This window comes from Numida meleagris, chromosome 4 (assembly GCF_002078875.1).
Source record: "Numida meleagris isolate 19003 breed g44 Domestic line chromosome 4, NumMel1.0, whole genome shotgun sequence".
NCBI classification, from domain to species: domain Eukaryota; kingdom Metazoa; phylum Chordata; class Aves; order Galliformes; family Numididae; genus Numida; species Numida meleagris.
Window position 1 is genome coordinate 15,027,519 of NC_034412.1, and position 69,080 is coordinate 15,096,598.

The 69,080-nt window shown below is 48.3% G+C and overlaps 4 protein-coding genes across 8 annotated transcripts in view; 3 read left to right on the forward strand and 1 right to left on the reverse strand.

Moving 5' to 3' along the window:
* BDH1 (3-hydroxybutyrate dehydrogenase 1) lies at positions 19,266 to 33,176 on the reverse strand. Its single transcript, XM_021393475.1, has 7 exons — positions 33,072 to 33,176; positions 31,829 to 31,960; positions 29,865 to 29,937; positions 28,353 to 28,463; positions 22,959 to 23,100; positions 21,985 to 22,137; positions 19,266 to 21,156 (listed from the first exon to the last, which is right to left on the reverse strand). Exons 2-7 carry the CDS (start codon positions 31,909 to 31,911, stop codon positions 20,687 to 20,689), a joined length of 1,032 nt encoding a protein of 343 aa, XP_021249150.1. The 5' UTR covers positions 31,912 to 31,960; positions 33,072 to 33,176; the 3' UTR covers positions 19,266 to 20,686.
* Positions 31,967 to 51,080, forward strand: LOC110397327 (D-beta-hydroxybutyrate dehydrogenase, mitochondrial-like). 4 transcript variants are annotated; one of them, XM_021393474.1, is made up of 5 exons: positions 31,967 to 33,052; positions 37,012 to 37,122; positions 43,835 to 43,976; positions 46,521 to 46,681; positions 47,351 to 47,487. In XM_021393474.1, exons 1-4 carry the CDS (start codon positions 32,624 to 32,626, stop codon positions 46,664 to 46,666), a joined length of 828 nt encoding a protein of 275 aa, XP_021249149.1. In that variant the 5' UTR covers positions 31,967 to 32,623; the 3' UTR covers positions 46,667 to 46,681; positions 47,351 to 47,487. The 4 variants fall into 4 exon arrangements, with proteins under 4 accessions (XP_021249149.1, XP_021249145.1, XP_021249146.1 ...); XM_021393470.1 differs by lacking the exon at positions 46,521 to 46,681 and adding an exon at positions 48,998 to 51,080 and having other exon boundaries at positions 31,969 to 33,052; positions 47,351 to 47,503; XM_021393471.1 differs by lacking the exons at positions 31,967 to 33,052; positions 46,521 to 46,681 and adding exons at positions 33,181 to 33,333; positions 48,998 to 51,080 and having other exon boundaries at positions 47,351 to 47,503.
* APOD (apolipoprotein D) lies at positions 58,250 to 61,810 on the forward strand. Its single transcript, XM_021393478.1, has 5 exons — positions 58,250 to 58,406; positions 58,839 to 58,984; positions 59,277 to 59,398; positions 60,344 to 60,432; positions 60,839 to 61,810. Exons 1-5 carry the CDS (start codon positions 58,325 to 58,327, stop codon positions 61,072 to 61,074), a joined length of 675 nt encoding a protein of 224 aa, XP_021249153.1. The 5' UTR covers positions 58,250 to 58,324; the 3' UTR covers positions 61,075 to 61,810.
* The window catches only part of PPP1R2 (protein phosphatase 1 regulatory inhibitor subunit 2), a 12,680-nt gene continuing 6,176 nt past the window's right edge, over positions 62,577 to 69,080 (forward strand). Inside the window, exons 1-4 of one of the 2 annotated variants that reach the window (XM_021393476.1) lie at positions 62,577 to 62,769; positions 67,136 to 67,243; positions 67,679 to 67,759; positions 68,057 to 68,160. In XM_021393476.1, coding sequence (XP_021249151.1) covers positions 62,612 to 62,769; positions 67,136 to 67,243; positions 67,679 to 67,759; positions 68,057 to 68,160 — 451 coding nt within the window. In that variant the 5' untranslated portion in view covers positions 62,577 to 62,611. The remainder of the gene's footprint in view (positions 62,770 to 67,135; positions 67,244 to 67,678; positions 67,760 to 68,056; positions 68,161 to 69,080) is intronic. The other variant, XM_021393477.1, reaches the window with a different exon arrangement.

Genomic DNA, 69,080 nt, shown 5'->3' on the forward strand with positions numbered 1-69,080 from the left:
CATCCAGTTTCACCGCTAACAGTTAATTCAGACTCCAGAGACATTGTCCTATTTAAAACAAACAGTAATCCAAAGAAAGAAAACTGTAACATTATTTATGGTATTACATTACAAATCAGATGAGATTAACCAACTCTGTTTCTAATCTCTTTACTATATGATATGATAAAACATGCTTGCCACATTAATTACTGCTGGCTAAGGCTATTTATGCAGCGTACATCTTTGGCATAGTCCCAGTGAATTCCTGATGCATCTTTGCCTCTGCAGATGCAGTTTTTCCTCCATCCTACCTTACTGTAACTAAAAATGAGAATTCTGTAGTTAGACCCTGCAGTGGGCCTCATGCTTGTATTTATACCAGAAACATCTCATATCTTTGAGGAATTAGCTAATGAAGAGTGCCAATTTCTGTCTGTGGCTGGAATTAGGTGCTAATTACTCACTGTATCTGCTTTCCATAGAGGCTCACAGAACTGCAAACACCGAAGAGAAGCTGCGTGAGGACAAAGCAGTCCCTCAGACCTCACTTGCTTAATGCTTTATGTGCGCTTCATCTCGGTTTGTGCAACTGGTATGGAAATGTCGGGTTCTGTTGTCCTGCTCCGTGCTGCAGCACTGTGCTCCCTGCACCAAGACGTGATGTCCTGCTGACCCCAGTCCTACTGGTGATGGGGTCAGAGAGATGTCTGCCTTTCAGCTCCTGTGGGCCTTCAGAAATGGCTCTATCCACGCTGTAAGTGTTGGTGAGTAAATGATGTGGTCTACCCCAGCGAGTTCAAATTAACATTTCTACATAATACAAGCACTTGCTGCTTTTTATAATTTTGTGGTAAGTTATTTCGGTACGCTCCTTGGATGGGTGGAAAGTATTTTTAAAAATGTGGAAAACATATAAACCTCCTCCAAGCACCCTGCAGATTTTACCAGCCCCACTCATGAACCAGCTTGGTTTTACGGCTGGTGCCCACAAAGGAAAGCTGTCCACCAGCCCCAATCCAACCCTCACAGCAGTGGCACTAGTAAAACCCAGGAAACAGCTCCACAAGCACCACAGAATGAAGTCATCAGCATCCTATCCCAACATGTTCTGCAGTGCTGGATACTGAAAGCAGAATATAGGTTTTCATCGTACAGATCCCAGTGAATTCCTAAGAGCGGTGCTGTACAAGCAGCACAAGAAAGCTTTCTTCAAGCAGTCCTACCATGCTTCTGAATGTCACCTGGGAAGGGCACAAACATTTCCCACAGGGCATCTCAGATAGGACTGCTGATAAGAAACATCTGAGCTGCCTGCACTGACTGCATCTGCCTTTTGGGAATGGGTGAGATGGACTTATTCCACGTTAGAACAAACATTTGAAACCATACAAATCTGAATGGGGAATGATCTGGCAGTGGTTCTGTGTGTCCCTCTGTAGCTTTGCAGGTCAGGCACGCTTATAGTGGCAGTGGGGAAGCCCTGCGTCCACGAGCAACATCTTTGGGCAAAGGAGTGAAGTAACACATTCTCCTCTCAGTGGGGGAGGTGGCTGGATTGTCTGTCCTAATGAATATCTCTGGCAGTTTTACTACATTGTATTACTGCACAACATTCCCTACGGTCTCACATTACTGCTTCCAAATCTCTCACATGTGGTACATGAGGAAACAGCCACTGCTGCTTTTTCTGACTGTATTAGGGCACAGGATAATCATTAAGTCAGGGAATGCTTACAAGGGCCAGTGTTGCTTTGAACGCAAACAGGCAACTAACCAGCTCCTAAGCAGAGCAGCGTACCTCCCTATCCCTTGCTGGCTGTGGGATTGTTCTGGTTGTCACCTAACACCGACAGCATTTGGGGTACAGCTGCAAAAACAGCTCCCCTTCTGGTAGGCTCATTACAGCATTCTTTTAAGCATAACCTGGGGCTGCTGTTCTTAACTTGGGCTGTAACACATGGCCCTTCACAGAAGATAAAACTAATTTTTCCTCTACTTTTATTGGCAAAAAGAACAATCGGAGTTCACACGTTGCCTACACTGTGCTGAGGAAACAGAACAACAGCCTTGCCTGATGCCTAGCTGGGACTGGAGCCCATGCAGCTGAGGGGCTAATAGCATGGATGGGTATATCTCCCTCTTTCTTGGGTCCCCCCAGCCTGGGTTGATACCCAGGAGGTGCTGTAGAGATGCGAGTGCACTCAAATTATGCCCGCTTTCCCCTGAAGACACACAGGAACTCCCATCAGTGCTCTGCAAACATCTAGGTACAATTTGCCTCAAAATAAGAAGTGCCAGTGCATCCATGAAACTAAGAACAGGAAAAAAAATATGCATATGCAAACAGCTATGTAGAATTGTCTAAAGTTCTGAAGAGTTTGCATGGAAAATAGACACTGAAATGTCACAGATTCTCAGCATGACTCAAGGGGCATCCAAACAGTGAGTGTGACTCACAGGCTGTGTAGGCATGCACAGGTATGTGGGTAGGCTTCTGGAAACCATATGGTTTACTGCAAAAGCTGAATCTCAGTACAAGTGGCAGTAGGGAGGAGAAATGTGATGCTTTATCCTTGTAGTGCTACAGAAAGCACAGCAATGACTGCAGAGCAGCAAGGTCCCAGGCTGCAGCAAGTGAGGATTTGCTCAGATGCAACACCTATAGGCACAGAAATAAAGGAAAGAAGCTGCTTACCTTCAGGAGACCTCACATAGGCAGAGATCTCCAAATGAGATGCTCTTGCATCCACTGCCAACCCCTAAATGAGGTCTGGGAAGGGGTGGATCCTGGCTCCACCCCTTCTGGTCACTCAGGTACATTGCATGCACCTGGGTTCCCCTGGGTTGGCCCTGCCTTCCCACCAGGTGCTCCATCACTGGTTCAGGCTGTGACTTAGCATTTCTGCTACAATCCTATAGCAAGCTACTTGAGCGCTACCTGCCCAAGCATTCCTGATGGAATGGAGCCTGGTGAGGGCTGGCTTCCATCAGCACAGCAGAATATCAAAGCTCTGCTAAGGAGTGGGGTTTATTTACAGGAAACTCTTTGGAACACAGTGAAATTTAAGGGGGTGAGAGGCAATTATATTCCCAAATAACTTGTTTTTGTTGAAACCAGACTTTGAAGAACTCTCTACAGGAGGCCACACTCTGGCAGAACAGGGACATCATGTGGGTCTTTGTGAAAGCAGCTGGAAGCAATTTCATCTGAAATCTAAAAATGTTTCAAAGTGAACAGCTGAACATAGATTCCGAACAAGACACCTACTGCATAGACGCCAAAGGAGCGTTACCTGTTTAACCCAGTCTAAATGCATAATACTATGATTAAATGTTAAGGGCTTCTCTGATCAAAGAGCAGGCACACTGTGGTTGCCAGTTCCTGGCACAGGGCAAGGCGCAGACCGGACATCCAGTGAGAACCAGGGAAGTGTGACAAGGTGCTGCACCGCTGGAGAACTCAGTGCCCCCTTCCCAGGAGGCAGCAGAATTCACAAGGTTGTTTGCCCTCAGTGTGGGGAGAAATAAGCAGTTAAAGCTGAGACATGAGTTTTCTGGCTTCTCGTGAGGTAGGGCAGACGCTTTTCAAAGGCGGACTACACACAACAGCCGTACACTGCCCTTTCTTACTTCTCAACTGCAGCCTGACAACTATTTCCTGCCAGAGAAAATTAAATTGAAGAGAGTGGATGTTTTTTCTACATTATTTTCCCAGCAACAAGTTCTTCCTCACTCCAAATCCTATACAAAAACTGAAAAGGGGAAGCAAAATATGAAACGTATGACTCACCAGGAAAAATTTTATTTAAAAGTCAGTCTTACTGCAACATAGCATCTGCTAGAGATGATGCTTTTGTTTCTGTAGCTTCAGTCTCAAGTCCAACAAGAGCAGGAGACCAGTGAGGAAATCAGAATGGATTCGTGTTTCTTTTGTCAACTAATGGTACATGGGAACATGAGTCTTGCATCCTGCTTTGGATCTGGATCTTGTGGTTGCTGGCTGCCTGGGGAAATGTCTGAGCTGATCTTACCTATGCTCACAGCAACCCTGAGCTGCTGTGGAGCTGGGGAAACATTTCCTCTGCATTGCACAAGTGTTCCTTGGAGTCCTTCTCCAAACAAAACATTTACCAAAAATGGGACTGTTTTACCCGAAAGTATCTAAGTCCATGAGAAAGTCCAGGTAGAGGGATCTGTGGTAGAGATTTACACTGGGCTATTTCACCTAGGGCTCTCTCTGTGGATTTCACAGCAATGAAAAATGCTATTCTCGCCATTGCAGAGGACATCCTTAGATAGCACAGATTGAGTTGCTCTGCTCCAGGGGTAAGTGAGGGATTTGCCAATAAATATCTATAGATGAAGAGATGACACTTCTGCCAGTGCTGCTTTTGCATTGTTGCAGGTTCAGGGAAGGAGAAGAGACAACCGTCTTGATCTAACAATGCAAGAGAAAAAATGGAATGACAGAAATAAAACACCAGTCTCCGAGCTGTCAGAACATCTCCTCTGCCTAAAGGGGCCAGGCAAGGAGACACCGTAGGGAGAGCAGGTTACAAGACGACTTCAGAAAGAATGGATGCTGCCCTGTGTTTGTGTGCCAAGCAGCATGCTTGTCTGCTGTCTCCTCAGGCTCTAGAGAGGACTTCCCAGCAACGAGTGTGGGCTCCAGCACGGGTCCTACATCTCATTCACTGGTGACTGATGCACTTTGTGCTTCGTTCTTGATTTAGCCAGATCAGATCTTTGCAGAGAGTGAAGCGCTACCAAATAGACAAGCTCTGTAAGCCTCACAGGGTCTGGATGTTAATCTTCCTCCTCTTCTGTACGTGATGCTTGACTAAATAAGCGATTGAGTTAATGAATTTAACTTTAAGGCAATAAAGATGTCTATGTAAGAGCTTGAACACAACCACTAGTTAAATAAACTCCATCTAATTACATCTCACTGGTATGCAATTATCAGCGCCAGCAGGGCTGGCCAGCTGGGTCCAGCCTCCAGCAGAGGGGCAGTGCTCTGCTCTGGGCCTGGCAACCTCCTTCCTCAGTCCAACATGGAGCTAGGAGGGGCTCCCTGCAGCAGCACGGCCCAGGAGGGGTCTGCATCTGTGCAGAAAAGCAATGTGTGAGTGTCAGTGCATCAGCAGCTATGGCTCTGCTCTGTGAGAAGGATCAGAAAAGTCCGACGTGGGATAAAGATTTCTCTTGCAACCTCTGCAGTAGGTTAATCGTTGCTGATTACAAACCCAATACAGTCTCATTAATTTGCAACACAGAACAACAAGAGTTGTTCAACAGAGAGCGGCCCTGCATTCTTCTCCTTCAAGTGTGAAATTCCCACATTTCTTAGCAGCATGGCAGGAGGCTGTTTAGGAAGAAAATAGCACGTAGGTCTGGTAAGGGCCAAAAGCAACTGAGCAGCAGGTAACAGCTACCTGATGAATAGCACACGGTGTTTTATGTCGCTTTTCCCTTTTAACTGTGACAATATTGCATGTGCATGTTAAGTTTGTTTTGCATCTTCCCAGCTGGATGGGAACGAGAGTAGATCTACTGAGCTGAGGATTTCTGTGCAGATGTCCCTGATGGATGATGGTGACATAAGCTGACTGTCTTAGGGATTTCACGTAAGCTGAAGCTTGGAAGGCTGAGCTACACAGAAGAAGCATCAAAGCATGCCCAGGAGCCCAGAATAGGAAGGAGAAGCAGGCACAGGGACTGAAGTGGCTCAGAAGCACTAGAACTGGGCAGCAGATTAAATATAAATTGCTGTGAATATGGTCTTAGCCTAAACCATCTCCAGTAAGATGGGTGAGATATCCTGCAGCATGCCACCCTTAGGGATCAGCAGCCTGTGTGGGGGTAGGGAGGGAGGATACAGGCTATTTTTTTTTTTGTATGCAGCCCTCGAAACACATGGCTAGTCCCTCCTTTCTTGTGGCCAGGCAATAATGCAAACAAAGAACCAACCCACCACACCTCCAAGTCACATTCAGAAAAACCATGGCCCAGGTGTTTAACATAGACACACCTGTAAATGAAAATTCAGAGCTTTGGCTTGCAGCATGCCATGGAGCAGCATGGTTAGGGCACGAGCAGGCAGATGTGCTGCATGGACAGGTGTGGGGGCACAGATCCAATCAGTGTTACACTCAAGGATGACAGGCAGGTTTTGGGAAGGGAAGTGCTCATCCTCCCTGACTTGCTGTGTGCAAAATGTGTCACTTCACTGCTAAATCCAAAACAGCACGCTCACCTTTCAGCTACTGCATTTTAAAAAGCAATAGTCAAATGAGGCACGTGAAGCTGGCTACCCCAGAAGGAGCAGTAAGTAAAGCTTAGAGTCCCTTAAGCATATATAAGTTACGCTCCCGTGCCTCCTCTATGTAAAGCAAAAACCTGCGGAGTCCTTCATCTCCAGCACCCTTGGGAGCAGCACTGCCACATGGTCACCAGGTCAGTGCCCACAGCGCGGCACAGGGGACCCGTGCAGTGCACACACAGCAGAGCGAGCGTGGCTGCAGTCGGAGCAGGTTTGCACCTTCCTGGTTACATGTGTTTGATGTCAGCTCCTCCATCAGCATGGGGCACACTGCAGGACTGCGTGGCTGTCCCTGTTCTGCGCGGCACAGTCACACCGCGCTGTGGCTCAGCATCCCTGGGATCAAGGGGCTTTTTATCTGGATGAGCTCCCGTGTAACTAGGCAGAAATACATCGCACAGGAGTGAAAGTAATCCTAACAGGAAATGGGGGAGTGTTCCCAGCAAGCAACCTGCTCGGTGCCTCTGTTGGAGATGGCTGGACACAATTCCCTTGGCAGCTCAGCGCTATTCATATGTAAATCGAAGCCGGTTCAAAGGCTTCTGCTGAATTCTTGATTCCCCCTGACTCTGGCTTTCAGTTTTCCCCATTATGCCAACAGCTTAGTCAGAAGTCTTTTAAATCACTGGAAACATCTCAATTATGTAATTAACCAGAATACGAATATCTGCAAGCTGCCACAGGGGAAGGATTGGGCTGCCCATGTCTGCGGGCACAGTGTGACAATGCGGACAAAGCTGTGTGACAATGGTTTTCAGCCAGGGCCTGTTGGTAGGAAGGTACAGCTGTGACTCTGCCCACTCCTCCAAGGGCATGGCAGCCACTGACTGCTGCTCCTGGAGATGGCTTGTGGAAAAATGCTTTGGGCACAAACTTCTTTAATTCAGATTAAAGTAGAAAGAAACAGAGATCTGATTCTGAATTCCAGGACTTTGATGCAGAAGGGAGCATGCAGAGACTGCAAGTGGAATGGAGTAAGGAATGGAAGTAAAGGTACATTTGGTTGCCACTTCTGGTTCTGCATCCTCAGAGCAACCTGCGTATCACAGGGGATATCAAACAAACAGAAAGGGTCGGTCAGATGTATGAGAAAGAAGAGATCTCTTCCACAGAGAAAATGGGATCAATGGCAGGGCAGGACGGCCCCAGGTTAAGTTAACTCTTTGCTTGGTTTTCAATAGGAAAACAATAATGATGAATATGAGGAAGAGGCAAAATAGATAATAGGATAACTAAGTATTCTAGTATGAGATTTTTTTTTCAGTTCAGAGCTGTGTAAAAAGCAGTTTCAGTACTTGGAGTGGACTGACATGACGGCAGAAAAAGCTGTATCTGAACGAGTCTCTCATGTCTGGGACATTCCCATATGACTCAGGAAAAGACAAAGTTATCTGTAGTTAAGGGAGAAGAGGGGAGGCAAGCTTGAGCTCCAGTGCTCTGGCTGCAGCAGAAAGCTAGGTCTTAAATTGGGAAAGAGTAAGAGTTAATGGAAAACACAACGACATTAAATATGGACTTTGCAAAGAGAAACGTTGTCAGACTTTATTCTTTCTTCCTTTGAAAGTCAAAGGAAGCCCCTTAGAGCTCATCTCTTTGGACTTCAGAGAAGCGGCTGACATGGCATCAAAGGGAGATTAGCAGACTGGAGACGCTTCTGCTAAAACGCGTTATGAAGCAGGAAGGAACCGAACCAGCTCCAAGGGCAGCAGTGAAAAGCAGTGCTGATGGAGGGAGGGTGAACCTGGAGAGGAGGGAATGATGCAGGCCCTTCAGGGCTGGCCGCTGAGTTTTGTATTCCCACGTGTGGCACAAGAAGTGCCGGCAGCGCCAGGTCACCTTAGGGCAGCGGCTCCCAGGTGAGCGGGGATGCTCCTAGCAGCACTGGCCCCTGCTGCTGTCCTCACACGCTCGGGGCCATCTCACCGAGCTAATGACACAGGCGGTTGCTTCATGGTGGTCAGAGCCCTCGGCTCATAGAATAGGAGCTTGGATTTCCTGCCTTTCATCAAGTCAGGAGCCCTTCAGAATCCAGCTCATTGAGGGTAGATAACATCTCTTGGCGCGCGCTCTTTCCTCACTTGTCGGTTAACTTCATTGTTCAGCCTCTGCACGGTGCACAATACTTCTCACCCCTGGTAATCTCCAGCAAATTTCCTGACTGATGTGGATGGATACCAGCCAGGCACCACCAGTTATGGTATAGGGGAGTTCGTTATCTCTGTGTTCCCTTTTTCCCTCCCGTTCCTACCACCAGCAGCACAATGTGGGGCTGCAGGAGCACCTGCAAGGGCTGGAGGTACCCTGGTTCTCCTCTGGTTCTCCTTAGGGACGGTGCACAGCAGCGGTTACAGCCGGCATCAGGTGCTCCAATTCTGTTAGATAATGGCACCACTCCAGCGAAGTCAGTGAGGTTCAAAGAAATTAAGGAGTATAATTTTAATTAAAATTATAAACTAGTGAACCAGGTTCCCAAGGGACACAGTAAAATATCCACCACAGAGCTTTCAGAGCAAGGCTAATTGCACAGCCAGAAAATTCAACAATCCTCAGTCTGCAACAGGCGTGGGAACCACGCAGAGATCTCTGCAGCTCCTTCAGAGCCCAAACTTCTCAGCGTCAGCCAACCTGGGCCTTCCTCCACGGCTGCTGTGGATATTTGCCAGCTGCTCCCCACCGCTATTTAACTAGATGTGGTCACCAACAGCTCACTCCTCACCCCCAGGCTGTGCCCTTTATAGCCATCTCCTCATCCCCACAAACCTGCTGCTGCCTGCTAGCAGTGTAGTGCTTTGTGTCACGCTACCAACTGAAAAGCCTTTTGCTGCTGTCACTGAGCCTTACAAAGAAGAGCGGTTAGATGTGGAAATGCCTTTGCAATTCAGGAATACAGCACTGAGCCTAAAAAGCAAATCCCAGCAGAGGGCATTCATCTGCAGGAAGGGGATAGATCCAAACTGGGGCCACATTGTGTTCACCCACAGAGTACCAGCAGTAAGAACAGGAGCAGTCCCTTTGCTTTTTGCTTTTTGCTCCACCAGCAACCGTGATATGAGGCTGTTATAATACAGTGCTAAAGAGTAACTGAAAATGCAGCATCTCTGCTCTGTCAGACTGCTGCCAGGACACCTAGCTCAAAGCGTGGGTTTGTCAGGACAGCCCCACAGCCCTTGCAGCCAGCAGGGCCTGAGCTCAGCAGCTGTGGCACAGCTGTCCTGCTGAGGAAGGGGCCTGAGCTGCCCTGAGTCTCTGCAGGTTGCACAGGGAAGCGGAGGCTGCTGTTGGTGGTTCACCTCAGCAGTGAGGGGTGGCCCGCTGGGTGATTGGTACACCTGTTTCTCTAGGGAAACGTTTTTGTAAGGTGGGAAGCAGTCTGTGTGAATTTACTTAGGAAAGCTCATTTGTAATAAATCCAAGCCCTAGCTCCGGTTCTCATTTGTCCGAAAAAATAATTGCTTAGCAAGAATCAGTGCGACTCAGCTCGGATCTGCAGCACACACAAGTAGGAATGCAGCTGTGATTTGAATCACTAAAAGCTTCCTGATTTGCTTCCTACTGGAAACGAGCTGAGGATGAAGACCTCGGGAGCACAGGCAGCTTTCCTCCCAGCTGACTCTTAAAAGGACCGAACAGGACCGCACCAGCTCACGGTGGAAAAAAGCGTTAAACTGGCACATTTGGAAGTCCATGAGTTCATCAGCTCTGAAGAGCAGTACTTCGGGAGAGCACCAAGGGGCTGTCTGAAGGCAGCTGGACACCCAGGCCAGGAGACTGCCACTCACACCGCACTGCCTGCGAGCAGGTGGATTGGAGCCAGCTCTTGGGGATGTGGATCACAGCACAGACCAGACTAACTTCATCTTTTTTCATGCCAAAACACTTATCCTATTCCTCCAATGTGGCTTTTCTCATGGAAAAAGCCTTTATAGAACCCACAGTAGGGTTGTTTTTTGTTCTGGTTTATCTGATCTACCAAGGCCTATAGTATACGTTTTTGGTTAGGGAATAAGGTTGGCAAAAGGTCATACATGTAAGTATATGGATGCCATTCATACTGAAATTTCTGTGACGCTGTACCTGTGCATATTTGGGCAGAGATACCAGCACACTCTGGGTAATGATACAAAAGAGCAGTGAACTGTGCTGCTTCAGAAGTTTCACGAAAATAAGTACTTACTGGAAAGTTGGATTGGGATCCAGGATGAGATTTGAACAGAACCTACGAAATAAGGCTTTCTGCTGGGCTGCTAATCAACTAACTTTATTTTTGCAAGCTTTGCCTAAGCAAATCCAGCTGTGCTGCTGCAGAACTCCGTGCGATGCCCTGTGCATCCTGCTGAGCTGGTGGCTGGGCAGAGAGCTTGGGCACAGCTGGCTGTGGCTGCTCCCCAGCACTCGGGGCTGCTCACAGGGCGGGGGCAGACTGGTGTCAGCAGGGAATTTGGGGGCTGGCACCACAAATGGAGGCAATAAGACGTATCATCAGGCAGGAGTTAGAATTAGGTAGAAAGAAAGAAGCTTTGTGTGGGTGGTGAGAGGAAAAAGGGCAGATTAAGAAGACAAGGATAAGAATCTGAAAATCACGCAAAACCAGTTCTGTGTCAGGCAGGGAGTGATTAACTCACCCTTTTTCTAAACATGGAGCCATGGTGCTGATCTAGAAACACCCTGTCTGACACCAGGTGGAACTTGGCGCCCTGAGTATGTTTTGCTTTGGATTTTCGGTGGTTTTTATGCATAGTTCTGTCACTGCAGAGGGATGGATGTGAACGCTACCTCCACAGCACATGCTGGGAAAGGCACGGGCCTGGGTGAGGGGCAGTGCCTGGCAGAGCAGTTCAGGACAGCTCTAGTCACAGACATCAGCCTCCTCAGACCAGCGCAGCAAGGAAGGGGCAGCTCTTGGCTTTCCAGACCTCTGCAGGACTCAGCTAAAAACAGAGTTCAGGGGACTTCACTCTTTGTCCTGTGAGAAGCAGTCAAAAACCTTGACGTGTGCTTTCACATGTGAGAGAGGAAGCAACCACCCTGCATTTAGCAAAGCCGAGTATGTGCAAAGTCTACTGCTGGGAGAAGAAAGTTGTTCCAAAGAAGAAAAGACAGGCAGTTATTATTCTGTCTACATAGGACTAATTAAATAACCCCATGTCTATAAACCGTAACTTGAAAATGTTCCCTGTAGCAGAATGTGCCAGCCCACAGCTACATGAAATAGAGAAAACCCATTATGAGTGACCAAAATCATTGGAAACTGTGGAAATGTTGCCTCAGGCTGAAAGGCCCTTTCCCGTGGAAAAAAAAATTTGCAGTTGTCTATTAATACTGTTCATGGCTAAGAACGAGTGCTCGTATGCTCCGGGTTTCATCAAAGCGGTTTTCATACAGGCTGTTCTGAAGTGAATGCAAAAGGAGCAAATTTCCTTCCTCGTTATTCTGACGTATTCCTTCCTCCCCCTCCTCTCCCACCTGGTGCATCAGGCACTGGGGAGAGTGAGAACCTGAAAAGCAGAACATCGATGTGCGGGACAAGCAGCCACGTGGCGTGGAGGACTGGATTCTCTGTGTAATGACAGATTTCTGGACTAAGAAATGTAAGGAGGTGCTATGAGAATGCTGGTTCCATGTAGAAACAGCCGAGGCTAGACCCTGCTGCTAGTGGAAGAAATTACAAGTGATGGCTGGCCCTCAGCTCAGGGCTCCACGAACACTCTCCTTTGATACAAGGTGAGGGTGCTTTTGTCTTCCTGTTCAGAGCTGGCTGGGTTGGGGAACGCTGACAAAGAGACCGAGGCCATCTCCACATCCTCAAGGATGCAACGAGGGCGCTGTGCACCAGGGGGGCAGGAAGGCCTGGTCTGCAGGTGCCGGGTACGGGGAGCTCTGTCCTTTGGATGGCACCAAAACCCCGCGCTCAGAGTGAGTCATTTATGACTGCAAAGTCCCAGACAAAACAGATGAGATCAGCAGGCAGAGGGCAGGCCCACAGACATCTGTTTGTAGCCATCCCATGTGTTAAAATGGCACTGCTGTGTTCCGGCATCTTAATGGTTTGGAATTAGGGCAAAACCACACAGCAAGAGGTTAAACAGTTATCTTATGGAGAAATTAAATGTATCTGTGGCTCTTGCTGTGTATGGGATGGAGCTCTTTGTAAGAGTAATTAGGGAAAACATACTTGAAATAAAGAGCCTTGTTGGTTTGGTTTTGTGATATTATTAGTGCTTAACTGAGAGAGAAGCGCTGGCCTTCTGCACCCTCTGCATCCTGCTGTGCCCACTGGAGCTGCACGTGAGCCCATCCTTCACTTCCCACCTGGCTGAGCCATGGCCATGGCCAAGCCCTGGGGCACAGGGTGCTGCCGGGCCTTGGCCAAATGCCACTGCCTGGGGCTGCTGCCCCCGGATGGGCTCTGCCCGGCACAGCCCTGCTCACCCCCACTGCTGCCTGGTCCCCCCGTGGCTGTTTGGATTCAATCAGCAACAAATGACTTTTATTGTACCCAAATTAAAGCTGCTCCTTGAAGCTATTGTGAGGGCCGCTGCAATCAAAGGCGAACGGGGACACTGCGGGTGGAAACAGTCGGCAGCGGTGTGCCAGACACAGGGATGGTGTACACTGGGGTGAAGATGAAGAAGACACCGAGGCACCTCCCGTGGTCCATTGTTCAGGACTTGAAAGGGCTGGGGATCTGCAGCACTCCTACTAGCTGCTATCTTCCCACAGCAGCAATTATGGGCTGAATGAGGCTCAGAGACAGTGACTGCAAAGGGCCCGTAAAGCTGCACCTTTTTGGTTCATTTCCTTGATTGCCTCTGTTTCCATTATATCCACCCCTCCAGGATATGTCTTTTAATCCTCTGAGCTGATCTATCTCCATGAATATTCACAGCCTGTGGCACACTTATTACTGCTGCCTGGATGTCCCGAAGCTGCTATCAATCATACCTTAATCTTGCATGCAGCTCCTAGGACTTCATCTGAAACGCAAATGGAAAATACGGAAAATGTAAAGAACCAAGAGAAGAAAAAGTCAAAGTCAGTAAATGCTGATGTTGGGGCTCCTGGTTCAGTTTCCTGTTGATTTTCACATTATTGATATTGGAATAGCAACTGATCTGGCAGCATTTGCCGAAAGGCCGCATCTGCAGCACTGTGCCATCCCTTGCAAAGGAGCTGTTCAAACCCCCAGCCATCGTCACAGCACAGCCCTGCTCTCCCTGCACTGCTGCGATGCCCTTTCCCACGGGCACGAGCAGAGCAGCAGCACGGTGGGGCAGGGCTGGTTGTGGCACAGCAGACAGCCCCACAGACAGGAATCCTCATTGCTGCTGGACTGCTGAAAAACGGAGGGGAAGTTTGGTGCAGGTGGGAGGACTGAGCATGAACAGAACGAGCAGCTGTGGCTTTTGGGTACAAATCACTGTATGTACACTGGCTTGCTTTCCTATTTTGGGGGCAGGCTGATCTTTATCAGCTGCTTGTTCAATGCTGTGTTAGTACAGCTCAGCGGCTGTGCCGTGTGCTTCATGAACCACTTAGTCAAGGTGATGTTGTGCCATGCCGTAAGGGTGGCTGGTGGCACACAGATGCAGGAATTTGCTGATGCATGTGGGCAAGCGGGCAAAGTGGCTCTCCCAAGCTGTTAGGGCAGAGCTGCTCCGCTGGTCAGCTCCTGCACGCACTGAGCTGCTCCTGTCCCTGCGTGCCGCCCCGCTCCCGGGACAAGCGGTGCGACAAAAGCCATCCTCGGGCAGGATTAGGGTTAGGCTGGCTGAGTCACACCGAGCCGCCCTGGCGCTCAGCGCAGGCTGCGAGAACCGGAGGGTGTTCCCTGAAGCAGGGACATTAATCACCACTGTTTTACACATCACTTTGCTCGCATTTCTTCTTCTACATAAAAAGGGTAAGAACCCTTTTGTCATCAAGTGACGGGGAGGAACAATAGCTCTGCTCACTCCGTCACCGCCCCGCAGAGGCTGAATCACCACCGCAAGGCGGGCACATCATCCCCGGCCCGCTGCTCAGCTCCTGCACGGCGGTGACTCATGCTGGAGCAGGGATGGGAGCGGAAGGCGGACGCCACAGCCCCCCTGTACCAGCCGCGAGCTGAGCGCCGATCTGCGGCTGGCATCAGTGGGGCAGGACAGCGAGGGGGCGGGGGGCTGAGGACGACGCGCGGCCAGGACTGGAGCTGTGCGGGGCACAGGGGGCACAGGCAGCCCCTGCCTCGCAGCCGTGGGCATGCGGTGCTGATGCTGGGCCGGAGAGCCTTACTTCACGGCTTGGATCTCGCCTTAGCCCCCTCCGCCAGCCCAGCTTTGCGGTTAGCAGGGGAGCCCCGAGCCCAGGACGCTGCAGGGGCTGTGTGAGCGCCCGGTCACCCCAGGGCTTTGGCTCTGCCCGGCCTCTCCCCAGCACAGGGCTGTGGTGGGAAGGCAGCCGGCGCCGCGGGCTGCTCTGCTGTAAATGAAGCGGTACAAGAGAAGGTCAGCGCGTTAGCTCATTGCTAACAGAAAAGTTCAGGCAATTAAGCTTTCAGACACATTGGAGGGTACTGGCAGTGATTACAAATGTCAGAAAAACATTTTATGGCAATAAATAACAAACGAACACAGACTTTTACCAGGCTCTTGAAGCCTGGAGGGAAAGAAGGTCTTTTATTATTTTTTTTCTTAGAAACTTTCCCTCTGCAAAGACAGTCAGCAAATCCTAGCCATTGTACGAAGGAGACTCTCTTACTCCACCATCTCAGAACAGTCAATTCCATATAACAGATAACAGGCTTGCTCAGAGATCTTCTAAAGAGACCAGCAAGTGAGCAGGAACGGGATGCTGCTGCTGCCCAAAGGGCGGTGCGAGCATTACAGAAGTGCTGGGCTGCGGGTGGTTGGAGCTTAGCAGCGCTAAGAGTAGAGCGGGAATGCTGGGGTTGAGGGAGTGAGCAGGGCCAGCTCTGCACCCCACCGTCTGAGAGGGAGAGCGGTATCTCCCCATACCCGGTACATGGGTCTGAGCAAGCCCAGCCCTCCCCCAGACACCTCGGGACCTCTTTTCCCCAGGAAGGGGAAGGGACTTCAAATAAACCCTTGGGACTCCTGCTCCCTCCCTCCTGCTTGGGGCTGCTCCCAGCAGCTGCAGCCCGCTCCATGGTGAGGGAAGGCCGGCATTCCTGGTCACTGCCCCAGCCCAGAGGGCACAGCTCCAAGGAGAGGAAAGCCACCGGCCTCCCAGACTCGTGCAGACATCAGGAGCTGCTGGTGCTGCCAGCCAGGCCTGTCAGCTGCTGGGGGGGCAGAATCACATACAGGGACATGAGCTGGTTGAAAGTCTGCTCTTGGCCATTTGCTGTCTTCCCTCACAGAAATCCCCCAGGACAGCTGTGGTCCCTTCAGGAACGCTGCTATCTGTGCCCCCACTCCCCTGCTGCCCAGTGCTGCAGCACTGCATGGGCTCCTGTGAGCTTTCCCACTGTATCTCAGATCAAAGCGGGCCAGCTTGAGGCACTGCTGAGAGTGGGTTTTAAAGTGTTGCAGCTCAGTCCTAAATAAATCCCATCTGCTTTCATCCTCGCTGCAGTTTAACAGACATTTACAGGCCCCCGGGTAGCGCCTCATGGATTCCCTTCCTCCTTGCTGTATCAAACGGGGATGCATCCCATTGAAAACCACATTTCAAAGATGTCGGCATCTCCTGGGTGCTGTCTGCATGGGCCGGGTGCAGTGAGGGCGGTGCAGCGCTGGGGCTGCACTCTCCAGGAACACATCGCCGTGTGCTCGTGTCGCCTGCAGCATTCGGCTCCCAGTCCTCGCTGAGTTCTTGCTACAACAAACCTGCTGTTTCCTGCACAGCGATGCACAGACCTGGTGGGCTGGTTCAGCTCTGCTTGCAGCATTCAGACTCCTAAGGCCTGAAAAACTGGCTGCAGGTCTCTGTGGCAACACGTTATCTCACAAGATTTATGGTCTACCCCGTTCCAGGTGAAGTCAGAAATACCACTGCAGTGATCTATCCTGATATTGCCACATTTCTACACTGCTGCTCTGACACTCACCGCTAAGGGAGAAATGATGATAGGAACAGTTACACTTCCACCCAGGGAACTTCCTGGGGGCTGTGCCGGTATCGTGGGGTGATGACAGCACTGTCCTGCTGTTCCCAGCTTGTACTTCTGCCTGCAGAATAAGATTAAGTTGTGCTCAGGGAGGAGTACCTGGGCTAGCCTAGGAATAGAATGTGGGCTGTCTTTCTTCTGTTTCCTCTTATCCATTGGTAAAGGTGTGATGGAGGAGGTGAGGGGAGCAAACAGCCCAGGGACCAGCACGATGGAGTTGGTCAGAGATGCAGTCCCTGCACTCCAGGGGTGGCTGTAGTGGAACCACAGCTCCTGGGGCGCAGTTTCTTGGCACCATCTGAGCTCAGCTGGGCTGGGGGTGAGGTGACCTGCATGTCCTATGGCTGCAAAACGGGGCCAGCCCCGCCTCAGGAGAGCGCTGCTTCTTCAGGAGTGAGTTGCTGTGTGATGACAGCTCTGCTGAGCTCTTCTGCTAAAGCTTTCCCATGTTACACCAGGAATTACACAACCTCGTGCTAGAGGAGGAAGGAGAGAGAAAAACTCGGTGAGCCTGCAGTCAGGGCAGCTGCATGGCACGTACTGGTCTGATGCCTCTTCCAGGTAATTATGTATACCCAATGGTAGAGCTCCATAAGTGCAGAGACGCATTTGTGATCGGAGACAGACACTGACAAAGAGTCATCTTCAAACAAGCACACAAACAGCAAACAAAACACTCTGTTAGCAAACATGATTTTAAAGTAGCAGCCTACATCTTACCCAGCTTCCCCGCCCCTACGCTTCCTGCAGGCTGCCCCGAGCTGCTGTCTGGGGGCAGGAGCCTGGTCTGCATTTTCCCTGGCTGTCCTCAAGTCTTGGGGCCCTTCCAAGGCGAAATGGGAGGTGGTAGTCCTCCACCTGCCCCTCACCTGTTGTGCGGGAGCTGCAGAACGCATTGTGCCACTGCGCATCTCTCTCAGCATGGTTGTGGGTGAGAGCAGGGCTCTGTCCCCGGGAGGTGCTCCCGGGGAGCTGTTGTTGTTGTTTGTGAGTTATGCGTACCATCTCCTACTGGTTTGCTGGGACCGAGCTGGAAGCTGCTGGTTTTTCAGAGCCACAAAGCCTGAAGTGCCGGCAGCTGCATTTCTGCTCTGCAGCGAGGTTTCTGCTTCAGTCAAATCTCAGTACAGACAGGGATTTGACTTTGTGGCTCAGCAGCTGAGACATTTGCATGCTTAATTCAGTTACTATTTCATTCTTACATTCAGTTCACTTGGGGCAGGCATCCTGTGCTCAGCTATGCAATGCTGCCAGGACAGGACTGAGCCCTTTCTCTTTCTGTTCCCAGAGCAGCGAGACTCAGACAAACCCACGGGGACAGAAGTTAGCTTCCTGGCCATGAGATAATTTTCTGTCTAATTGGGAAATCCCTGCAACCAGCGGTCACCAACTGCTTGTCTCAAACACCACACTCGCCACCCTCAACACAAGGAACAACAAGATCTTAAGTGGGTAGGGTTCAAGATTTCCTCACTAAGGCTGAGAACAAGATGTAACAGCTGTAGTTAAAATTACCCCATCTCTGCTGCCTCCCACCACACCAGAGAAGTTATTTTTAGGTTAATAGAGTCTTACCACAGAAAGCACGGGTGACAATCTGCTCATCTCCCAGGGAGCTGAGGCAGATCTCAGCCAGAGAGCAGTGCTGCGAGCTGGCCAGTGGCTTCCTAATGGCCTCTGCTCAGAGACTCGTGCAGTGAATCACTCTTCTCCCGTTTGATTTGTTATGCAAAGAAAAAGCAGCAGATCCCCCATAACTCTAGCAGAGGGGAAGAGGACGGATGCGTTCCCCAGCAGCAATGTGGTCTCAGCCCAACCTGCCCTGAAGGTCCCTCCCCTACCTTTGGGTGAAACTGGACACACACCAGTTTCTCTAGCACTGTTTATTTTCAAATAAACCTAGTGGGCTGAAGCTATCCCAGGAGTTCCAGTGGCACCATGCAGGCAGGACCCAGTGTGCACTAAGTTGCAAGGATAGTCAAGCAAAGCCAAAGGGGATTAGCTTTTAATGCGATTCTCAGGGCAAACCCTTAAACTGTGGGATTGCCAGGATTCCAGCAGGAAAACTAACAAGCTTGCTGCCCTCACGGCCATGAATCAAACTCTCCCAGTGTCAGAGAAAGTCACAGAGAAACCTAGGAATTGCCCAGACACACAGGAGCATCCCGGCCATTGCCTTCCACATTGCATATTTGGCAGCACAGTCCTCTCTGAACCATACTGCAATGCAGCCACTGTTATCCAGATGTTTTGCTCTGCCTTGCAAATTAGTGCCTGCCGAGTCTCTTGTGGTTTATCTTACATTCTGTCCCAGAGAGAAGGCCACGTATTGGAAAATGTGGCAACGCTCCTCCCTGTACCACCAGATGCAGCTACCACATCCACGTCACTTCAGGGCTCTGGCGATCACGAAGGTCTGGAAGCCAGCCTGTCTCACCCAGGGTTTTATTTTGGGTTTGCCAGGGACCTGCTGCGTGCTGCCCTGCTGTATCACTGCCATCCCCCTCCTCCCCTCTTCATAGCTCAGTGTCTCTTCCCACTCCGTGGGAATAATCCACAATAATCCCTTGTAATCCGTGGGAGCCTGGTACAGATGCAGGCTTAAGAGCTGTGAACATACAAAGTCCATGGGTTAGACATATTTGTCACGAGAGGCAGGAGATGTCTGGTACTCGCAATGAAGCCTTGCACAAACGTGGACATGTAAGACTCCAGACTGCAAATCAGCCTCTGAATGAAGTGTGTATGTGTAACGACAGACGTCAACTGTACCAAATTCAAACAAACAAACAATACAACTGAAGTATATAAGCTTTTCACCAGAAATATTAAAAAATAGAGGGAGCCTCAGAATTTTGTTACCATCCATGTACACATTTATTAAGCCAAAGGAGTTCGATCATGTCATGGTATGTCACTACGGCACATGAGATCCCTTCTCTTCAACATGCTAACAACGGTTATTCCAATTACTTTGTTTTTTGCCTTTTGAGCTTAAACAAATTAACTCTTTCCACACTTCCCCATGAAAGGCCCTTTTGTGGCCTTTTCTTCCTCCTATCCTTTCCGTTCAATACAAAACAAATGCTTCACAGATATGTAAACATAACCATCATGGAAATTAAACTGCTCCAAAAGTTACCTTTATTATGTTATGGACGTTTTGCTAGGTTTATATCCTGAGAGATGTACTATGGACGTTAGATTTATATCTTGTTAGATATACTTCGGCTCGGTGAATCCTTCAATGGAAGTTATTATTGTCACCAGCACCTGAACTGTGATAGTGCCTAGAGACCCTGGAGAGGGTTAAGGCCCTTCTGTGCAAGGTGCTGCACAAATGCTTTGCTGTAACATACGGAGGTCTCTGGCAAAAATGGCATTCACTGATGCGACTATAACCCTCTTTGCTTCCCTCTGATCAGCGGTGACCCTCTCAAATTACAGGAGACGGAGTGAAACTCTACTCCAAATGAAGTCTGGAGTTGATGTTCAACTACCGTTGAAGAGAAGAGAAATGTTACTATTGGCCAATCCTGATGACTGCAGTCATGTGAATAAAGCTTCTCACGCTCATGGGAATGCTCGTATGATTAAGAAACTTCTGTGGGAGAGGTCTGCCAGACTGAGTGCCTGGATCACTGAACTCTTTCCTTTGCAAAAAAGCACACAAGAAAAGCAGACCGGTTCATTTCTCTAGTAATTCTTGGTATAATTCTAAGAGATAAAGGGATACGGTCAGTTGCTTGGTTTCAACACTGTGTTTTGAGTTCTGATCCCCAAATTAAAAAAGCCTCTGCTTTGCTTTAGGCTACCGTGACCAGGCCTAAAACAGCCTGCTGGACACTCACAGTCATCAGGAGGCGGTGGTTTGCTGCTACAGCATGGAGGGCCTCTGCTATATGGCGTGAAGGCTGCGTCTTAAGCAGGAATTCTGAAGATTGCAGATGATCAACAGCAGAAATTATTTTGATACCATTTCAGAGCAATTGCAATTTAAATAATGATTTTAACTTGGCATTTGAGGTGAAAAAAATAGATCACATGAAATAAATAGCAAAGAAACAATGTCCCTGCAAACATAATACATTCCTGCCTATGAAGCATCCCTTGTAAGTCATTGCCCTTTAGGTTATGTCAGATGGTTAAATGAACCCTTTAGAGCTACAGTACTCTGAAATGAGGTTAGAAAAATTTAAAAAAAGGGAATTGTGTACAATGCTCTCCTTAAAACAAAATCCCCCCGCCCCGGGGTAGCCTAGGAGTGTGAGGCCTCAATAGACATAGAGCCGATCTGAAATGGCTGCAGGCATGTGCGTCATGATCTGCATGCGCAGCCACCAGTAGTAATCCATGGGGTGGTAGCGAGTGTAGGGGGCCGTGGAGGTGAGCGCGTGGGCGACGCTTTCAATGACGGGGGAGGTGTCTGTCGAGCCGCTGTTGCAGTATGTCTCCATCTTGCTGACCTGCTCATCAAAGTACTTTCTGCCATAGTCTTTGCGCACTATCTCGGGGAGCTCGTCCCACATTTTGTCGGCGATGGCTTTGATTCGCTCGGGGCTGTACAGGTTGGTGGCAGCTATGAAGTTGCCAGGCTCCACGATGCTGACCATCACCCCCTGGGGCTGCATTTCGTACCGCAGGCAGTCAGAGAAGGCTTCCACACCAAACTTGGTGATGCAGTACGGTGACCGGGCAGGGCTGCCCATCCGACCCATCATGCTACTGATGTTCACTACACGACCTAGGCAGAGGCCAGGGAAAGTGCAGCTGAGCTGACATGCACAGAGCAGATACTTGACACACACCACCCACCGGATTCATGAAAGTGCATCCAGCTTGCTCTGCATATCGGTAAGAGCTGCCTGACAGTCCTGCTGGTGGCTCTGTCTGAGCGTTGCTGTCCTATATAACAGCCTTCAGGCAGGAGAACAAGCCCACTGCAGGGCGCTCCCTTTACACGTGGGCATAGGCACACGGTGATGCAGAAAGCACAGAGCTACGGGGAACACAGAAGAGGCTGGACAGAACCTGCATAGTGGGGAATAGGATTGCTCAGCAGCAATCAGGACTGAGCTCAGACAAGAGGAAGCAGCAGCAAAGCAAATCTGTCACCAAGACTAAGCTTGGTTATTTGCAAGGCTAAGGCACAACAGTCAGGAGCCCAGTGGTGCCTTGTACTGCCTGCCTCTCAAAAGCGATTGCTCCTGTACCACAGCTGGGAAAAGCATTCTAAGTCCACTGCATCTTTTCCTATGTGACAGATGAATTGTGGCTTCAGAAATACAGCTGGGCACTTTCTCCTCTCCAGAAGCCATCCATTTTGGCAGGGGAGAGTGCTAGCAGGAGACTGTGGATGCTGCAGCCTAATCAGAGGCTGCACATCACAGCACTGCCTATCAGTGCTCCGTGCTGAGTTGCACTAAAAAGAGAAGGTTTGGGCACAAAAACAGTTAAGTTCCCACGATGGAAGAAATGCTCCCTGGGCCACATATAGCCCAGGTGTCCAGCAAGACATGGGGCAAATGAGAGATCCATTTCACAGAATGCCAGCCAGGAGGAGATCACTCACCCTTTGACCTCCGGATGAGTGGGAGGAAAGCCTTGGTGGTTCGCACGGTCCCCCACAAGTTCACTTCAGCTACTTCCATGTAGGTGTCCATGCTGGTGAACTCTACCTCCCCAAACGTGGAGATCCCAGCATTGTTAACCAGCCCCCAGAGCCCTAGAAGACAAATCAAACAGAAATCTTTTCCTCTCTGAGACAAATGAGATCAGCTCAGGAAAAGCTTTGCTAACAGATTATTGAACCACATAACACAGCACTTATGACCTGTACTGAGGAAGCCAGACAGAAAGGAGATCAGAGTGAAACTTAAGTCTTCTGAGCAAATATAACCATAGTGAGGATCTGTCGTTGCTTCTCGACACTGCAGCCAGAAAGTACTGGGAAAAATGTAGCTTGACAAAGGGTGGAATGGTTTCAGGAATGCATGAGCAAAATGGGATTTTTACCACACTGGAGCAAAATTTGCTCATCAGAATGAAAGACAGGTACAGCTACCCCTTGAACTTTGACATTTATGGTAACATCTACAACAGCATTAACAATAGCCAGCTTCATGAGAACTCCTTTGAATAACCTCTCCACCTCCTTTGCCAGTCTTTGAACACTGGCCAGGTTTTATGACATAAAGGGAGTCACAAGAAACCTCAGGTCACAAGAACAAAGCACTAATCCCAGGAACTTGAAACAGCACCCCAATTTCTGCTAGTGTCCCCTATAGGAGCTAGTTGAGAAAAATCAGAGTGTTTCTTTTTTTGGTAGTTTTCTGGAGATGTCTTACAGTGCAAGTGGGAAGCTGCATTCTGACTCGGCACATTTAAACAGGTAATTTGCTCTGCACTGCTGCTCCTCAAAGCTTTTTGCCCTCCAATCACACGTGCAGCTTCTGAAGTATACCCTGAAAATGCTCTCAGAGCCCAGCTGAGGGAGCTCTTGTCACTCACCTGCATGTGACCTTACAGCCTGCTGAATGCACCTACCTTTCTCCGGGTCCTCCAGGCTGCTATTCACGTGCTCCACTGCTCGGTCCACTTCTTTGCTGTCACAGACATTGAGCTGCACAGTCCTCATTCGGTCACTGTTCATGTTGTCCAGCTCCTTGGAGCCACCCTCTCCCTTATTCTAGAGGAGAAGAAAGAGCTGGTTTGAATTTGGCCAAAGAGTTGTGTAGAAGATCAAATGCATAGCAACCACCAAATCAAACAAAAGAGAGTATGCAGCATCAATCAGCACGGTCCTGCAGTTCAAAGAGAAAGGAGAGGAACAGGGCTGTTTCTGCAGAAGGACACCTTTCCCTGAGCCATCCGGCCATCAGCCCCGCCATTGAGTCAGCTGGTACAAACTGCTTTCACCCTAGGAAGCAGGCAGAGCTGGATCTGCCCCAGCAATGTAACTCCTGCCCAGTACAAGCTCCTGAGATCAAGCTGTGATCCACCACCACAGCGATGTGAATGTGGTACCGCTGCCGCTTTTGCCCGCACATGGTGCACAACAGACAGTGTGGTGGTGGTGTGGTGTAAAATAGTTGGTGAGTGGCTGCACATGTACATTGCATGTGTTTCTCAGTCACATTGCCAACACTGGGAGTGACAGTCCTATAAGAGGGACTGCCTGCCTACTGCTCTCTCTCTTCAGCTGATCTGCGCACACAGCTCCTGCTGCCTGGAGCCTATCTGCTGCCTCCAGCAGACTCCTACAGAGTACAATCATCACACGTCTGGCCAACTTGCCTGTTAGTTATTCCCCAGGAGTCTTCTCCAGCATCTTACTCTCTTCTCTCTCCACTCCATGAGCTGTTTCTCACTCCTGCTTCCCAACTCCACTCCTTTTTTTCTCAGCTCAGAGCAATAGATTCCCCCAGCTTACACATCTACCTGCTCACAGTCCAGCCATGTAACTGCAGCTAACCCCTCAGATACCTTTCATGTGGGGAAGCAACAAGGCTGCCATGCCCTAGGTGCGCTACTTCAGAGGTCCTGCAGCCTAGTTTTGCTATGGTGCTACAGGGACACAGAGAGAATATTAATAGGAGTTTGTAACTATCCCTGAATTGCTTTCACAATTATGAGCTACTGGATTTTGCTGGCCGCGCCAGGGGACTTTTGTAGAGGATATTGATTATCTGGATCTGAAAATAAACACTTCTTTGGAACATCTCTGCCTTTACTGTAAGAAATACCCCATGTCCCTCAAAATCATCCCTCACTTGAAGCTTTTACTCCCCGTTAACAGGTTAGTCATGAAGCATGTTCCACAGAATGATCTGGCGATTGCTCCCCTAGCTGAGCTCTCAATCCTTCAGCTAGCCCTGTTTACTTTGCTAGCATCAGTAGGTAAGCATCAGAGCGCTCTTCACTCCTCCTGTTTACAAAACAGTAGCATAGATGAGGCCACAAGGGTGACCATGCATTGCTCTGTCTCGTGCCGCCTTATCTTTCAACACACCTTCTCCTGGCTCCTCTTGCTCATGTGCTTATCTGCTGTGCTCACACGCAGTACCCTGAACTTCATTAACTTAAGTGCCTGGTCTCTCCTGCATATTCTTCTCCACCCTCCCTTATTCCAAAGCAAACCGTTAATACTGTTTAGTGCTTTTCTTTAAGAGAAGGCATTTACTGCACTCGCTTCATACGGAAGTATACTGCATACAGAATTGAGCTGCTAAAAGTTCCATGCATAGCTCAGTGATCTTTGGTTTTATGGTGACTGAAAATAGAGTTTTGTGCTGTTTGTTGCTCACTCGAACCCATTTTGGTGTTCAAGTCAGTGTGTGTGGCAAAGCACTGAAAGGCATACAAATGGCACATGTGAGAATGCCAAGAGGGAATGAGCAAACGCAAGCATGCAAGCCCCTTAGAATCAGCAGATATAGCTAAGAGAGAATGGACAACAGCAAGGCCAATGTGCTTCTTTCCCTGGTCCCACACCTGCGAGGTTGCCTCCCAGAGAAGAAAACTCCAGAGACCACCATGAGAGCACAAAGTGGAAAAGGTACATGGCTCAACACGTCAGAAATTCTGGCAGAAGATGTGCAGCGGTGAACTTGGTTCTTAAGCATTCAATTCTCCTTGCACAACCACAGCAGCACACCAGGCTCAGAGGCCTCACAAGCTTCACTGGGAACTTCACAGCACCCTCTTCCTCTCACAGAGCTGTCCCAGCAAGCCAACATCGTTCCTGCCACCCACCTGTTTGCAGCTAGGTGCTTGGACAGGGACATCCTGGGCCGGGATCCTGACTCAAGAGTTGAACTCCAGACACTAACCCAGGCCCACAGCATCATTCCCTTGGCTCTTCAGGAAGGGCAGATGGGTGGTGTTTCAGTCAGGTACTCTGTGACTGTGTCATGCTCTCCTGGCACAGCACTCAACCCCTTGGCCAGTAAGCAGCAGTGGAAGGACCTTCTCATGCTATGCCAAGAGAACAGTGCATCTCTGCTGTCAGACCCAAGGTTCACTGACCCCATGGCAAGAGGACCCAGCTCTGGAAACACTGCCTCATTTTTCTCTTTTCACGGTCGCTCTCTAGGGCCCACAGGCTTCAGGCTTTATCACTGTGTCCTTGAAGTGGCACGTGGCTCTGAGCACTTTTTCAGCCCTCCAGTAACTTGCTTGCACGCTGGGTTGGTCACATAACCTCTGGCTCTCCACCCTCTGCAAGCCCCAACAGACCTGAGCACGCAATGCAAAGCAAGCAGAAACCCCACAGCACTCCTGACAGCAGTGACAAACATCACATATGTCCACTGGTAACAGATACTGATGGAAAAATACCTTCATCATCTTGTGTCAGCTGGCTCCTCCAGCTAATAGCCAAAGAGGAAAAACAAGACAGCTGCAGTGTGGTTGTTCATTGAATCCACTGTCTTTTGGTAATGAAGCATCAATATAACTCTCAAACTAATATGTTTGTTAGTGAAAATGTTAGGAAAAAAACCATGAAATAGCACTGTTAGCACAAATGCACCCTCGGGCTGCCCCTAGTCATGACTTGAAAAACCTCTCAGATTTCCTTCAGTAAAAAATAGTCTGCCCACTCTAGGAAACCCTCCCAAGAAAGAGTCAGCACTGCACACACTTTGTATCTGCAAGGAGAGTGCATACCCTGGGGATATGACAGCGCCCTGAGCTGGAGTATGTTCCTGATGTGCAGCTGTGCTCTGACAAGTAGTCATGTGAAAATAACACTGAAGTTTCATACTCACTTCCTCTCAGTCAGAGCAAGGTCAAATATATCCAGTTTACAAGCAAAACATGATGCTCCTTATTTCCACCTTTGTTTCTCTCTAGAGCCAAAATAAATATTAGCATTTTTCTGCCCCTAAAATCAGCATCACCAATAATAACACTGATTTTGTAGCATGTGGTTCTGCTCACAGTTTTGCTGATGAACCCTGTGGCATAAAGGGAAATCAGCTCAGCATCTTGGAGTTTAGTTCTGCAGGGTTAAGAGCCTGTTTTTTCCATAATGAATATGATCTGAAGACACACAGTACACCAACTTGTTGACTGTGGCATTTATAGTGTTTTTCTGATGACAGCTGCTGTTACCAGTCTTGCCATGGTCACACACACTTTGGAACATGGCATGTGAATCCAGCTAAAAAAAACAACAGTCAATTACACAGGGATACAGTAAAGATTTCTGCTGATTCTTGAAGAGGAAACAAATGCTGATCAAAGAGTTCTGGCATACTGCTTCATGTCAGCTTATGCCGAAATTGTCAGAGGCCAAGACTTAGCTAGTGTTAATGGAACTAACATGCTGTAGTGGAAATGCTAAGCCATGGCCTGAACCAGTGATGGAGCACCTGGTGGGAAGGTAGGGCCAACTCAGGGGAGCTCAGGTGCATGCAATGTACCTGAGTGATGAAACGGGTGGAGCCAGAATCTACTCCTTCCCAGACCTCATTTAAGGGTTGGCAGCAGATTTTTTTTTTTGTTGGTTTTTTTTTGTCCTTTGTTTCTGTGTCCATAGCTGCTGCATTCTCATTTGCTACAGTCTAAGATTGTGCTACTCTGCTATTATTGCTGTACTTTCCATCACATTATAGCATTACACATGCATTCAGCAGAATGCATACTGAAGGCACCAAAATGGAAGGGGGGGTTTCAGCAACAGTTAAACACATGCTCATGTCTTCCTGGCAGCTCAGACTGAGGAAGTGAAATAAGGAAGTAACCCTGCACCTCTGAAATCTTTGGCTACTGTCGATATACAGGCAGGCTATTATTCTGAACGGTGGTTTTTAAGTCTACAGTATTATTATCTCCTCCAATACTGACTTTTATTTCCAAAAGCACAGTAAAAAATAACTGCAAAAAAATACTCTTCTATGCTTTCTCTTCTCAGAGTCTTTAGAAAAGCAATAGTTTATAGCAGGTATCCTGTTCTGCAGTGAAGCCTGTAGAGGGAGCTCAGGTTAAAAAATAAACCCTTGACTCAAAGCTGAGACCGCAAGAGACAGAGCTACCTGAACGCATTCCTCAAATTGTGGTAGAAAGCCAGTAATAACTTAAGCAAAGTTTTGTAATAATAGCAACACTAACAGTGGAAAGAATATTGATAATACTTATAAAAGCACGTGATAAAGCCTCTTTAAATAATATAACTATCTAGGAGACATTCACAGTGATAAGTGAGCTAAAAAGATTAGGATTGAAATAAGTGATTCCTCCCCAGGATATCCTGAGGAGTAAGTTTCATTCTGCTGGGAAATGACTGTGCAACTGAAGAAGAAGGAAAGCCTCCTAAAGAGAAGTTGAAGTGCTCTCTCATTCTTCATGACCAGGTACCTCAGGCTGCTCTTGGAGAGTGAACCAAAGACTGCATTGCTGAGCTATGTGTGTCCTGATTTTGTCTCGTATGCACTAGTGGAACTATCACTTTCACAGTGATTTCAGTGTGTACACTCAATGCACGCTGCAGTATGGTTGTACTCATGACCACAAAAGAAAATACTCGTACCACATGCTATAAAATCACTAGTGGTTTGGTGGGTGTCATGACTAATCAAAATAAACTCTGCATAATTATGTATAATCTGAGTGCAGCTCCGAAGGTTCAGATAAACTGATCCTAAAATCAAATACAGATAGCTTATAAACTCAGATTTGGGGTTTGAGTCAATTGTATTTGAAACAGACCACGATGTTGTAATTCAAATAGGACCATTTCTGAGCCCCAATCAGCCCTTGTTACAGTCTGGACCAGGTAACCATCTACAGAATTCAAGCCCGTGTGTCTTCTCCTTAGAGTGACCAACAACCCTCCCTCTCCTTGGTGAAAGGTTGTAGAGAGTGGAGATAAAGTTGGATTTACCGTGTGTCCATTCATATGCCGCAGATAAAGAATAAAGCTTTTGGTTTTCCTACCTTTTGCAGGCAGCCAGCATAGATAATGAAGCCTTTGGCATGAAGGTGCTTGGCCAAGGCAAATCCAAACCCAGAGTCACAACCTGTTATAAGCACAGCTCTGCTGCCAATCTGCAAAACAGAACAAAACAATGCATGGGAATTGAGTAATCAAAAACGGTGATTTACGTAAACTGAACAAATGGTGTCCTTGGCCAGGAGCAACCTGTTCTAGGGACATTTTCTACGTTCATTGCCAGCTACTGCCACCCAGTGCTTCCTGAAGACAAGAAACTAAGGCTCCATATAAAAAATCACTTCAGTGAGACAAGATAACTGTCATCCCAGCAATAGGCTTTCAAGGCAAAGAGACGAAGCAAACTAGCATTCTCTGGCAGTTCATATCCATCTTGAAATCTGAAAATATACCAGACAGTTCCCAAGAAATACTTCTGCTTCAATAGGAACTGTTCCTATATTTTCAGAGCAGGCAGGAATCCACTCTTCTGTGCCTTGCAGCCTGTAGGGTGTAGGGAATATAGTTTGACTGAAGATGACGATGACAGGTTAACATTACTGACTGCTCATTTATCTTTCTCCTTTCAGCACATAACCGTCTAGCACTGCATTTTAAAAGCTCAGCAGCATCATAAGGGTTGCATATTTGAAATTAAGACCAACTGGTGATTAGTCTTATTTTTCTAACATGTAATTTAAATAGAAGTACACCTTTTTCCTTCTCCAAATCCCTTGTTGTAACACAAAGAAAGGCAGCAGTTAAGTGCCATGTTAAGAATTGCATCGTGCATCAACTATTTTAGCAGGAACAGGTGTGTACACACCAAGGTGCTGCTGTGGGTGGGATTAGGTAATGACTGTTCGCAACTCATTTCAGCTTCTCTCTGTTAAAACTAGAAGCTTGGCTTCACATACAAGAGGACTGATCAATTACACCAGAAGCCTGACAATGACACAAGGGCCACATTAGAATTCCCTTGAGACTCTGTCCCGGGCAAGATTTGTGTGTTCTGGTACTGTTATAGTGCTGAGTTCTGTGCCACATGACAGTGCTAGACAAAAGGAAAGGGAGTGTTTTGCCCTGTTTTTTTTTTCTGGTAAGCTAGTGCCTTCAAGGAAAGAGCTATTAAAGAAGAGGGTCAGTCTCCAGAGTGAGATGTGAGGACACTGATTTATTTACATCGCTTTATACAACCACACTCTGGAAAGAGTGCTTTATTAAGAACTCATCATGCAAATTCCCTCCACTGTAAGGTGAAAGATTTCATCTGCTGAGTAAGTTCCAAAAATAGAGGAAAAAACCCACCAGTCTGATTGTTTATTGCTATCCTTAGTAGCATGCACTGTGTTGCGTCAATGGAATCTCTGTGCTAGGAAAGAATGTGGAGTATGTAGAAGAGGTCTAGCTCACAGTCTTTCTGGCAAATAGGAAAGAAGAATTTAGTCACCAGGCTTCAGAGAGTTTAAAGTCTCAGCTCAGCAGAACTAGATCTTGGAAACTGCAATAATACTCACCTGATCAACCTCACTCGCATAAGAGCGGCGGCCACATGATGACAAGAGAGGGAAGCAAAATTTTTGTGCAGGTCTGTTTAAGAAAAAAACAACACAGAACAATCAAGCATGGAATATGCTGTCCATACCTTGGTGCTGCAGCATACATGTGAACAAGAATGTGGAGTTCCCTTTGTATATAATGTAGACTGTCATCTGAGAAGACAGAATCTCACTTACAGCTCTCCTTAGTCTGACCCTGTTTCCCACAGTAGGAAACATCTGTTTATCAAAAGACTCTGATGCTATTTCCAGCTGCTGAATCTGTATGGATATAAATGAGAATTCTAAAATAGCTCCTAGTCCAAAGGCACAGAGCTGCCTCCACCTGCAAAATGGGCCGTACAGTGTTTTCATTTTCAGGAGCAACAACACTCTAAGTGAGAGTTGCACAAAGAAGGAGTAGTGGAAATTATGCATTTGTCCACTGAAAGCATGCTGCTGTGGCATTGTCTCTGATATCCAACCTAATGCTGAATTTGCTTGGAATCATCTCATTGTTTCTACACACAGCTCCACCCTTCTGTCATCTACAACACTTCTGCAGTGTGTACCCATTAGATCCTCTTAGACAGATTTCATATCCCCCCCAGCAGTTGTTAAAGAGATGTTTTTGAGTAATGTGCCATGCAGATCTGAAGCTCCTCTGCATAGTATGTTTGACTCTGAGGAACATACAGTGTGTTCAAAAACACAGATCAGAGCAAAGCAACAATGCCTTCCAGGGGAGTATCTGTTTAGAAAAGTTTTGTTGCCAGTAGCATCTTATTATCTTAGGTCTTGCTACCCTCCAGCAAAACTGGGTCTAGAAAACACACTAGACTGACCCTGCCCTCTGACCTTGCCAGCCACCTCTCTGGACTATATCAACTTTTTTACAGTTTGCTTTGAGCACTGCCATGGCCTGCTGCTTGCTTGCTTTCCTCTGGATACACTGTATTTTAGCTGCTCTCTGGTTCCTCTAACATCTATCCCTCAGCAGAGCTCCTCTTCCAGGCTGAAACTGCTTAATCGCACAATTATCTCCTGCCCAGACATCACAGGCACTCCCAGGATGACCTATGCAACACTGAACTGCTGTCTGCAGACACTGGCCTCTGAGCTGCATTTTCAGAAAACAAGACTAGAGAAAAGTTCTAATAGAGCAGAAGCTTTGAACTAGGTGGGAAGGGAGCTGATCTATAGTCATATGACACAACAGACATTCACTGCTGATCAGTATAGGAAGTTTCTAACAGATTAGCTATCTTTGCTCTTTACAACTCTGTCTCAAGAGCCAGCCTTGATAGGGATGGTGCCATTACCAACAGCAGTGGAATAACACTGGAGGTGTCAATTCTTGCTTAGCAGACCATTAAATGGCTTCTCTATAATTAGTGGCACACACACCATTGTGTGGGAACCCTGTTCTAAAGCCAGTGAAAGGACTCAGTTTGCTCTGAGTTTGGACTAGCAGGGTTCTCATCACAGACCAGTACAAAGATCTTTTTTTCAGAGCTAGGAATCAGAATTAAATAATTTTCTGCCTATTTAAGTTCAGAAAAAAAAGCTTCATTATTCAACCTACCTCTCCTTCTCACTAAAATTCTCATCAATTTTCTCATTTTACATGATTCTCTCTTTAACAAAGGCGTAGAAATATGTGATGGTTCCTTGCACTGCACCAAGGCCTACTTGCTGATATTCAGGAATGCCCAGAAAGGTTGTAGAATCTCCATCCCTGGAGACATTCAAAAGCTACCTGGACAGGGTCCTGGGCGAGCAGCTTTGGGTGCCTCTGCCTGAGCAGGGCAGTTGGCCATGTGACCTCCAGAGGGCCCTCCTAACCTCTGACATTCTGTAAACAAACTGCCCTACTGAAATCAAGCGAGCCCTTGATGTGTGCTTTACTCAAGATCTCTCTTCTTCTCCACCAAGTTACTTACCTGAAGCCGTTCCCTGGATTCTTGAAATTCAGGGTTTTTACAGGGAGGTTCAGGAGAGGCCGGGACAGCTTGGTTGCCAACATGCTTCCAGTCAACACGCTCTATCAACAGCAAGCCTGTTCTTCCTTAGCTCTGCAAGATGAGATAGCACCTCACCTTTAGTTGCTCAATTATTTTGTAAGTCACGCTGACTCTGTGCATTTTAAAGACAAAATAAAGTCCAAAGGAACTCATCTTTCCCCCTTGCAGTTCCTCACCCTGAGATAAACGGCTCAACCTTCAGCCACCTCAAGTTGCTTTTAAATAAGGAAAAGACTATGTGCAGGCTGACAAGCAGGAAGTCATTTACAGAAAACGTCCATTTCTCTTTTTTTTTTAATGCATCTTAAACTGTATTCTGTGAAACAACTAAAAGTTGAGCTATTTGCTTGTGGAACTTATTATTTCGAGTAAGATACACGAAGTAAAATAGAAGCTCGAGGCGCAGGTGACATTGTGCTACATGTTCCTGAAGCAACGCTGCTCATACAGCCACGTGGTTAAAAATGCATTTCCTTGTAATGGAACAACTGTAATACTGGGCTGTGCGCAGGAATCCCTGTTACCCGGGGGGGAACGCAGCTCAAGAGCGGGAATTAAGCACAGAAAGTCCATTTCACTCATTTCCATTTTGTTTAAAACCGATTCAGCACACGCAACGCAGCTGAAAAATGGTATCTGATTGTTAGGCTTTATGTACGTCTCTGCCGAATTTGGCAGTTCTAGGGCCTGCTGGAAACGGGCCTACACTTAAACATGCGAAATTGCTATGAAAGAGCTGCTGTTGGCGGCAGCTCAGCAAAGAAAGCTCTAGAAACCGTGCATCAAAGCGCGCCTACGTCGCTCCGCTTAAAGGAGGGACCGGGCGGCTCTGGCACTCCCGGACACGCCGTCCGTGGCCCAGTGCTGCCCTTCGGCCGCGCCCAAGCGGTGCGCACCGGTGCTGGGCGCGGATGCGTCCCCGGGCGTGGGCGTGGGACGAAGCACCCGGGCGGCCCCGCGGGCGGCTGTCACTGGGCGGCCCGGCTCCGCTCGGCCCGGCTCCGCGGCGGGAGGGGAGCGAGGGAAGATGTCGGCGGGCACCGCTACCCGCGCGGCCTGCGGGGCCCGGCGGAGGAGGAGGAAGAAGAGAAGGAAGAGGCGAAGGGGCCCGGCCCGCCCGCTCCCTCCCCACGGGCGCGCAAGGTCATCGGCAGCCCCTTACCTGCGGCCGGCGGGCGTACCGGGCGCTGCGTTTGAATGAGGCTGGGCCGCTAACCCGGCGGCTGGGGCGCGGCGGGGGGCGGGACGGGGGAAGGGCCGGGGCGGGCGCGGGCGGCGGCGGCGATAGGCGGCGGCGATAGGCGGCGGCCATAGGCTGAGGCCGTACCGCCGCGGCCATGCACGCCTCCGCGGTGCTGCTGGCGCTGGGCGCTGCCTTGTGTCTGGCCCGCCGCCTCCTGCCGCGGCTCCGCCGCGCCCTGCCCGTGAGTACCGCGGCGGGGGCCGGGGGTGCGGCGGAGCGGCCTCGCTCCTGTCGCGGGTAGGCCGCCGTGCCGCCGCTGCGCCGGGCCCCGCCGTTCTGCGGGGCTGAGGGATCAGCGCCGCGAGGGAGAGCCAGGCTGCCGAGAGCTGGATCCCCACGCGTGCAGTAGCTGCTGGGCCGTTCTCGGCCGTTCGGCTGAGGCCGCGGTGTGCCTGCACGGCGCCGAGCTGCGCGCTGGTGCAAAGCCAGCTGTGCTTCGCCGCCTTTGGCGAGTGCTGAATGCGCGGATCTTAATACGGCCTTCTAAACTAGGAAGCGAATGTGACGGAGAAAAAAGCCCCGTGAATAGAATAATTGCATAACCGGCCTCCTTTAGTGTGTTTTAAGAAGCCCAGGATTGCCTAGGGTGCTCCCAGTGGGTTGGAGTGAACTCAGCTCTGGTTGCGCTGCAGGAGGGATCTGCGGCTCCTGCCTGCCCTGAAGCAGCTGTCCTCCCGCTTTGTTGCTCTTCTGTGCTCTCTGCGCCCTTGGCACTTCCCATCACCATCTGCTGCCTTCTGTGCCGTGAGGAACCACTGGCAATGGCAGTGCCTGAGTAAGGGTGGCACCGTGGCCTTCTCCGGAGACCCAAGGAGCAGTTTGGTGTCTCTCCATCATGAAGGTGATGGATGGTGCACAAATTGGCCTCCAGCCTTTGCCTTTGGAGGCCTTCCAGGTGTGATGACTTGTGCCTGACTTCTTGTGCTTTAACATGCCTATACGACTTTGCCCTGTGAATGTTTATTGTACTGAAGCAGAGGCAGTGCCTGTGCATCGTAACCAGGCAATCCGTGCTAGCCAGAACTGCGGGAAAGTTAATAATTCAGAGATTCCTTTAGCAAAGGAATCTTGTGTCTGGTGATGTTCTGCAGACAGGGGTTTTTGCATGTTGGGAAAAAGACCTCTTTAGAGAATATCTTCAGTTCCTCTTCCTGGGATTGAAAGCCCCAAATTCCCAGCTCTGGAAATAAGGAACAAGGAAAGTTTACAATGTAACTGCTTGTTCTTATCTTCAAATTTACGTACCTGATAACAAGGAAATGATCGGGGAGGTCATCCAAGGCAACAGGATGCAGAAAATAAGATGGCACAAAGTGGAAAAGGAAAAAGTCAGGGCAAGCGTGGTGGGCTCTCAAATTGTGGGAAGACTAGGGCTGACAAAGTAGCTTTGCTTTGCTTTGCTTAACTTTTATTGCAATAAATGTGTATACTTTGGATAGGTCACCTATGTGGGTAAAAGCTTCTACTGTTTAACAAAGCACTTGTATCCCAGTAGGAAAAGCTTATGGAGTGTGTGGACCTCTGAGTATAATAGCAAATAATTAACAATCACAGGAACCTTCTGTACTGTAAATTGTTGCTTACCTTTCTGGTCACTGTAGGTAGCTGGGAGGATTTTTCCACGTCCTTGTTTTTTGCATACGTTTTGGTGGTTGGTTTGTTGTGTTGCTTTTAGTTTGTTTGTTTTAACCAGAGACAACAAAACAACTGCTGTGAGTTAAATTTGATGGAGATAGGAGCACAGCCCAGCCATTTATAGATGAGTCTTCCTTTATTTCATGCACCTGAACTGCACTTACAAACTGACTGATGAGGGAGCTGCCTCTGGTTGAGGATTATGCATCTTCTCCTGCCTGTTCTGGTTTTTGGATGTGATCAGAGCTCTTTATGTTCTGCTCATTTCCTCTGCTTTTTGGAAGTCCTTCGTCATCAGGACTCAGAAGCAAATGGTAAAGCAGAGGAAAAAGAAGAAAGGCCCTTTCTTTAAGGGCTAGGTTACTGAATTAATGGGGAAAGTAACCTTGGAGATCTGTGATCTCATTCATTATTGAGCCTTGTTTTTCTTAGAATTGTGTCACTGTAGATTAAGACTGGACGCTGTATCTAATTCTCACTTATCATATGTCCTTTAGCTGCAGCTATCTTTAAAGCTTCAGCAGAACTAGCCTGTAGCTGGGCGCATTTTTGTCCGACTGTAGGAATCAGTATCTGCGTGGGTGTTGATATGATAAATGCAGGATAGACTTTTGATCAGTTCTCACTTCAGCTTTACTTCTTGGCTCTCCTTTGAAACAATAACTTGGGGATGGGAGAGGGCGTTGCTCATTTGCCTGTTCCTGTTTGCTTGGGCTCATTTAGGTATGTGCAGTAACTGATCACTATCACCCTGCAATTATCCCTTATTGCCATTTCACTACCACATGTCAGCAAAACGAGGGATCAGAGCTCTGGGGGTTGCCTGATTTCTTTCTGAAACAGTGGCTGGTCAAGGTGGTGCAATTCCTACATAGGTAGTATAAAATACAAATGTTCATATTTCAGATGCCATTAATATGGCAGTGGGGAATATTAGTTGTGGATACCTCCACAGAGGTGGAAATGACCTCACTTCCATACTGCATTCTCCAGACATTTATTGCCGTGTCGCATTATCACCTGACAGATATGGTTTTGGTTTGGAGCAGTCTGGAACACTGCATTTGGGTGGCTGCTGGTTGGGATACATGTTAAGAGTTCAGTGCTTCACAGCAGTGCCAAAGAGAGAGGAAGATGGCTTTCAAGTGAAGAAAGAGGACGAATGTGCAATGTTTTGGTATGGAATTCTATTCAGGATTTTGGATTCTGTTTTCAGAACTATCACAAGCCTGTTATGTCAAAGCAGATGTAGTATCAAATCTTCTCTCTCAATTTAGCTGTCAGTCAAAAGATAATAATGTAGGAGAGAACTGTAGGATTTGATAAGTGGTTCCTGTGAAGAGTTCAGTGCTTCAAGAGGAAGCCCTAAGCTGTAGTCACTTTCCTGCATGCTAAAATACAGCACAAAAAGTACTGCATAGAGTGGGAGAAAGAAGGGTGCAGACAATAGTCACTGCAGTTAAAAGAGCTGCTGTACAGACTGGATGGGTGACATACTGTCATTGTAACTTTTTCTGTGCTGTTCTTTCTTATATACCTAAGAGCTGGTAGATGACTAACTTATGTCAAAATACCTCTGTAATGTTTTGGTCACTGACACTTGATAGCTGCAGTTTTAGCTAGGGTTTCAAGGTAATGCAAGTTGTTACAGATCAGCAATAAAACAAACTTAGGATTTCATGGTAGTTGGGAGCTGGTTATGTTTCTACGCAGGAATCTTGTCTTCTCCTTTACACTGGTTGACCCAGCAGAAGCTCTGTAAAATCGTTGGGTCTAGGTTGCTGTGAGACAGGTCAGCGGTCATTGTGACTTGTAGTTGTGAGAAGTATGACCAGGCTTTGTTGTGTTTAGGTTATTGCTGCACTCAGAGTGATACTTGTCCAAAATGGTGCACCACATCTGAGCTGGTTGTCTGAGCTCTGTCTGGTCTGGAGGGAGGTTATCCCAGCTCTTTTGGATACATTCTGAGGTGTCCTACAGGGGCTACCTTTCCTTCTCTGCTGATTTCACAAGGACGTTTGACTGCTAATTTGAATGGCCATCTTCCAGGTAGCTCAAATCAGGCAAGCTCAGTCCCACACTGAGTCCATGTGTAAGCCATACAGCCTCTTAGTTGCTGGCTCTACCGTCTGCAGGCTGCTCCTTTGCTGTGTTGCTCAGAGCTGCTGGTACCTGCACCACTGCCATGTCTGGTGCTAACATATTACTGTGTTTCCCCATACAGGCTGAAGGGAAGGCGGTGCTCATAACAGGCTGTGACAAAGGTTTTGGACATGCCTTGGCAAAACAGCTTCATGCGAAGGGATTTACTGTTTTTGCTGGATGCTTGCTAGCTGTGAGTAATAATATTGATCAAAATTCTTCTGTGACTGGGGAAAATTTTTTCTCAAGAAACAGCCTTTTTATCTGCAGCTTCCATTTGCCCTAATCCAAAACCTGTGGGAGGTAAGGTGGGCAGGGATCTTTATGTATCTTCTATTGCTTCATCCACCTGTTGAATCTTGTTGTTCCTGTAATTCTGAACTCTTTAGGGCAGGGACTGTCAACTGCATGTCTGTACGGTAGCTTGCACGAAAGGATGCAAGGTTTGAGCTCTCTGCTGGAAGCCTCTCTGCAATGCTGCAACATACACAATAAACCTGATGGTTCAAAATTGCTATGGCACCATGCTTTCCTGTCTTCTCAGGCATCTCTGTTGCTATTTTTCGTTCTATCACTTTCCTATAAGGACTTTTTACTCATACTTGTCTCCAAGCCACCTTGGTTGGGTTTACCTTCAAACTGTGCTTCTGCGGCTCTTCTGGAAGCTGTCTGCTTTTTGGATAGATGAGTAAACCAACTAACTGTATCCTGCTGATACCTGTAGGTCTCACCCTCTGTCATTTGTGCCTGGTAGGTGGTATCACTTGTAAGAGATCAGTTTAGGCACACTGAATCAGAAGGGGCTGCAGAGCCAGCAGTCCAGTGCCTGCTTTTGCAGGTAACCATGTTGTATAATCCTCTATTAATTGGGCAAGGTCTGCTTCCATCTGAAGTTTTATCCTTATTTTAATTTCTCTTTTGACTATCAAAACTTATGTAATTTCCAGGATGAATTGTTCAAAATCAGTTCATGCTCACTTCTTTCTCTATCAAATGATCTTTGATTTCTCATCTCTTCTCTGGATCCCATCTCTGTGATGTGACGACAATGTGCTCAAATCTTCTCTCAACATTTGTTTTTCTAGTCTAAACAAAGTTGCCCATATAACTTCTGTTAAGTGTCCTCCATTGCCTTAAACACTCCCATCTAAATGAGTGTCAGGCTCATAACTGGCTTTTCTTATCATCTGTGGTTTATTTCACTCTGTAATTTTTGTTCTGTTCTTCTACTCCATTCTTCATGGCCATCCATGTTGTGCCACGTTTCTGTACCTCTGATTTTTGTCATACACACTCCTGTGTCATGGATGAAAGTCACTGATGAAAAACAGTGAATGAGATTTGTCCTTTGGAAACTCCACTGGTGACTCTTAACCAGAAAGAGTATTTTCTTTCCAGTGTTGTCAATTGCCATCTCTCCTAATGGGTACTTTTCATCCTTATTTCAGTTTCTCATTTCTTAGACGTTTTATTTTCTTTTGGTGCAAGCCCTACTTCTAACACATCAGCACAAACACTGGAGAGTTAGAGAGGAAAACTGACTTACCTATTTCCTTAAGCCAAGATAAAAGGGAAGTTAATCAAGTGTAATAAGTAAATTCAGTTGGCAGTGTAACAATCATCTCTTCTAGAGCTAACATGATATTAAATAGATAGTGGAATTTTTTTTTCTGTCTTACTACTTTTCAGTGGAATAAATGCTATTTGAATGTGTCTGTTCCAGCCCAGATGCTCAGAGTGATGACCACAGATTGCCCTTCACAATTTTCATCAAGAGCAATAGAAAAACAATGTGGCCATCCTTGCCTGTGTGATTTCAGCGGAGATTACGTTCTTCCTCCACACCAGCAGGGAAAGTTATTATCAGCTGACATATTGTGTAACTTGAGAGTAAACGAGTCCTCTTGGAAAGCTGCCATTGTTAGAAAATTTCCATGCAGAGGCTCTGTGAATCCTTCAGTAATCACGTCATATGCTACTTTGGGGTGTCTGTCTTTGTAGTGGTAGCAAGTCAGGCACTCACTTAGCACAAGAGCAGGTGTAAAGAACAGAAAAGAGGAGACAGAGTGGTTCTGAGGAGGCTCTTTCAGAAGGCAGCATGCTTGTGCACGACAGAGGAACAGACTCAATTAAAAGCCACATAAAGAAATGAAGTGCAGCCAATGTGAGCCTTGTTTGCTCATTTTATTGACGCGCTAAAAAAAAAATTACTTCTGATTATAGACTATTACTTGTTCCCAGACTTGCCTGGCAGCCCTTGGCATCCTCTCTAGTCTGGTCTGGTGGCTTTTTACTCAGAGCCAAAATTGTTGTGATCCTCACTGAAATTGTGTAAGTGGAAAATTCATCAGCAATCATAGCTGGTCTGCAGGTGACTTTTAAGATGTTAACTGAGTGCTTTGATCCTGAAGAGGTAGACAGTGGGAGCAGCTTTGGGTTTTAGATCGTTGATGGGGAAAAAGTCCTTGGAACTTTGAGCAGGAGGTTGCTGAAAACCTAATGGTAGAATGCATTTGGGATGAAAGGTTTTAAATGTAGAGCTGAATTTTCCGAGAAAAGGAAGCGTATAGTCAGTGCTGAAAAGGGTGATGGATCCAAATAAAACAAGAAACAGCAGTGAAGGCAGGGAGCTGTTAGGTAAGATCACTAGTGAGGTGTAAGATGTGAGTGATTATTACTGGTAAGTGAAGCTGTGTGTATGCAGTGTAGCTAAGGATGCAGCTACCCTATGAGAACTGGCAGTGTACACATAACTGCTTGTGGCAATGCAAGGAAACTTACCCTATCATCAAAGAACACCTGAGCTGCTGTAGGTTCACTGCAGGGTCAGAGCAGGTATAGGGGCAGTTGTCACAAAGTAGGTGCCAAGCTATTTGTTCACACGTAGTTACTCCATCATCACTTACTTCCTTTCATGCAGAGAATTAAAGGATCCCCGATGTACTACCAGTCACAGAAAGCTCTTAAATTAAATAGATGACAGTACTCTGTGAAGTGCATTAGGAGCTTTTAATGAGCAGAAAGTAAAAAGTAAAGGTATATCAAGAATACAGCAGGCAGGTTGGGCTAGAACTGTTAAGAATCAAATGATGAAGGAGTTTTGTTTAACAAAGACAGCTAACTCCACAGGGAGTATTTCCCTTAATATATTAGAATTAAATGAAAAAAAAAATGCACTGAAATCAGTTACAGAATAACTGAAAAATAGGCAGTACTGAAATAATTAGTCTTTTCTTTGATTTTACTGAAAAAATGATTCGTTTTCAGATGCATACCACCAGCAGTTTTCATGAGGAGATAAGGGTTTTTGTTCTGCAAGATGGAAAAGGGGAAACATAGGGAGTATTTGCACCAATGTGTATATTGGAATTCACCAGGCCTGATTAAATAGAATAGAGTAGTTCAGCTGGAATAGGACCTCCAGAGATCATCTAGTCCAACTGCCTGATCACTTCAGTCCTAACCAGAAGTCAACACATTATTGAGGACGTGATCCAAATGTCTTTTGAGCACTGACAGGTCTGGGGCTTCAGTTACCTCCTAGGGAGCCTGTTCCAGTGTTTGACCACCCTCATGGTGAATAAATTTTTCTTAATGTAATAAATGTACCAAAAGAGCATTGAAAGGGTGAGCCAAAGTGGTTTCTGCCATGGGTGGTATCTTCAGGAACTCCTGAAGGCTAGGGCGTTTCCAGAAGGCTGAAAAAGGGAAGGTGCTGTACTTGTCTCTTAAAAGGAGGCAGACCTCGAGTCATCAACCAGGCAGCTTACCTTCAGCACACGAGATGAAGCTGCAACGCACAGAACTGTCAGTGTGATAAATGCCTGGATCATAGTGTCATGTGTGCTGTACGACTGGGAACAGGTTGTGCCGTGTCAGCCTAATCTCATTCTGGCTAAGCAGCAGCATGGTTAAAGGGGAAGGAATAAATGCATCTCAAATAAGGCTTTTGATGCAGTCCCTCGTAGTCTGATGAGCAAACTTGCACTCTAAGCTTGTGACTGCTGTTAAGCCCCAGTGAAATTTTCTTGGAGGTGCCCTGGAACAGAGTTCACTGAGAGGAAAAATAAATAAATATGTGCGTAGCGCCAAGCAGGGAGGATTGCAGCTCCCTGAAGGAGTAGGATTCAAAATGATGCCAACAAATCACTTGCAGTCTGAAAACAAATAGGTGGAATCTGGTAATGACAAACACCAGCTTTTTTTCCTGAGGAAATGTGGAGAAGGAATGGGGGGGTAGGCAGCAGCCAGGGAACTGACGGTGACAGGAGAATGCAAACCCCATGAGTCAGCCCGTGTCCTGCTGTGCCGTGTCACATCTCGCCCTGGGGAGCAGTCGCAGCAGAGCTGTGCCTGAGTTGCTGTGTGGAGCGGGTAGGTCTGAGGCACAACTTCAGGGGAAGGAGCACACTGAGGAGGTGTGGGAAGGCTGCCTGTGGGATAGGTGGCACCTCAGGGAGGATACTCAGCGCTGTGTTTGTTGCTTGGTGATTCCCGCTGAAATCACTGTAGGTGCCTGAACCCTTTCCAGGGCCAGTGCTGCCGACAGGACCAAGGTGTTGCCCCCCCATTCTGGTGGCAGCTTGGATGGCACTGTTTGCAAGGGTAGAGGAACCAGCTGGTGCATGAGGAGGAGCAAATGCCAAATTCAGAACCAGTATTCAGAAAACAAGGAGGAAGAACAATGGGAACATACGAACTGTACAGTGTGCTCACTGTCTCTAACGTGCCCTGAACTATTGGTTTAATAGCTAAATGGTGTCTGGAGCGGTGTCTTCTTGCTGAAGTCAGTCTTCCAATATCACTGTGTTCTGACAACAGTGATTAAGTTGTAGCTGGGAAAGGTAACTTTGCAGATGGGATTGCATTGGCAATAGGGGAAAACTTGTTTCAGTGTGAATGATACAATCTATATTGGATTTTTAAGTTACTGGTCTGCAAGCTTTTCTCAAAAGACAACCACCAACCAAACAGTGGAACTATCTCTTTGTGTCATGAAGATTATGGAAGATTAAAAAAAAAAAACAAAAAAAACCACAACAGTGCAGGGAGAGGTGTGTTCTGTGCTCTGTGATTACAGCTGTAGCTAAGTTTTTGTTTGCACTGAGATACAGTAAACCTCTTCAGAAGCAGAATTAACTGCCCTTTATTCACAGGTGTCTGAAAGTCACTTTGTGTAACTCAGAGCTGAGATGCATGAGCATCTTCCAGAAATGCAGTGAGGTATCACAACCTTCACCCATTTCAAAGGGAATATAACATTTTGATGACTGTGTTATCAACTACTTGTAATGTCACTTCTAGAGATTCCTTTCATGGCTGGATAAGAGTCACTGTGCACTAGAAAACTTCAAGTCTTTCTTTTTGTAATACCTTGAAATAGGTCAGTAGTGACGTGATCTGCAGCCATAGGGACAGAAGCAGACTCCTACTATTGCCATGAATCTGGAGTAGTTATATGCTCATGTTGACAGGGATACCCTGTTTTTCTGAATGCCCAGGTGGAATTTCAGCTCTTTTCCTTCATCACATGCTATCGTTCACTGAACTGAAAGTAGAGGCAAGGTGGTTTACGTATTCATTGAATAGGGAGCTTGAGATGCATGAAGAAAAACAAGTGATTACAGTTTTTACATTAGCTTTGCTGTGGAGGCAGTGTGTTGCTCTTCTTGTTTGCCCTTGTGCTGTGGGTGAGTGTTGGTATCAAGTACTAAAGGAAGAGTGGCAGCCAGGCACGTGACCCACCTATTCATAACTTCTTCCTCCCTAACAAGGCAGATCCTGTAATTCAGGGGGTAGTTTGGTGAACTAAATCTCAAGCCTGCTGTGGAACTGCGTGACTAATCAGTGCTCTATTCAGTTTTTTTTGTTTTTTTTTTTTGTATAATATGTAAACATGGCTGTCTATCCTGTCTAGAAGTGACCAGGTAAAATTGAAATGTGAACCATGTTTAGGTTTGGTATACAAAAAAAAAAAAAAAAATAGTAACAGAATGTCTGATGGTAACAGCACTAAGCTGTTAAGAAACTAAGGGCTCATGAAACTATTTGCGTTATTCTATCCTAAGTTATTGGTGGGTTTTATATTCATTACTTTTCTTAAACATTTCCATATCATTCTTTAAAAATGAAGACTCGAGAAGGACCTGGCAGAAAAGACAAAAGAAAGGAGAGAAAAGAAGCCATCATATTGTCTGTAGAGTGAAGGGCCTCATTCTTGTTTCTTTGGACAGAACTTCCTCCTTTCATACTTCATGTCTGTAATTTTGTCCTGTGTGGTTGATCTCCACTGCTCATGCTTTCCTGTGCATCCTGTTCTGTTGCATATTTAGTGCAAAATATTTCTATTATATAAGTTAAATTATAAATGCTTTCTGCTGTATCCTTTAACATCAAACTGTTTGCTGGTAGGCATGCCAGAGGTGACCCTACTGTCTTGTTTTCTGTCAGTACTATCTCATTAAAAGCCAAACAATATTTTGGAATTAGATGAGTAAGGTACCTAATTAGCCTTTTGCTTTTAAGCCTAGAAAATCTGCCTCTGATTTGTGTATAAATGTTTGCTGTGTTACATATGGAGCATGGGGATTAGGGCAGCAGAGAGCCACCCGCAGTTATCCCAAGCTGATGCAGTATTTGACATTGTTACGATTGTGAAACCCTTCACATAAGGAGCAAACACAAAGGGCTTTGGCCCCTCAGAGCGGTGGGTCACTGATGTAGATGTAAGGGCTGTGCTGAAGGGAACAGATTATAGCCATGGGCTGCACAGTGGTTCGTGTGGCTTGTGTGCCTGTTTCTGCATCGGGTTTACACCTCTGCATGCAGTTTCAGTAGTTGGTATTTCCTGTCCCTGTGAATATGCCTGCCACCTTAGCAAGACATCTTCCTTTTCTGCTGGGCAGGATGAGAATGGAGACGGAGCCAGGGAGCTGAAGAACATGAAGTCAGATCGCATGAAAGTGCTACAGATGAATGTGTGCAGCGACCAGGAGGTGGCTCAGGCCGTGGATTATGTGAAGACCACCCTGAAAGACCCCGAGGAAGGTGTGTGGGGATCTTTGCTTTTCTGGGCCAGATGATTCTTTGGTGCACTCACAGAATCCTTCCGATGGAGCAGGCCCAAATCTGGCCAGGTTGTTCCTGCTCTGCAATGCAAAAACATGATTAACAAGCTGGGAGGCCTGACAGTCAGGCAGTGCTGTATTTGGGTCAGTGAGGATTCCCATGTGGCCAGCACGTGCCAGGACAAGAGACCAAGAGTGACGTAGACAGTAAGGCTCTAACCCTACATCCTATGAAAAGTGATGAGTGGCAGTAAGTCCCTAGGAGCTTATTTCTCTGAGTGACCATGATGACATAGGGTGGCAAGACCTTGATTCCCTTCTGAAGCTCCTGCTACAGCTCCACAGATGTTTCTGTAGCAATCCTGCTAGTGGAGAGGCCATGGCCCCTGCCTGCTTATTGCTGTGTTGGTACAACCTGCTTGTGTAATCAAGTGCTGATCTGGTCCATAAAACTCACCTGGCCCCAAATCTAGATCATTTTTCAGCTGCACCAGTCCATGCTTTCGGTTTGCCATGCAACATTCTAGCAGCAATGCGAGACAGAATTCAGGATAGGCTCAGCACAGACCACCTCAATGTGCATGCAATCTCAAGCATGAGTCCAGTTCAGGGGCCCTAGGAGCACGTGAAAGAAGATAATTCCTTCTTCTTTCTTGGGAATGTGTGTGAGGCTGGGAGGGCAGGAGAGGAGCAGCCCATGAGAGCACGGACAGCTCAAGATACAGGTGACAGGATGCTCCGTGTCTACCCATGCACTGATCTCTGGGCTTGAAAGGAGCAGAGGTACCTGGGAAGGGGTGGCTGACTGCATTGCTGCTGCAGCGCAGCTTGGCTCCCGGATTGGGCTTCAGACAGTTTCTGTGAGTGGTTTGGCAATGGGATATGAGCTTACAGCCTGTGTGGCACCTCACTTCTTCCCACATGATGAGGCTGTGAGGCTTTCTTGCCCTTTCTGGGTTTCTATGCAGCCTCTGTGCAAGCTGGGCAGCAGCTACAGTGTCTGGCTGAGGGTGGGCTGAAGTTTCACATCTGTGTCTCCAGCATTCATGGGTTGTGTGGCTGGAGGGTGATTGCTCCTCTTGAGGCTTGGATGAGACTACCGTGAGTCTGTCCTAATTCATATAAATGCATAAAGCTAGTTAATAACAGCTCTAATCTTCTTGCAAATTATGTAGCACACCCTTCCTCCTAAAACAAGCATATGAAACTGAGTTTCATACAAGCTCTGTTCCCACGCATGCTCTGTACGATTTTTCTTCCTACGCAATTATCCAGCCCTCGTCACACATTTCACAGCTTCTCAAGCTTTTCCTGAAGAACCCAGCGACAGCAGTGGTGGCACGGTGCCATTTCCCACTGAGAGATAACTTGTGAGGGGGCAGCTTTGTTGCTTCTATAAATGCAGCAGTGTTCACAAAACCTTGTGTTCAGAATGAACAGTGAAGGCTTGTGTCCTTGATCAGCAAGTTGGACCGGTTCCTCCTGCTCTTGAGAGCCTTACCTTGTAGTTGGTTGCTGCAGCACAGAGTGCAAAGCAGTAAAGACTTCTTTTTAGGAGGCATGTGACTGAGGTTTGGAGCTTGCCTATAAATAGTGCTCAGTAACATGCTGGAATATAGTCTGCATTCAGACTGAGGTGCGTTGCACACCTAGTGTGGGTCTGGAGGAGGCAGTGCAGAACAATTCTTGTGTTAGACTTCTCTACCTCTTTCCACGGTGTACATAAGGCTAAACTCATTCTGATGTTGGGAGTGCCACTGTTTGTCTTCAGTGTTATGTAGCTCCCACTGTATTATTGACATTAAAGAAGTAATAGTGATAAGACTGTGCTCTATAAACACACCACTGTCCTGCAAACAGCCTTGTGACCATTTAAGTATTAGCTCTTTGTTCTGTATGTAACATGGCCTGACTGGGATGGACTGTGAGGGAATGCATGGTAGGACACGACTTCCTCTGTTCCCCTCTACGTGGGCTAGCCGGAAGCTTTTGGGGAAAGTGAACTTGGCTGGGAATAGGACAGGGAGGACTACCACCGCCATCATGAAAGCCAGTCTAGCAAGGGCAGGTTGGGCTTTTGAAATGAACCAGGAGGATACGTTCTATTGACATTTATTGGGCAAATGGGGGAATGTTACAACTTGCTTAGACTGCAGTTAGTAAAATATATGGTTACTATCTCACCACACATAAATCTAGGCTGGAAGACTTCCATACATGAGAGCAGGGGAAGTGTGGAACAAAGACTGGGCAAACAGCCCAAATCTTTTTCAGAGTTTGATAAGTTTTTCGTCAGGGTGGCATGACATGGGTACTTTCGATAGCAATATCTGAGCTCCCTGGATACGGGTACTATTTCCTACTCCTATGTGTGTTCTTAGTACTAAGAAGAAGGTCAGGAAGTAGAAGAGGGCCCCAGTTCCAGCTGGCGACTTACACAAAAAATAACAACGGTGTGTGGCAGGACATCCAATTAAGAGCAATTCTTACCTTGTTCCCACTCTTCTGTTTGTTCCTACTGCAGTTTATGGCTGCGTAGTCCTGTGCTTCAGCAATTTCACAAAGTGTGGACTCCATCTTAAAATATTTGCCATGGGGACTCCTACAGTAATCACTTTGAAGGGTCAACTGCTCAGTGAGCTGTTAAGTTTTGGATATGTAGGGGTCTGAGTGCAGAAGCTCATGGTAAGTGCAGTCTATTTAATCTTGATGGGACTGCATGCACAATAGAAGTTTATTTTTTAATTCTAGTAGTTTAAGGGTTGGTTGTAAATTTGCCATGTCCTGCAGTAGTTAGGATTGAGGGAGTCCAAATGTCTGGACTGAAGTACAGGAGCTGGTAACTGGGCCATGATCCTGCAGATCAATACCGCACGCTCTCCCAAGTAGTGCATCACATCCCAGAGTTGTGAAGTAGATGTAGAAATCTAGGATAGTTGTTTTCCTTCTGTTTTTTTTTTTGTTTGTTTAATTGAGGGAAAGTCCAGCCCTCTTCAGAATGCAGGAGAGCATGATAAAGTCCATGAGAGAAGACAAACCTGGGACCTACAGGAGGCATAAAAGAGGGTCAGCCAGATCCAGCCATACAGAGCAAGCACAGCCTCTGACTTTAGAGGAGACATTCAGGATTTTTTGGAGCCTATCCCAGAGGCTCCAAGTAAGCCCTACAGGCTTCATATCTTGTATCTTTAGGGTATTTTTCTCCTTGCTGGGTTTTTCTCTACAACTTTTTTTTCTACGAAAGTGTCCAGTTCTTTGCTAAGGAGTTGGGTTACTTTGAACAAAGAGAGCTGCTTCTCTGTGACACTTTTCCTTGTTCCATTCTTTAACCTTTTTTGTTGTTGTTGTTGGCAGGTCTGTGGGGCCTGGTGAACAATGCTGGTGTCTCAACTTTTGGAGAGGTGGAATTTACAAGTTTAGACAACTACAAGGAGGTGACAGAGATCAACCTGTGGGGCACCGTGAGGGTGACGAAGGCTTTTCTGCCCCTCATTCGCAGAGCTAAAGGTATATGCTAAGCAGTGTGGCAAGGTTCAGGGACATTTTGCCACGCAGCAAAGAAACGTAGCTTAAATTTGTGAATCAGACTGCTTCAAAGAATGCCAAGAAGGGTGTCTGTTGCATGCAGACAAAATAGCATTGTTTGATGTATTATGTTTCAGAGAGGGGGTCTGTCTAAGCACTGCACAGCAGGTGTGATCTTAAACATGCCAGAATATCAAAGACCTTCAAGCAGATATGACAGGGGAACTTGGGCCACCTTTAGAAAAAGTGACTGGAGCCATAAACGATATTTCTGGCTTCCAAAGAGTGCTTAAGTTTGGACAGCTGAATCTTTCCCTTAACGTTACTCAGCTCACAGATGATTGCAGAGGGGTAGTCATGGAATAAATGAGTCCATAACAGCCATTTTAGATATTGTACAAGAAGATGGTTACCATCAAAAATCTGTTTTGTGGACGGGGGAAAGATAACTATGAGCAAAGCTCTGAAGAGCTTCTTTATTTAGCATGTGTGGGCGAATGCTGGCACAGCTATGTGTTCTGTGAGGACAGAAAGAGGCTACATTGAGCAGATTGCTCAGATACCATTTCCAGAAAGTAAGTACCCACTAAACAACCCCCATCTTACTACAAAACGCCACTTATCCATCAGGTCAATAGGTGGTTCTCACAGTCCCTCCAAACTTTGCTTTGCTCTGGAATGAGAAGAGCAGTGCCACCCACTTGCTTCTCAGCAAAAATTTCAAGCTGCAGAAAGGTGTCATACTCCATGGCTGAGAAAATCCTCTCTGTGGGAATAGCTGATGAGATTTCAAGGGCTTGTTTCGTAAGTGTAGCCGAAGCTGTAATCCCACATGTCTTGGGGAAGGACAGTTCCCCATGGAGGAGTGACTACTACTACCACTGCCCCTAGACAGCGCATGACCTAGCACAAGCTGCCAGGGCTCTGCCATTAGGCTGGCATGCACTGCTGATAGGAGTTTGAACAAATGGTCTTTGCTGCCCTGTAGACAGAAGCACATAAAGTCTCTTCTCCATTTATCCCAAGCATGTTCTGCTGTAGGCAGTCCTGGCCAGCCAGTGGGGTGAGCAGGTTACAGTGCTCGTGCTGCAGGTTCAGAGGAACCTCCACTGGTTCTGATGGTGCACAGTGGTGTAAAAGCCTACACCTAGTAGCCGAAGAAGACACAGATGCTGACTTACTTGGAAATTAGAAGGAAGGAGATGTCTTGTATGCTTTGTACATCCTTTTCTGTACAAAGGCACGTATGTGCACCACACACAGAAGAGGTCAGAGCTGAGGCTGACGTGCTTGAGTCTGGAGGGAGAGGCTCCCGACAGAGAATTTGGACACTTCTTCAAGGTACAGATTTCACAAATCAGTGCCATCCAATAAAGCACCTTTTTACTAGAATGTTATGACTGCTGCTTCTTCAGCCCATGCTGACCTCGCTGGGAACAACCAGTCCATCATTTCTCCTTGCTCTTTCCCCTCCAGGCCGTGTAGTGAATATCACAAGCATGTTAGGGCGGATGGTGAGTCCATCTCGCTCCTGCTACTGCATTTCCAAGTACGGAGTGGCAGCCTTCTCCGACTGCCTCCGGCAGGAGATGTATCGCTGGGGTGTCAGAGTCATCCTCATTGAGCCCAGTAACTTTGTGGCAGCGACCGGCATCCTGACAGAGGACGGCATCGACAAGCAGGCTGAGGTGCTGTGGAGTGGGGCCAGCAGCACTGTGCGGGAGGACTACGGGCGGGAGTACTTCACTCGCCACGTGGCCCTGATGAAGTCCTTTGTTAACAGCGGCCTGAAGGACATGTCTCTTGTCTTGAATGACATCACTGATGCGCTCATTTCCGCACACCCAAACAACCGCTACAACCCCATGGAGACCTACTGGTGGATGAGACTGCAAGTCGTGACTCACCTGCCTACTGCCATTGCTGACTGGCTTTACATTCCTGGAGCCACGCTGTGAATGGCCATCCTTCAAGCATCCTTCCAGTGCTTGCATGTATGCACAGCTCAGAGCTGACTTAGTTCTACCCTCACTGCTGGTGCATCTCCTCTTTAGAAGTTTGTGCCTTCGGTTTGGGTTATGGCTTCACATCTTGTGTTGTAGGATGCTGATAAAAGTTATGTCTTTTCTGTCTCTTTCCTAACTTGGTCTTTGTATTCCCTGCTACCCCGATTAAATTTGAAAGGTGTTTTGCTTTTAACTGTGGAGAAGACAGAGGAAGGTTAACATAATGGATCAAATATGTGGCTAGTGTAACTAGGTCAGCTGAGTTCCCCTAGTGATAAATTGGACTCATTAATGGGCTCCTGCTTTTCCTTACAAGGATGAGCTGGTAATAGCAGAGTGAAGCTGTTGCTATGAGATGTCTCAAAGGGTAAAAGCTAAAATGGGAAACAAAAGCAGTTTTCCATTTGATTAAAAATGGGTCAATCACAGCCTTATTTTGTTTTCACAGTACTGGTAGGAGGCTCTGCTGCTCCATAACTGTTTGCTCTTTCCACGAAAACAGCAGCACTGCCTCTAAAGAGCCCCATTACCTAACTGCAAAGAAGCGTTCTTCCCTCTCAGCACTGTGACCAGGAGCTGCCAGAGCCAGCATCTGGAGACAGAGACTGGGCAAGGAAAAGCCCTTGTAATAACTCATGGTGTCTGAGCTGCCCCTCAGCCAGTGGTCTTCACCCGCTGCTGATGAGCTTTGTGAAACAGGCTTGAATCTGATGTAGCAAACAAATTTGGCTCCTTTGACTGCTATGTCAGGTACCAGTTGAAAAAGAGCACTGTGCAGTCAGTTTGGCCTGACTACGAGCTCTGGAAGGATGCTTCAGGTGATGCATTTCTTTTTAATAAATAATGCACAATGAAATTTCTATGTCACACGTGATTGTCTCCTCAGAACTTCACGACAACTGGTATGAGCTACTTTTGCAAAATACCCCTGAGGGTCTCTCCTGTTGGCCATATCCAGGGCATTCAATCAGTTTTCCACGTGCTGAGGCTGCCAAACTTCACACCTTATGTCCTCTTTCCAAGTGGTGACCACCAGCAAAGCAGCTAGTGGGGATCTACCCTCTCATTCTAGGGGTCAGCTTCCCATCCTGCTGCTAAATTTTGTTCTGTTTTGTCTTATGTAAGATTAAATGAATATGAAAAGAGCTTATAATTTGCTCTTTTCTCATCTATCTCAGGTAGCTATGACTTTGAAGCTGTGCCATAAACTTTTTATACGCCACTGTTTGTAACTGCTTGGAGTCTGGATGCAGCTGTGAATGCTGTGATGCATAAGGAGGCAGCAGGCTTCCTTTGGATATGCTGTGGAGGTAGCTTGTGTTACAAATAAGTTCTGAAAATGCTGGCCATGCAGTTCTTTTTTTACTTCAGACCATAATCACACGGAGACTGTCTGGGATCCAGTACCCAGAAAGATTTCACAGTCCCACTGAACTGCAGCTTGTTTAGGTGGTGTTGAAATCACTTCTGCCCCCTGCACTGTGAAATGTGAGTAATGTTAAGTAGCACTAATTTGCACAGAGAAAAATAAACTGTGAGATTTGTAAAGCACATGTCCACGTCTCCAGCGCTCATTTCTATGATGTTTCTTTCCCCCTCTGAACATCTCAGTGCCCTGAGCAGTTTTATACTGGCTGGTTATATCCTTTTTTTTTTTTTTAGCACTGAAGTAAAAAATGGGGTGAGAGGTGAGGAGAGGCAATGGAATTGCTCGTGTTTACTTGGAGAAATGGGCACTGGGATGTTACAGCTGCTATTCAAGCTGATGGCTTCAGTTACCAGGCCAGCTCTTCTCTGCAAGGAGGCAGTGACAGTGATGAGATCCTTCCCCCAGCAGCTTCCAGTCTGGACTGCTGGTAGGAATGGGTGGAAGGGAAGAAGAAATTGTAGAAAAGGTTGCCCAGAAGATCCCTATTTTGGAGCCATGCCTGGGAATCGCTCACTGGTGGCTGTTTGTGTTCAGTCTTTGATGTAAAGCAAAAAGCCTCTTAAGCTGTGCTGCCTTTGCTTACATCTTCTCAGCTATCCAGTTCAGGGAAGCTGTGTCTGTGTCTCTCAGTGAGTGCACTGCCTGTGTTGCAAATGCCGTTTCCAGGCCAACAGGGCACTTGCACCAACAGTGCACTTGCAGTTCCACAGGTCCCGTGTTTCGTTAGTAAAAGGCAGGTGGAGAAAGGCCTCTGCAAACACACATTACCGGTGTTTATATTTTATGTGGTTCCCCTCAAGTGACATTGGTGAGAGAGTGTTGATGCAAGTTATTCATTGCCTCAGCATTCTACATGTAACTAATCCAAATGCTACAGCTGTCAGGTAATAAGGATTAGCTCTTCTTACAGGCAGAACTGAGACTTGCAAGCCAAGAAGTGCCCAGGGCCATGCAAGGACCTCATGCCTGAGCCGGTGTTAGGATTTCACAGCATGTGAGCCCCAGTCCCTTCGTCTGCCCCTCTGAGAAGTGCTTGGGTGAGCTGCCACCACCCAATCTGATTTCTGCCTCAGTGGGAGCTCTGCGTGGATGGCTGGGAATGAGAGGAACAGAGTGCTGACGTGGAAGAGCAAGTATCGGATGTTTCTGTACAGTGAACGAGCTCTGATCCAGAGCCAAGCTGACTGAGCAGGTCCCTTCCCATCTTGAACTTCCAGCAGCTGGTTGGCGTCCAGTGAAAACTTGGTTTTAAAATCTGCTCCCTGAGGCCATTAGATTCTTGTTTCATGCAGTAGCATGTTGCATTTATGCAGTCATTGAGGGCAGACCATTGTCTTGCTAATGAGTAACAGGGAAAAAACTTAATTCCTTTTGAGAATGACCTTCAATTCTGGAGGACAGAGGCATCAGAAGCTAAGTGATATCCCATGGAAATCCATGCTCATTGCTGCCGTGGTATCCTGTGAGGAGTTAGGCTGTGACTTTCCTACCAGGGACCAGCTGCTAAGACCATGGCCATCCTGCCTTTTTCTGCATGTTCTTCATGGTACTTTGGAAGATGCGCACCTCCACCCGTCTTTGCAAAATGGTTTTGTTTTCCTGTTCACATCAGGTTGTTTCTCTATGATGCCTCTGGGAGCCAAGGAGTGGTTGTCTGCGTATCATGTTTCTCTGGTCCAGCTTAATACAGCAAGGGGACTTCTGCAGCCTCCCAGATGAGCTCTGTGAATCTGTCTGGGTGCTCCAAATAGCTACAGGATCTCTCTGTCTGAACCACAAAACAAGTCCCAGAACAGTGATGAGTCCCAGTGTGTGGCCCTGACCTCAGGGCACCTGTGGTTCTTGGCTTACACCCAACATGTGATGCTGTTCAAATGATTTATATAACTGACATCCAAATCGCTGTTACCTCTTCCGTCGGTTGAATCCCTTTTTGTAGCAGCATAAAAGACATTGCTCCAATCTTCTGCATGAAAGCTGCAGAAGCGAATTAATCCTTCCTGAAATCCCCTGACTTGTGCAAAGCTCACCGTGAATGGTATCTCTGTGCTGTTTCAAAGCCTAACTCTGTACTGGCAGCACAGGGAGAGAGTTCAGAGGGTGAGGTTTATTGGGGGTGGGGTAAATAAAGATCATCTCTAAAAGTCTGAAGAAACCAGAAAGCTCTTCTAAGCAGCTAGAGCTGCAGAGGAAGTGGTTCATCTCAGGCAGAGGCAAGAAGCAAGAAGTTGCTATGGAGATCCCTCATTGATGGTCTTGTATGTGTTAAGCTGTACAGGGAGATACACAGAGAATAAGAAGGTATGCTTCTTCCTCTGGGCTTCAGAAGTCATTACCACTGCTGTGAGTGAGTGACACCAGCTGCAGCACATGTGCTCCTGCAGCCTACCCAGCCTCATGCTCAGGTGAAGAACAATGTTCAGTCTGAAAGACTGAGAGGGTTAGACAAACAAATTCATGTGGGCTGGCAAGGAGACAAGCCTGAGGGTTTCAGGTGCAGAAGCTGTAAATGTACATGCTGTCCTACCTGCTTCTGCCAGCTGGAGCTACTGGGTTAAACCACTATGCACAAATTCAGTCGGGTCTTGCCCTTGAGAAAAGATCGAAGATGAACATCAGCATTATCAGCTGGGGAGAAAAAAAGTGTTCAACGTGTTAAATGAAGATTTAGAAAGTTGTACTCAAGATTACTACAACAGCTGCATGAACTCTGTGAGGCGGCTGAGCCCTGCCCTGCACTGACTGCTGCTGGCCCAGCTGCACCCACTGCAACAGTGCCACCCAGCGCACCTCAGCTGGAGGCTCGTTTTGTGCTTTACAAACTCAAAACCATTCCGTGTATCCTAGGTTTTAATCTTCCTAGCCTGGAGGCTGCCCTGGACACAGCGATGCTGTAAATAGCAAGCCGCCAGCAGCAGCAGCACCTGTCTTTCTGGCTGGGGTTTCAAAACGTGAGTTTTCAGCTTCTTCTGTGACCACAATGCTGAGAAATGCCTTTCTAACAAACCAAAACCAATACCAGTGTGTTTCTCAGCCAGCAGCCTGACCGCTGGGGATGGGAGATGCTACAAATAGCACGAGAGCTTGTAACAGAGCTGGAGCCACCTCTGGGGCCTGGCCCAGAGCCAGACGGAGATTATTCATTCTCAGCAGAGCTGGAAGAGCCTCAGGGATGCTACTGACACGGCCAGATCATATTCTCCCTTGGCATGCATTCAGGGAGGTGGCACAGCTGTGACTTCACCTAGAACAGTGATGTGAAATAATAGTTTTTCCCCCGAGAGATGCTCAAGAGGCACAATGGTACAGTGCCTTCTCTGGCAGCATCTTGACAGTGAATGGCTTTTCACATCGCTCCTCAGCCTGACCGCCCCTGCGCGCACATCCCCTACTCAGACCCACAGCAGCATCTCCTTGCTGGGCAGGAGGCAGCTCCAGGCACTGGTGATCAGGTGTGGTTATTGCATCCATTGTGCAGTGATTCACTTCTCTCAGGGTGGATAATTTCACTTCCCTCAAGATGGTTCATCTCCCAGCACTTACTGCGAGCAGAGCAGTAACAGAGTGGGTCTCTGTCCCCCACCACCTGTGGGTTTGCAGCAATGCTTTGCAACTGCAAGGCTGTCCACCCCCGAGTGCTGTGCCAAGTGCTTTGGCACCCGTGTCTTTCTTCTGCAGGACCAGGCAGTTCCACAGTGCTTGCCAGCTCCAGCACACAGCCAGAGCAGCAGAGTGATCTGGAGCAGCCTGGCCCATCTTCCCTCACTGTCTGCAAAGACACTGATGAAAGAAGAAACAGGTGAATTTGAAGAGAATAGCTGCTTTGGTTGTGAAGTGAGCATTTGGGTATGGAGTCGGGTGAGAGCTGCTCCATTTTAATGCTGTAACACGGACTGAGATGCAGCAGTTCTGCTCCTGGCACCGCTGCTGGCCTGCGAGGTGTCCGAGCAGCTCCCTCTGCCTGTGCTCAGCTTCCTCACAACTCTGCCACTGTCTGGAAGGAGTTGGAAAATGGGAATCCAAAGCACACGTGTTGCAGTGTGATGCTGTTCAAATGATTTGGTTGTTATAACTGACATCCAAATCACTGTTACCTCTTCCGTCGGCTGAATCCCTTTTTGTAGCAGCATAAAAGACATTGCTCCAATCTTCTGCATGAAAGCTGCAGAAGCAAATTAATCCTTCCTGAAATCCCCTGACTTGTGCAAAGCTCACCGTGAATGGTATCTCTGTGCTGTTTCAAAGCCTAACTCTGTACTGAAACAAAGTCAGAGCACTGACCACAGAATGTATGTCAGTTATTTTCTGTATAATGTGAGCTCCAGCCTGGGAACACTCAGGCCTGTGTTGCACTGAGGCAGGCACACTCCGGCCCAGCAGCCTTACTGCAGCCACTCAGGGCACAGCCAGTGCCTCTGCTACAATGATCTGTGGCTTGTGCAGAATCCCACTGCAGCTCTAAGTGTGCTCAATGACAATTTTTAAAGCATTTGGAAGATGTTTCAGTTTGCCGGGGATCACTTCAGGACTCTGCCAGAAAGTGGATGCATCGGGGAAGGAGTGCCTGGGCCGGGCTGCAGCGCTGGCATCTGCAGCATGGCACGGCATGGCACGGCATGGCCACAGGAGCTGCTGTATGGCCCTGGAGGAGCCTTCTGCCCTCTGCTGCACCCCTTCTTGCTCCTCCAAATGGGGCTGAACGCATGCTGTGCCTGGTACCCAGCACAGGGAGTGATAACGCAGCAGTGAAATGCAAATAAAATTTTTTGCCCTTATTTAGCAGCGTACAGTGTGGTGTGAGGGCATCTCTAGGTCAGGCTGGAAGGCCAGGATCAACACTGTCCAAGCTCTGGTCTTTATAGTGAACGTGTCCATGGGGGTGAAGTGCTGCAGGGCCAAAGTTTTATTGCTGATGCAGTCCTGTCTGCAGAGACTGCCTGGTTCATACCTCTCTGTCCTTATTTTTCTTCGCTCTAGTTCATTTTTTTTCTGCTTTCAGGCAGGCAGGGACCCCACTGACTTCTCTCCCCAGGGTTTTGTCCATCCTGACCAGGGCAGCCTCCCTTGGAGCCTGTGCCACCAGGATTGCCCCGGAATAATTACATCTTCTTCAGTTTTACAACTCCTTAAATCTCCCTCTGCCTTCTTGTGTTTTGAATATGTAATTAGATAATTTCCAAGGTGGAAAATTACTCACCAATGTACACACATGAATCACGACTTCTTTCATGCAGTCACCTTGGAGCACGTTCCTCCATCCCAGAGGCCAGTTCTTGCTTCCAGTGCTTGTTTACTTCCTTTGGTACTATAGCTGTAATTGGAATTTTTACACCATTTTGCACAAACAGATTTCAAAGCACTTTCTGCCACTCCTAGAAACAGAGAAGAATTCCCACCTGCCCTTCTTTACTCTTCCTTTTCCCCTCTGGGCTCATTTTTGTCTCTATGCACGTTTTGGCCTGTTTGGCCTTCCCAAAGCCACACTTCCTGTAGAGGAGGTAGAAAAACAACACAAAGGAACTTGCAGGGGCAAAGAAAGAGAAAGGGAAGGAAGGAGCCTTCTGTATGAGGAACAGCCATCCACGCACAGTGTTGTCTCTGTGTTGGATCTCATCTCTGGCCCTGGGACGTTCTTGCCCCAAGACTGAGGCGGGAGCTTCTGGTGTCCCACAGCAGAGGCTGAGCTCCTGGTCCCCATGGTACCTCCACCAGAGGCTTTTCCAGCTGCTCTCCCATCCCATGCAGTCGGGGTGCTGAAATCCCAGGCAGCTCCACAAGCAGCAGCTGCAGGATCCATCCAGCCCTGCATCCAACACAGCCTGTGCTCCCTGAGAAGCACTTCCACTTGAAGCTTCCGACCAGCACACAATTAATGTGCACACTGCAGTGCTCTCCATGGTGGAGGTGGATGGGGGAGATGGCATTTTGCAGGAGACCCCTCCCTGCCTCAGGGTCTCAGCACACGGAGGGGTTCTGGTGCCTGCTGCCTGAGGCTGGCATCCCTGGGGTGCGTGGTGAGGAGCAGGCAGCAGCTTCTGGTCAGCGTGCTTTGTCACCCAGACACAGGGACACAGGGAGAGGCCCCGTTCCTGCGGGCAGCGCTCCGGGCACCTACTGCTCCCTCTTTGCCCCACCTCCCCCCACCTCTCCTCCTTCCTGTGCTCGCAGCCCTGCCTCAGCTTCCTGCCCTTTGATGTGCCTCTCTCCTCTGCCCCGGGCCAGGAGCCATCTGCCAGGTGGAGATGAGCTCTCCGCACCCCACAATTAGGGAAGGAGGCTCAGCTTCCCCCCGACCCTTGGCTCTGTGTGGCCGGGCAGAGACAGGGGGTCAGCCCAGGCACCAGGCAGGCCCAGCAGCCAGGGCCCGGCTGTTGGCTCACCTCGGTTCTGCCTTAGTGCAGCCAGGGGGACACATGTCCTGACTGTCCCTGCATGGGCTCTTTGGGAGGGATGTTTGTGGCTCTTGGGGCTCCCTAGGATGTGCACACAGGTGTAAGGTCACACAGAGTGAAAGTCTCAGCAGAGATAAGGTTTTAAAGACTGTCATTAACCACACGGGGCTGCTGGCTGTTACCCAGCTCCTTGCATAACGCGCAGGCCCGGCGGACTCACAGATGACTGCGCTGCTGTCAGAGCCATTTGCCGGGCACCTGTTGGAAGAGCCGTCAGGTCGGCACAGAACTAATTACACTGACACCTTTCACTCGGGATGAGACAAGTCTGGAAAAAAAACTGCCAAAAGCCCCTGCGGCTCCTCAGCACTCCTGCAGTGCCTCCTGCAACTTCATCCTCCCCATGTGCTGGGGCTGACCGGGATGGTCGGGAGCTGCCTTGCACAAGCACCGCATGCACTGCCGGCCCCTGTCACCGAGCAGACCCTGCGCAGAGGGGAGCTGTGAGGAGCTGGTGCTCCCCCTCAGCAGGAGGCCCCTCTGTGGGGCGGCCACGGGGCAGCACCATGCCACAGCCCAGGCCCCATCCCGTGCCCTTGAGCACACTGAGGGTTCACGGGGCCTGGTCACAGGGGACAGGCTCTGTGCGAGGCAGGACAGTCACGTCTCACCCAGGAGCACAGCAATGGGCCAGGGGGAGCAGGCTGCTGCACTGTCTGCGGGGTTCCCCTCCCGCTGCATGCAGCCACAGGGCTGTGTGTGCGGCCGGCCCGGGCTGCCCAGCAGCAGGGAGCGGAGCGCAGAGACGCGCGGTGCTGTTTGCATGGGTGAGCAGCCAAGGCGCAGCCCATCCCTGGCCCCGTACCAGCTGCAGATCCAAGGCAGCTGACCGGCCCTCTGCAAAACAGAACACGTCCAGAGCCAGGGAGTGGCTAGTGCCGGTGCTGAATAATGAGAATCCCGGCACGCTTATAAAATGAGGGGTGGAGAGCTCCCTACAGAGCTGTTCTGTGTGGACGTGGTCCTCTGCGGAGCATCGCTGTGCCTCGGCAGCCAAGGTATGTGTCTGAGCTAGGAGATGCTGTATTTGTCCGTGGAGAGGCCGTGCCCTGCAGCTGGAGGCAGACTGGGCTTGTCTTCAAAACTTGGGGAAATGCCACTACTGCTCCTTGCTGGATGCAGAGCAGCCCCATGCCTGGAGCATGCAGGCAGGACACTGGCGCTGGGTCTGTGTGGGGCGGGTGGCACAGATCCTGCCCAGCTCTGCACTGGTCAGTACATCATGATGGATGCAGCACCATGCCCGGGGCTTGGGGCTGGGAGGGCGTGCTGCAGGGAACGTGCTCTCTGCCTCCTCGCAGCGCACCTCGCAGGGATCAGATCACACTTTACTTGGTGTTGATGGAGTTGTGAGCATCCCAGCACCTGAAGCTCTGTTGTCCCTCCTGCCACGTCTCAGGGCCAAATGCAGCTGTTTTCTTCCTTCCCAGGTCTGTTTCCCACCAGCACAGCCATGCTGGGCACGGCAGTGCAACTCTCAGTCCTGCTGGGTCTCCTCGGCTTGGGGAACGGACAGATGTTCCACATGGGACCATGCCCAGACCCACCAGTGCAGCAGGACTTCGATATCAAGAAGGTGTGAAGTGCTTCTAAAACCTCACAGTAGGCAGTGAGAGGGGTTAGGTGGCACAGGAGCAGTGGCACAGTTCCCAGCTTTGGGGCAGTGGTGACCTGGACGCCCCATGGCAGTGGTGACACTGGTGCCCTGCTCTCCTGGTCCAGCCCAGCTCTGTGCAGGAGCAGCTGCCCTGCTGCAATGCCTGTGGCTCACACAAACCCAGTGGGCTCAGCCGTGCTGCTAGCAGAGCTCAGCCGCTCTGCTCTGGCCCCCTGTGCTCCAAGCTTCTCTCTTGATTTTCTCTTCTCAGTATTTGGGAAAATGGTACGAGATAGAAAAGCTGCCCTCAAATTTCGAGAAAGGAAGCTGCGTCCAGGCAAACTACTCACTGAAGGAGAATGGGAAGTTTAAAGTGATCAACAAGGAGATGCTGTAAGTGCTGGTGTGCAGGCCGTGCCTGGATTGGTGGGGCTCCCACTACCCCTCCTGCTGTCCCGGGGGGTGATTTTTCTCCACATCCCCTGTTTCTGGCTACTGGGGGAGGTACAAACGCAGATGTTGATGTATCAGGCTCCGTGCTAGCCCTGGTGCCATGGGGTGCCAGTGGCAGGAGCGCGTGAGCAAGCAGGGGGGATGCGCGGTCCCCGCACTCCCTGGCATGGCATGGGGACTTTGTTCTGCCTCACAAGAACAACAGCGTGGCACCAGGCACCCTGTGGCCGGCGGGGAGCTGCACCCATGCCGCTCTCTAGCTGTGCCGCATTGTCCCTGCAGCTCCCACGCTGGCAAACAGCTGTGCATTGTTTGTGGGATGCAGGCAGCATGCCAATGGGACTATGCATTGCTTTCCTGGACGTTCCTGCTTCAAAAGAAACAGTGAAACTTTCCTGCCCCACAGGCAGCATGCAGGTCTTGAGGCACACTGCAGATAAAGGCAGTTATCAGACGGGAGGGCAAGTAGCAGAGCCTGCTGCCAGCAGAGCCGTGCTCGGCACCTGCAGTGGAACAAACCCCAGCTCACCAAACGGGGTCGGGCCATTGGTGTGCGGAAGAGTGTGTTGACCTGGAAAAAATACAGGTGATTAAACAGAGGTGAACACACGCACAACCAGCAGGGTCTGGCAAGCCCTGGCACACTGCAGAAGATGCTGGGTTCTGCCTGACCTGCACAGGGAGGTCTGCATCCTTAGTGTGTCCTGGGTCCTGCCGGCCCCATCCCTGCAGGCTGGCAGCTCCCACAGGCAGTGGTAGGGGTCAGCCCCTGCTGGTAGGCAAGAGTATCTGGAGGGGTAATTTCCTGCCCATAAACCTAAGAAATTGAAATGTGATTTCAAGCATGGCTGATACTATTTCTTCCCTGTGTCCTCCTGACCTTAGTTCCAGTGGCAAAATTAATGAAATCGAAGGAGAAATCATGCACACAGATGTGAAGGAGCCGGCCAAGCTGGGCGTCCGCTTCAACTGGTGTAAGTACTGCTGATGTGAGTGGGCTGAGCTCCCTGGCAGCAGAGGAGTGGAGCCACAAAGTGAGGGGTGAGCCTGCCCTGGGGCCTGGCAGCACGGGGTGAGGGCACGAGGCTTGGAGCAGGCAGGGGCCTGAAGCACATGAGTATGGACCGCACTCTGCCAGAGGACTGGGCAAGCAAGTTGAGTCATGGCATTAACTCCCCAGCAAGAGCTTTTGTACAGGGCTTTGTGGCATTCTTGGGTCCCTCTGGGCAGAACAAGGAGTCCTGATGGGGTTTTGTCAACCAGAGCTGCAGATTCGTAGCTCTGCAGCAGCAAAAGTAGGGGCAGCCCTGGGTCTGAGGCCGTGGCCACTCACCATGCAGGGGTGGCTGCCCCCAGTGTAACCAAGCCTCTCTCCTCCAGTTATGCCTTCTGCCCCGTACTGGGTCATCTCCACTGACTACGAGAACTACTCACTGGTGTACTCCTGCACCAACATCCTCTGGCTTTTCCACTTTGACTATGCCTGGATTATGTCCCGATCTCCCGACATGCACCCGGACACTGTAGAGCACCTGAAGAGCATGCTCCAGTCCTACAAGATCGACACCGACAAGATGATGCCCACGGATCAGCTCAACTGCCCCGCCGAGATGTAACCGCTGCCCCGCACAGCAGGCCAGCTATGAACTGGGTCGCTTCCTTTATTAGCCAGTAGTGTCTCTGTGCAAGAGAGCAAAGCAATGATCCCTTCGCTCACAGTAGTCTGCCAGCCCCGGGCGCTCCGTGCGTCACTCCCACTGTCGCTGTTCCTCCCAGTCCATCTCACCCCACCTGACATCTGCAGTGTGGCTGGCTGCAAGCCAATGGGGGAAGACAACCAGCCCTGATGTGCAGGCGTGGGGCTCTGCTGCTGCCACGGGTCCTGCAGCACGTGGATGCAAAAAGCTGTGAGATGTAGGGGAGACTCTCATCATGCACCCAGTTTTGGTTCTGATGCTTTTAGGCATGCTGGGAGCACAGGGGCCAGTGCTGCAGCTGGGGCCGGGTGTTTTGAGTGTGCTTTCTCTGCAGGTTGCTGCCACATCAGATCTCCTCCCTAGAATTTGGATTTGGCCTTTTGTATTTAAAGCCTGAGAAGTCTCCGAACGCTCAGGAGCGTCTCCAGAAGCTCACCACAGCTCCTCCCCAGGGTCTGCACCCCTCTGCCCCCAGTGAGGCCTTGCAGAGCCCTAGGGCCAGCACCTCGCATGCCGACGCTCAGCCCATGGCGGGCCCTGCCTGGGCCGTGCCATGCCCTGCTCCCACAGCCTGCCCCACTCAGCACCTCATGCCTGCTGCAGCTCTGCTCGCATAGCACCAATGCAACTCATTAAAAACGAAACCAAGCACCTACTCCCGGCCTTCTGTGCTTCCATGCGACGCCTCCCAGCCCACAACAGCCCTCCTGGGGCTGCAAAGGGCTCAGCCATCCTCTGCTTCCCACCTCTGTTCCGGGCTGCTCCCCACAGCCGTGTAGGGCTGCATGCAGCTGCCACACACATGTCATCGCCTCTTCACTCCTCTCAATCTTTCCATCACCATCCCGTGGTGCAGCTTAGGCCCTCCCTGCAGCCTCAGGGTAACACGGGGACACGTGGGAATGCAGACAGCTGCATGGCCGCTTCCCACTGGGTGACATTTTGGGGCAAATCGCTTCGTTTTTCCCCATTCCTGGTTTCTTTCGGGGTTCAGCCCTCCCCAGTTCCTGAGGCAGCGTTCACCCAGCCCGGCCTGGCGTCTCCCTGCTGAGCTCTGAGATGGACGGGGACGGGGATGGGGACAGGGATGGGGACAGGGACGGGATGACTGCAGCCCTTCCTGCGAGAAGCCGCACACGCGGGCCGTGCGTGCCGGTCCCCCCGTGACAGCGAAGGCCTTCAGTGACACAGCGCGTGTGCGAGGCTCCATGAGCGTGCCAGAGCCCGACGCGTTCACGGAGCCCCTGTGCACGCGCAAGAGCCCGGTGCTGGCGCACGACGCCCCACAGCGCTCCCGCCGGAGCACTGCAGGCCGGCCGCGAGAGCGGCAGTCCTCCGACCACCAGGGGGCGCCGCAGAGAAGGCGGTGCGACACTCGCCGGGCGCCGGCGGATCTGACGCACGGCGGTGCGGGGCGGGCCGAGGCGGGGGCCGGAAGCGGGCGGGCGGCGCGGCCATGGAGGCGCCCTCGGTGCCGGCCGTGTCGGCGGCGGGAGCGGCGGGCCGGGCGCCCATCAAGGGCATCCTGAAGAAGGGCGGCGGCAAGCCGCCCGCGGGGAGCGCGGGCCCCGGGGCCCGGCAGGCCAGCCCGGCCCGCGACGACGACGAGCACGGGTGAGGGCCGCGCCCAGGCCGGTGGCGGGGCGGGACGGGGCGCGCTCTGGCTTGAGGCGGCTCGGAGCGTGGCGGGGCCGGGGCCCCGGCCGCTTTGCGTTACGCGCTGCCAGGGAGCGCGGGGCCTTCAGGGAGACTGAGGGCTGCGTCGCTGCGCGCCCCTGGGGGTGTCCCTGCTGCGGGCGGGGTCGGGGGAGGACGGGATAGCTGCAGTGAGGGCACAGAGCTGTACCGCGGAGGGGCGTTCTTTGTGCTGCGGCAGGGCAGCTAAAGGACACGAGGTGGTTCCTTGCTGGACGACTTAATAGTTGTCACAAGGCCGATATGTTGTTTGGGAAATAGACCGTGGCAGGTTTATTCCCAGCCTTCTTAAAAGGAGCTTGTTGGTCTGTAACAGAAGTGTGTCTGCAGGAGAGGAGCTCTGCTGGGCTGAAGCGCTACAGAGTTCCTGGTGCTCGGGAGAACAGCCTTGAGCTGTGTGGTGGTAACGCACTGAGTTAGTTCGAGCGAGCCAGCGGCGGCCTGGAGCTGGGCAGCTGTCCCTGACCCGTAAGAACTCCTGACCCATAAGAACTGTTGCATTTTCCTGATCTCAGCACCCAGCACACGCTGACACAGCACCGAGACTGCCAGGGTTTCATTCGGACAGTTTTCTTCATCTGAGACCCATGTATTGCAAGGAGAGGAATAATAATAAAATAAAATGGCCATGTAGTTTTCTTTATATCATAGTAATTCCTTTTCCCCCTTGGCTAGTCAGTCATTAATACAATCCGAATCTGCGAAGTAGGACAAAAAGTTTTTGGTTTGCTCTCTTGCCTGAGTGAAAGGCTCCTGCTTTCCAGGCAGAAATTATTGCGACTGAAGGAGTGACATGATGATTTTTGGAGTCGAATTAAATTTAAGTAGGAATGTGCTACACGGAGTTGTAAGTTCTTAAATTTTTCTCTGTTCTCTAGTTTTAATATAAGCACAATACATTTTCTCTGACAGCAGGTGCAAAGTAAAACTGGCTGTTAGGAGCCTCTGCTTCATTTTTGTGGAGTCTCTTTTATACCGCCTTGCAGGATGAGCAGAAGTTAGAGTACAAACTGCTGAGCTGAGTATATGGTGTAGTTGGTTTTGCAGTTAAGTGGGCAGGAGTCCATCTTCTGTTGCATGATTTCTGATGTGAGTCAACAAATACGTTGTTAGATGAATTCTGAAACTGCCTTGCAAGTGAAAGTACACTGTCTAAACCTGGCACGTTGCATTAGACAATTTCCTGGAAAGATCAGATTAGGATATTTAAAGTTAGACTGTGTGCATCTATTATTTTCTGGTTGGCAACTCTTCATTAAAATGATTTTGCTTGGTCAGAAGTGGCACCATTTTGTACTCTGAAAGAATTACAAGCAGTACTGCAGTTATTTTCTTTTAGGACTGAAAAATTGGTTTATAAATTAACATACCTGTTTTCTTAGCACACCTCTATCAGCAGCCTCCCTGCTTCTTTCTAATATTGAAATTCAAATCTGAATGCCTTTAAAAATAGCTGTAGATAAAGGAGCTTGTTGTGTCAGCTGTCATCTTTTAAACTACTGTGTTCAGAAGATCTCTCATGTACTTTCATCATTATCAACCTTGTGCTATTGTTAGCGATGGTGATATTCTTTGGAAAATGCCCTTAATGGAGATATGATTCAAGAGAGGAATTTGCAAAATTGGGACATCACTGGGACAGCATCTGAAGAGCTGAGATTGTGGCTTAATGATAGATATGTTCTTGGCAAACCAAATATGAAGTATTTTTTGCCTTCACGCTTCTATTAGAGCTTCTGTAGGATCTGACATGGCATTGTGCAAAGTAGCTGGCTGCAGTTCCTTGGCCTGGTTTGCTGGGTGGTCCTGCAAGTAGCTGTGTTGGAGCTGGCAGGAGCAAGAGAGCCAGGAGATGTGTTCCTTCGAGTAATGCTGCAGCAGAAACCTCTGACCTGTCGGCTTGCGGTCTTAAAATGAATGATTTATGCGTCTGAAATTTGTGATAGAATACAAATGAACACTTCTGGAATTGTTCATTGTTTAAATCTGATTTTACTAAGGAAGATTCTGTTTCACGTATAGAAATGTGAACCTGGCCCTCTGAAGGGATGTCAGAAGGTGTTTGGTGGTGATGGTCCTAGGCTTTATTGTTAATGTTAGGCTGCTGTGGCATGCTTACGCGTGCTAAATTGAAGGCAGGCAAGGGAGGCGTGTGTTTTTAGAGCACTTAGTCACCTTCCTGCGATGCTGTTTTCCACTAAGGGGTGAAATGACGTGCTTGTCTCTTTGTCACTCATGATCATCTTTTTTTTCCCAGCTGAATTTTAAGTTGTGTTCTGGGTGTGTTCCACAGCTAAGGCTTTTCATGTTGAAATGTAAGCTTAAATAAATGAGTGTGAAAAACAAGGCCATTAAAATCTTTTTCCATCTTGTATTTGTGAGTTACTGAATTGCTAGCTCTGGACCATCTCATTTCCGGACTGTATGAGACAGAGATTGGGTATTGTGTTGTGAACTCATGCAGGTTAAACCTGGATGTCCTCTGGGCAAGTGCAGTGAGCACTAAGGCACGTGATGAGACAGTCTCCCACCTGTCACGTTTCCTCTCTAAGCTGTCCCTTTATGCCATCATCCAACTGCTATGGCTGGTAAAAATTCCCGTGTGCTCTCTGTAACCATGTGCTCGTGTTACGTTAGTCACAGGGAGCTTGAAGCAGGTGTTGAGCTGGTGTTTAAACAGTGATTTTTAGAACCCTAGCTAGGTAGGTTTGAATAACGGGCATTCCTAGACTAGAGCTCTTGCTTTGTCATCATGAAGCTCACGGCTCTCCACCGTGCCAGAGCAGGCAGTCTGGCTTGTGTTTTGTCCACTCCGATTACGATCCTGGTGTTGCAGTTTGAACAAGGTGATTAGATAGACAGGAAACTTCAAACGTGAACATATGGCATTGGTTAGTTTATGCTAAAGTTATTAAGCTCACTTGTGTGCAGTTCTAGAGTGCAGGTTTGTGGCACGTAGGATTCGGCATCAACTCTTCCACTTCTATTTCTTTTGTCCCTTCCATTTTCTTCCACTGTATTATGGAGAGCTCTCCATGAAGGCTAGATTTAGTTTGTCCTTGGAATTTCACATTATCGCTTTTGTCTTATGGATGGTATTCTGCATAAAAGCAGTTGTATTACTGAGACTGAGTTCATATTTCAAGTCTGGTAATTTGTTATTGGAGCAGTCTGTACTTAAACAAGAGTACGTGAGCTAAATTCTTTCAGTCAGCTGTCCCCCTACAAGGAAAAGAAACCTGCAGTGGAATTTAGTGCTGTTCTAAGATACGTTTCTTAGTTTAATCTAAGGGAAAGACTACCTCCTGTGAAGGTTGCGCTATTGCTTTAGGAAGAATGTGGAACCTGGTAGGTCCTGTTGACTAAATCTTTTTTAGAATGGCTTTGGTTGGAAGGGACCTCAAAGACCCAGCCCCCTGCCGCGGGCTGGTTGCCAGCCACTAAATCAGGCCCTGGATCAGGTTGCCCAGGGAACCTTTCAGGGGCTTCTAGATCTGCAGAGCGGGGACTTTTCCACAAGGCGGTTGCTTCCCTTGTGGCTTCCATATTATGTCAGTCTGGGTAGGCTTTTGTTTCTGCAAATATACATCGAATGATGCATTCTGTGACTAATTGAGGAAATTCTAAATAGCGCAGCATGGCTGGTGGCTGGCTGTATAAAGCACGAAACTCCCTTTGCTTAGTGACAGCAGTGAATCAGTTCTGTTTTACGATTCCAATTTAAGATGACAAAAGCAGTATTAATAACCACCTTGTTCAGTCCAATTAGTTTTACTGCAGGGAGTTAGTTGTTGGTTGGTACTGTTTGTGCAGCGGTTCTGCAAATAATCCTAGCAGCTCACCAAGCAGTGGTGAAGTGGAAGTTATTTATGTTTTTGCACCAACTGTTGTGGGCTGTAATCACAGGAAGAACGATTGTTGTGGTAACATGTAATGAGCAGCTGCTTAATGGGGCTGTGAGTGGACAAGGCTGGTGGTCTCCTGACGATATGTGCAGGTATATGAACATGTTTATGTAGCACTGGGTTCATTGAAATCCTGTGACTTGTTAGGGAAAGGCAAGTCGCAATGGTAATTTATCATGACCCAACAGAGGTATGTGTGAGGTGGTGCTTAATAGCCACGTTTATACTTTGAATGTGTCCCTGTGTCTTAACAATACGCTTTTTGCATAGCATAAAATAGAGGCCAGAAGTCAATCGCAGCATTCATTTTCTGTGACCAAACAAAATGAATTGATTTTAGGGGATTAAAAAAAACCAACAACCTTGCTTTCTTGTTTCAGTAAAAAATCCCAGAAGTGGGACGAAATGAACATCATAGCCACGTACCACCCAGCGGGCAAGGATTATGGCTTGATGAAAATAGATGAGCCTAGTACTCCTTATCACAGGTAGGTTGCTGATTTGCTGTCCGATATGAGGGCAGGTCAAGGAGTAGTTTTGCAGGGGAGCAGACTTTCTGGATGACATATTACTTACTGTGCTAGCCTATTGAATATATGCAACATACTTGAAGTTACAAAGCTTCTAAATAAAGGCTTATGGCTACCAAGAAGGACTATCAAAGTAAAATGTTGGAGGTCTACATATACTGGAAGGTGTATGTATCTCAGGTTTCACTCTTGTAATTAATGTCTCATTTGTATTGATTTTTTTTTTATGGCTAGCATTTATGTACTAGAATATAAATTGTCACTCATCAATTTGGAAAGCTTTTAAAGCATTCTAGGAGTCTTTTAAATGAGCACTATAATGTTTTGACTGTTTTATCAATTGAATTGTAAGCAACAAATGATTGATAAAGGCTACTCTCTTTGTGTTCCAAGCATGGTAGGAGATGATGATGAAGATGCAGTGAGTGACTCAGAATCAAATGAGCCCTTAAGAGCAGATGTGTTGAGTAAGAAGTAAGTATTGTCATAGAAAATTGGCTAACTATTAAAATCATTTTCTTTTTCCTGGAGCGGTTTGCTTTCCGGTAAGGTGTTTCCTTTCTATCTAGATGCCAAATTCTGGCTGTTGTCAAACAAAGTAGTTTTCTGAGTTGATAGTTCCACTGGTACTTAAAATCTCTTGCAGCTTGTTAATATACATAAGTATAGCAAAAAATAATGAACCAGATTGTACGAGTGTTCTGAACATGCATTTATTTTATGGAGTGAAAATCTTGATGGTTCGCGACTTTGTATTTTTATCTTCATTAGGCTGGCAGCTGCAGCTGAGGGTAAAGGACCCAAGATTATAGCGAGGCAAGAGGAAAGCAGTGAAGAGGAGGAGGAGGAAGAAGAATTAACACCTGAAGAACGAGGTAGGCTTAAGTTGGTGTTTTTTGGGGGGTGGCTTTTTTATTATTTATATTTTTGATAGTTTCGTTTTTGTTGGATTTTTTTTTGATACGTGCAGTTTCTGCCTTTCAGTAGGAAGGATTATTGAATAAAAAGTATTACCTAAGAAAGATTTTGTGATTTGAAAATGGAGGTGCGTAGTCTTTGAAGGGTAAGTAAAAGATGAGAAACAAGCAGATCAGTTGTTCAGTCAGAACTGTTTGGTTTGGGATTTACTTGTAAAGAGGAGTTGAGTGGTACTGGCTCTGCCCCCTTGTCAACAAGTGTAATGTAGGAATTCCTCTTTGTACTTGGACTTCTCAAATGGAAAGCTTTTCTGTTTTGAGGGTGAGGAAGTACTTCTGAATTTGAATGTATTTCAGGTAGATGTAGCAATTTAATGAGTACTGCTGCAATTAAGACTACTAATTGCTTGCAAATATACAGGTTGGTTTTTTTAATTATTGTTTTCAAAGCATCTGGTAGATGGATCCCGCAAGAAATCAACAATTATTCCTAAGAAAATTCTCTCATGGATCTTCAATGGAACAGTTACGTTACATTAACTTAGAAAACAATAAAGCTAAGTTAAACAGTAAAGCTTCTAAGGTTTCAGGCTTGTGTCGTTTAGCTGTTGCTTCTCATCTTTCCTGGCCCCAGTCATCAGCTTTGTGTGTGTAACCTTGCAAATCTAGAGGAAGAGAAAAACAGTGGTGGGGTCACCGATGTCCAAGTTTAATTATAAAATCTGCTTTGAAAATATTAAACGTACAAAGCAAAGATAAAACTTAAGGTCACAGGGAAGAGGAGAATATTTTCGTCTACGTGTGCTAAATATATCTGTTATAAGTAGCTTTTGATAGCTGGCCAGGAGTCATGTTGGACATCTGCAGAAGTTGATTTT

Excerpts from the sequence above, each read along its gene's own strand:
- BDH1 (XM_021393475.1), bottom strand. The coding sequence starts at position 31,911 with ATGTTGGCAACCAAGCTGTCCCGGCCTCTCCTGAACCTCCCTGTAAAA. Across the intron at positions 28,464-29,864 it reads ATGCGAGTGAGGTTGATCAG|ATTGGCAGCAGAGCTGTGCT; the intron begins GTGAGTATTATT and ends TCTGTTTTGCAG. Across the intron at positions 23,101-28,352 it reads ATGCTGGCTGCCTGCAAAAG|AATAAGGGAGAGGGTGGCTC; the intron begins GTAGGAAAACCA and ends CTTCTCCTCTAG.
- LOC110397327 (XM_021393470.1), top strand. The coding sequence starts at position 32,624 with ATGCGAAATTGCTATGAAAGAGCTGCTGTTGGCGGCAGCTCAGCAAAG. Across the intron at positions 37,123-43,834 it reads TTGCTGGATGCTTGCTAGCT|GATGAGAATGGAGACGGAGC; the intron begins GTGAGTAATAAT and ends TCTGCTGGGCAG. Across the intron at positions 47,504-48,997 it reads CCTCATTCGCAGAGCTAAAG|GCCGTGTAGTGAATATCACA; the intron begins GTATATGCTAAG and ends TTTCCCCTCCAG.
- APOD (XM_021393478.1), top strand. The coding sequence starts at position 58,325 with ATGAGGGGTGGAGAGCTCCCTACAGAGCTGTTCTGTGTGGACGTGGTC. Across the intron at positions 58,985-59,276 it reads AGGACTTCGATATCAAGAAG|TATTTGGGAAAATGGTACGA; the intron begins GTGTGAAGTGCT and ends TTCTCTTCTCAG. Across the intron at positions 59,399-60,343 it reads GTGATCAACAAGGAGATGCT|TTCCAGTGGCAAAATTAATG; the intron begins GTAAGTGCTGGT and ends TCCTGACCTTAG.